The sequence below is a fragment of the Caretta caretta genome, chromosome 10 (assembly GCF_965140235.1).
Source record: "Caretta caretta isolate rCarCar2 chromosome 10, rCarCar1.hap1, whole genome shotgun sequence".
In the NCBI taxonomy this organism is placed as follows: domain Eukaryota; kingdom Metazoa; phylum Chordata; order Testudines; family Cheloniidae; genus Caretta; species Caretta caretta.
This window is the reverse complement of record NC_134215.1, coordinates 5,986,005-6,058,093: the sequence shown is the minus strand read 5'-3', so window position 1 is coordinate 6,058,093 and position 72,089 is coordinate 5,986,005. Positions and strand designations below refer to the sequence as shown.

The 72,089-nt window shown below is 43.4% G+C and overlaps 1 protein-coding gene across 1 annotated transcript; it reads left to right on the top strand.

Annotated features, from left to right (window-relative positions):
- Positions 1-29,805: 29,805 nt before the first annotated feature.
- TEKT4 (tektin 4) lies at positions 29,806-52,114 on the top strand. Its single transcript, XM_048867583.2, has 6 exons — positions 29,806-30,456; positions 41,459-41,529; positions 44,371-44,514; positions 45,335-45,557; positions 49,775-49,929; positions 51,750-52,114. Exons 1-6 carry the CDS (start codon positions 29,923-29,925, stop codon positions 51,964-51,966), a joined length of 1,344 nt encoding a protein of 447 aa, XP_048723540.1. The 5' UTR covers positions 29,806-29,922; the 3' UTR covers positions 51,967-52,114.
- The last annotated feature ends 19,975 nt before the right edge of the window (positions 52,115-72,089 follow it).

Sequence of the window (72,089 nt, the reverse complement as noted above, 5' to 3'; positions counted from 1 at the left end):
GTCTTATCCCCTCCCTAGCCTCTGTTTGCCAGAAGCTGGGAATGAGCGACAGGGGATGGATCACTTGATGATTCCCTGTTCTGTTCATTCCCTCTGGGGCACGTGGCATTGGCCACTGTCAGTAGACAGGATACTGGGCTAGATGGACCTTTGGTCTGACCCAGTAGGGCCATTCTTATGTTCTTATGTTCAAAACCTAAACATGGAAAAATATGTATATTAAAATATAAAGGGTCAGTGCAGGTGTTGGAAATGCCTGTCACAGTCCTCAGCACCTCTCTTCCAGAAACAGAGCTATTATGTCTCTCCATAGCAGCTACGATTTTAATAAGACAGCAGTGTACTCCTCCAGCAGGGGGTATACTGGGATAGGCTCGGGAAAATATAGCTCACCGATGAAAATGTTTCAAAGCTGCTTTCGACCAAGGTGTATCCTTTAAAAATATTTGGCAATGGGGTTAGTGCAATTGTTGTTCTGGCTACTATTAAAATAAGTTGTTTTTTTAAAGGGACACCATCAAATTCAAAATCACACTGTAGTCTGATCAATTTGACCAGAAGGGAGAGAGAAATAAAATCTTTTCTGGTTTTTATTTTTTCAGTGTGTTTGAGAGTTGCCAGCTCCCACAATGTTATAGTGAGTCTCATGATATTTGATGTTTTACTTAAAGCCCCAGCTTCTGGAAGCATGTGAGACTATCAACTAAACCAAAAAGGAGGTTTCTAGCACTCGTGGTTGGGGAGAAAGGCTGAAAAATGTGACCAGAGTTCACCCTAAAGGCTCAGAAACTGGAAACCAAATGAAAAGAACCCAAAATGTATTATTATTGTATTTTCAATTTCAGGATTTTAAGACAAATCTTGTGATTTTTTGGGGGGCTGACTCATGATTTTTGAACGTTTGGGATAGGCAATACTTTGCAGAATTTACAGGATTTTGTGCCTAGTCAGTTTTGCTGTTTCCCCTGTATGGTTAGTTACTCCCTCATCCTGGAACTGATTCCTGGTGGGCACGCTCCATGTCATCACTGAGCCCCATTGGTCTAGGGATCCAGCCATAAGAAGTTCCAGGACTGGGGCCTAAGTCACTCCCTCCCTCCCCTACTGTTTATGTGGGGCTTTCCCCAAGCAACAGGAGAGAGAAAAATCCTTTTAGAAAAATTTGATTGTACAGCCCCAAAAGGTGGCCAGGAGTCTGGACTGTGGGGCAGGTAAAGCACCTGAAACTACAATCTTATGGTTTGTAAAACTGATTAGATTTCGAGCAGGCAGTCTGTCTTTAACAAGTGAAATTTCCTAGACAGATAGGCTCAAACTAGCATTTTAGATCCAATATCACTGAATGTTGGGTGAGCAACAGAGCTGGACTAGGATCCCCACAATCTTCTTCTGCCACAATCCTTTCTCATAGGGCCTGATCCTGATCTCACTTTAAACCAGTGTAAATTGGGGTAACTCCATTCTAGTCAATGGCATTAGAGCAGAGTCGAAAGAGTGTGAGATTTGAATCGGGGACTTAATGGAGTTTGTGGGTGGGTACAGGTCCTTAATTCCTATATTATTTATCATCAGTACCATATAGTCACAGGTCCAGTCTCACTTAATTAGAGAGAGAATGTACGCGTGATTTGAACACTGTCTCACTCCAGAGCCTGTCTCTTAAATATGATCGGTTTTGATGTTGATTACACATTTTATTAATTTTAAAAGCCTTCTGATCTCATCCAGTTAGACTTTAATTACATTTCTTCATTCCCAGCCCACTGAAAGATCAAACACAGAAAATATCTTTTCTTTCTCACCAACCCCGCCCCTCTGTCTTCACTGAGGATTATAGTTCGTTACTTTCCATGTTCATGAGATCATTAAGTACAAAGCAGCAGTCAGCTAGCAGGGTCTATAAACGCCATGCTCCAGATGCTTATGGCAAGATGCCAAGTGCAGGAATTATGATTTTGGGTTATGCAGTTGTGGGGTGGGGGGAAAAAGACATCAGCTGGCGTACTTACGCTTATTTTTGATTAGGCAATGGCCAGGTAGATGGATACAACTCATACACCACCCACTGAGTAGGACATTTATTGCCGACTGTGCAGGGGAGACTGAAGCAGCCAATAGACATGATGGAGACAATATCGACCTCATTTGATCAAGGGAGCTCCTTTGCTATGGCCACTCCCATTCCAGCCTTAGAGCCATTCTTAAATCCCCAGTTGCTTTTAGGCAATCGGATTAGAGAGGCGACCAGGCTGGCTTTTTTCCATCTGGGGCTGGCCAGGGGGCTGTGTGACACATTCCAATGGATAGGGACCTTGCTACGGTCATCCATGCCTTCAACAATGCAAGGTTAGGCTCTTGCCACATGCTCTACCTCGTATCCATTCAGGAAAGCCAAACTGGTGCAGCGTGTGGCAGCAGGCTTATTAAGTGGCGTATCCCAGTGGGTGCCCGAGGCCTGCTGATGTGGTGAGAGGTGCTGCTCATTTAGTGTCCTGCAGGCCTGACCATTCTGAGACACCATTAAGTTCCTGCCTTAGGTAGCATCTCTAGTCCGGTAGAGTTTATAGCCTCGAGCCTGAAAACTACCAATTTCCTGATTATCTAAATGAGGGGACTGGAGAACTGGGATTTCGCTCTCATTTAGATTTGACAGGACATATCTTTCTGACCTTGGAGCTACTGGACAATTACAATTACCTGGATACCAATACTATCTTTGGGTATACATAGAACCCAGGCACATCTGCCATCTGAACATACGAACTAACTGTCAGTTTGGGGGACAGAATGGAATCTTCCACACTGGGATACTGACAGGAACATCGGGACAACTTTCACCCTCCTGGCACTTTGGGACACTGAGGAGTCCCCGCTTAGGACCCAGTGTAAGCACCTCTCATTTCTACAATTGCATGGGAAGTGGATCATGAGCGATCCTGAGTCCATTTCAGCTTCAATTTTTATGACAAATACCCTCTTGGATCCAGAAATCTTTTGCTCTCTTCTCAGTGCTGCAGAGAATCGCTTGGTAGCATGTTGCAAGCATCTTTTCTTGGGTTCTCTTTGTCCCATCATGATTCCCGTAAAAATAATAAACAAAAGTGCCCTAAGCAGCCAATGAACAAACATAGTGAAAACATTTTTACAGCAAATATAGGCAGTTTTACAGTGCTCCATTTGAACACATTTATTGAAATTTCCCCGGAGACTTGGTAATGTAACTGCTGCTGCTAAGATCCTAGCTAAGAGGAACAGCCTCTGCTGCATGATGGTCCATGATTTTAGTCGCATAGTAGACTAAAAGGAGTAAAACAATTACTGGTAATTTTCAAGGAACTGCATTTCCAGGGGTAGAGTTGGGGATGAGGATTATGAAGATTGGGTATCACATAAGAACAGCCAGACTGGGTCAGATCAATGGTCCATCTAGCCCAGTATTCCAACAGTGGATAGGAGCAGATGCTTCAGAGAGAATAAACAGAACAGGGCAATTTTGAGTGACCAATTCCTTGTCATCCAGTCCCAGCTTCTGGAAGTTGGAGGTTCAGGGATACCCAGAGCACAGGGTTGCGTCCCTGACCAGCTTGACGGACAGCCATCAAAGGACCTACCCTCTATGAACGTATCAAATTCATTCATTAACCCAGTTATACTTTTGGCCTTCACAACATCCCCCAGCAACAAGTTCCATAGGCTGACTGTGCACTGTGTGAAGAAGTACTTCATTTTTAAACTGGCTGCCTCTTAATTTCATTGGGTGACCTCTAGTTCTTGTGTTATGTGAAGAGGTAAATAATACTTCCTATTCACATTCTCCACACCATTCACAATTCTATAGACCTCTATCATATCCCCCTTAATCATCTCTTTTCTAAGCTGAACAGTTCCAGTCTTTTTAATCTCTCCTTCTACGAAAGCTGTTCCATACCCCTCATCATTTGTTGTTTTCCTTCTCTGAACTTTTTCCAATTCTAATAGCTTTTTTGAGATGGGGTGACCAGAACTGCATGCAGGATTCAAGGTGTGGGCATACCATGGATTTACAAAGTAGCATTATGATATTTTGTTTTATTATCTATCCCTTTCCTAATGGTTCCTAACATTCTGTTCGCTTTTTTTGACTGCTGATGCATATTGAGCAGAAGTTTGCAGAGAATGATCTACGATAATGCCAAGATTTCTTGTGTGGGTGGGAATGTGTTTGGGTGGGTGTGGTTGTTGAAGTCTTACGTGGAGGATGGTTCCTAAATGGTAGGAAAGACCTTCTTAAGTCTGGAATAATTCCATTGACTTTCAAGTTCCTTCAGGTTTACACAGGCATCACTGAGAACAGAATTTGACTCCACGACTAAATGCAATTATTAGTGCCCAAAGGGGGTATGTCTACACTACCTGTCGGATCGGCGGGCAGCGATCGATCCAGCGGGGGTCGATTTATCGTGTCTAGTCTAGCACTCTCCCGTCGACTCCTGTACTCCAGCACCACGAGAGGCGCAGGCAGAGTCGACGGGGGAGCGGCAGCCGTCTGCTCACTGTAGTGAAGACACCACCGTGAGTAGGTCTAAGTACTCACATAGCTGAAGTTGTGTAACTTAGATTGATCCCCCTGCCCCCAGTGTAGACCAGAGCAGAGAGATCCTTTGCTTTGCAGAGTTCAAATCCCAGTGTGAATGCTTTGAAAATGGGGTGTGAATCATGAATAGATTCTGATAAGAGGATACAGAGCCTTCCCCATGGATGTCACCGAATGTGGTCTGAGTGACCACTTGGTCCCACATGGGAAAGAGACTAACCCTGCCTGCAATCATCATTGGGGAGTCTACTGGTATTCCCAGTGTGCAACAACACAAAAATTGCCCCTCTACTTGTCATTAATTGGCACTATACAAAATGGTACCCATTTTGGCAGCTTCGGCAGAGGCCAAGAACTGACTTTGCCATGGAAGCTGACCTAGCCTTTCCTCCTAGATTTAGCATTCCCTCAGCTGAAGGTTGAAGCACATTGGACAAGTGGTGTGGGGAAAACTTGTCCTGCCATTGCCTGTAAGATAATGTACCTGTCTTGTGCAGAGGTTTTTCTTTAGCAAAATAATTATCCTTCTCTCCATCATATTCCACCTCCCACAGGGCCTATTAGTTATTAATCCCTATAATTTCAGGGTGGACTTTTTGAGAAATTGTGTCGAGAGACTGGAGCGTCTTAGCAAACCATCATTAGAAACTGAATGAAACTCTGTTCAGTAGAATTCACAGCTTCAAAATTGAGGGGGGGGGGGAAATTAGAGGAACTTGGAGGTTGGCTTCTGTGTAGATTCAGAAGAAACTCTTGCCTTTTAAATTCATTCCATGAGCAGTGCAGTAATATAAAGCAGCAAGAAGAGGAAGGATAATAATTTAAAACACACAGACTGCTGTCACTTGGACAGCACAGATGAAATTTCTCTGCTACTTCTCCCCTACCTTAGAGCAGCTGAAAGGTTGGGAGGTCGGCCATATGGAGACCTGCCACAGATGAGACGATGAGAAAGGTGTTGGAGAGAAAGAAGAAAAAGCAGACATGCCTAGGGGGACAGGGGAGATAATAATCCTGCTGGATGCATTGGAGACTTTCCAAAGCTCTGCCCTAGAGGGACAGTCTTCTGATAGAAAAACTTTCTTCATACAATCAAACCTTTTGAAAAGAGGTTTCTCAAATCACATTATGGTAAGAGCTAATACAGGTGATCGCTCAGTTCTTAAGTCTCTTTCTCTCTTTCAGAAATGAACAAACATACTTTGTAAATGACTGATGTTTCTTTAAAAGACACCAGAATCCCCCATATTGCGGAATCAGATGGAGCAAAGATACTTGTCCCACTCTCAAATAGGTTGGTAGCGTAATAGCCAGGGAAGGCAAACATTTCCAAACGCTGCAGGCACATCTGTGTGTGTGAAATCTCAGACGATCTACTCTCCTGTCTGGGTGGGATTGTCACTTTGGGCCATTATTAATGTAAATACAGGAGCAAGAAGACAAAGATCAAGCAAATCTGGCATCAAATGTGGAACAGTAAATTAACCATCCATGTTAACAAGGAAAAAAAAAAGTGATGCTTTAGGACTGCTAGAACATCTTACAGTGAAAAGTGTCCCCATGAACGTGTCCCCAGGAGAAGTGTCTGTTTGGCACATGTCCATTCAAATGAAGAAAATCCTGTAATGCATTCCCGGCTATCCGTCCTGTTCATTGCTTACGGGGGTCATCTTCTATAGAAAAATGAATGAGTCTAGAAAGCTGCCACAAACCAGAAAGATGAGGTGAAGTAGCTGTATAATTTAGACAAGGCAGAGGAGAGGAGATTTAACCTAGCAGTATAATATGGATGAGGTTCAAAGAAAGATTTGCTCTTGGCCTTGGTAACTAAACAAAGAAGAACTGGTAAGTAATAGTTGTTTGCACCTCTATACCAAATATATGATCTAAACAAGATTTACGAACATTGATTAGCTACTGGATGCTTCACCGCCCGCTTATTAATGATATAGAGTGTGACAGGGTGTGACTCACCACTGCGGCGCCCCCTGCTGGACGTCATGGGAATCAGCTCTGCTAGCCAGGATCAGCTCTGCACCCTCTTCTGGTAGTATCTCGCCACCGTTACTTCTTCTCCAGGGACCTACATCATTCCCAGGACCACAGCATCCTCTTCGCGACACAGCTCTTCTGCTGTGCTGCACTCTGTGCTCCCCCCTTCTGGGGTCAGTATCACAATCCACTGTGCAGCCACGCCCCGCAGTGGCTTCTGCAGCCAACTGGCTGGCCACTCAGTGGCAAGGCGGGGGGAGGAAAGGGTGGAACTCAGGCCCACCCACTACTCCGGTCACAGACCCTGTAGATGGCAGCCGGATGCTGCGTCTCCTCCAACCTTTCAGTACCTTTCCCTGGGCCACTTCCCCGTGGTCCCCAGCACTCTTTTGCCCTTTCCGGAGGGCCTCAGCCTACAGATCCCTTCAGCCTGCCAGGAGCTGCCTTTAGCTCCCCAGGTCTCTGCCAGAAGCACTGCTCTGTCTGGGGTGATAGCTACCTTCAGCCTGCAAACCCTCCTCAAGCTCCAGGGAGTGACTGAGGCTGCTCTCTTCTGCAGCCCTTCTTATATGGGCCTGCCTGGCTCTGATTGGCTGCTCCTATAAACCCTTCTGTGATTGGCTGCCTCCTGGGCAATTTCCCTGGAGCTCTATTAACCCCTTAGAGCCCAGTGTGGGGCAGGCTCCACATCACAGAGGGTTAATACTGTAATTAGGGATGGTCAAACATTTCTGTCAAATTTGTTTCAGTGGGAAATTATGTTTTAGCAAGAGGCAAACATGTCGCAGAAAGTGTTTGCTTTCTGGAAAAAAATGTTTTTTTCATCAGGTTTTGATTGCTGAAAAAAATCAGATTTATCTTCACTTTTTCAACAAACAAAATCCAAAAATTCCAACAGAAAATGTAAGTGAAAATGACACTATTTTTTTTGTTTTCATGAAATTTTCTGCAGCAACAAAAAAACATTTCTCAGCCAGCTCTAATTAAAATACCCATTATGCAGCTGGGTGAACGGAACAGTATGCTCAAGGCCACATTGCAAGTCAGTAGCCGAGGCTGGGAATAGAACCCAAGCTGTGACTCCCAGGCCCCTGTGCTAACCACTGGACAGACTCCTCTCTTGAAGACAACATGAAAGCTATTGTAGATCATTCTCCAGGGTACAATCAGAAATCAAACAAGGGCTTGTTTATGTAGAGGGCTTTCTAAAAGCCAGACCACGGATAGTGGAGGACTTTTTAATACCATGCTACCGATTGGGCTAACCATGGTAAAACCACTGGGGATTGTTCTTGGAGGGAGTACAAGGTTCTGTATTTAAATTGATACTTAAGCAGTCAAGATCAGATACATTTTTGGACTCAGTCCTAGAAAATGAGCCAGGTATGATAATAAGACAGAGTCTGGGGAATATGTGAGGCCAGTGAATTGCGTAAGCAGGCTTGAAACTAGAGCAGTCTCACCACTCACCAATAAGGATGAAGTTGCCTCCTAGCATCATAGCCCCTACTCTGCGATCTGAAAGGTCAGAGCTAGGCATCATGCCCTATTCCTCAACCCCTGCAGCAATGCAATGGCCCTCAGCGTGGCCTTCCAGTCTAATGCGTGGCACAGGATTGCAGCTCTCAGAACTCCCCTGGTACTCCGAAGTCTGAATATCGACCAAACCTGTGCTTCTGAAAGCTGTACACTGAGATTTTCAGAATCACCTAAAGCATCTATGACAGGTTTCAGAGTAGCAGCCATGTTAGTCTGTATCTGCAAAAAGAACAGGAGGACTTGTGGCACCTTAGAGATGAACAAATTTATTTGAGCATAAGCTTTCGTGAGCTACAGCTCAATTCATTGGATGCATGCAGTGAAAAATACAGTGGGGAGATTTTATATACACAGAGAACATGAAACAATGGGTGTTACAGTGTGGTAACACCCATTGTTTCATGTTCTCTGTGTACATAAAATCTCCCCACTGTATTTTCCACTGCAAGCGTCCGACGAATGTATATAAAATCTCCCCACTGTATTTTCCACTGAATGCAGCCGATGAAGTAGACTGTAGCTCACGAAAGCTTATGTTCAAATAAATTTGTTAGTCTCTAAGGTGCCACAAGTACTTTCTTTCCTAAAGCATCTAGACATTCCATTTCCCTCTCGGTTGGGGAATAGGGCCTCCAAACGGCCTAGATGGTGTTGCAGGTCTCCACTGTATCTCCCCCTGGATCAAAATGTTGCGATAGGGGCTCACCTTCCTAACCAACGAAGCAGAAGAGAAAGGGGATAATTGTCCTAATTTAATCCTGGCAGGGCAGGTGAGGCTGACTAAAGGAAGCAGAGACTGGGGCCAGTCAGAACAGCCCAAATGCAGGGAAAAACAGTTCCTGAGGGTGGGTAGGTCTGTGCTGCCAGTCCAAAAACACCATTAAACAGCTTAACTGTCTGATGGAGGATTCCCCTTTCGTAGGGGATATTCGGGTGGCGTACAGCAGCTGTCGCAGGTCCTCTGTCACCCAGTTACTGACGCAGGGGGGAGTGGCTGGGGAAAGAAGGGCATGCCCCCAGGTCTCCGTCCACAATTGATCTCTGGGAGGGCGACTGGTAGCCACCACAGATTACAGCAGCCTTCTCAGTACTCACCAGGGACCAGCACAGCACCCAGACTGTGCTAAGATAGTGGGGAACAAAGGAGTCCTCAAACTATCTCCCCCCACCCCCACCCATATACACACACTTTCGCCGAGCACTCCTTATGGAGCTGGGGTCCTTAATGTCCAGCGAGAGATGAGAATCTGTTGGTGCCATTCAAGTGCTCAGTTCACTGAAACAAAGAGAGATGTCTCTTTTAAATGGGTTGCACTGTGGCCCTACGGGCTGCAACCTACTGCATGGCACCACTTCACTGACTAAAAATGTGCCCTTCGAGGTTCTGTTCCAGCCATCATCATGAGCATGACACCCACTCCAGCCCGAGCCAGGAGGAGAAAATCAACGATTTATTCCTTTAAACTGAGTTTCTCCGGGGAGAGGCCCTCCTGTAAAATCAAAGTGGAAATGGGCCCTCTCCTTTGCTGCTGGACACACCCACCCAGTACCCTGCAGCCCATCACCAAGCTGGACTCGAGCCTTGGACCAACAACCCGAGCTCCCTATTCAGGTTACACACCAATTGATTTTAGTGCCACCCCTCCCTGCATAAACTCTGAGTAAATGGGCAACGATGTGGGCTTCCGGGGATGGGACTGAACAACTAAGAGCCTGGGCACAGTCCCACCATTCCCTCTATGTGGGTGTCAGAGAGAAATAGAAATGTAGGCCTGGGAGGAATCTCTGGTCATCTAGGCCAGCCCCTTGCTCTGAGGTAGGACCAAGTAAACCTAGACAATGTCCTTGACCGTGAATATCTAATGGCCCCTCTACCTCAGCTTGTCCTCTCCATCTCAGTTTCTTCAGCATGAAGCCACTTTCCACACTGTGCAGTGAGTAAGCAGGCTGCTCTACCAGGCCCCATCATTATGGGGGTTTAGAAGGCACCTCAGGTGCTGTGCAAACGCATTGCACTGGGCTGAATTTCACTCAGGATGAGCAGGCTACAGATCAATAAATAAAACCTCAGGCCCAGAATCTAGTTAGGGGTGCGCACAGAAATCAAACACAGCGTATTTAGGCAGCAGTCGGACTCAGGGGATCTTCTGCCTGCCTGACACCAACATGGATGCTTCCTGTTGGTGAAAGTCACAGATATATCCCAGACTGGATCTGTGTATCCTTCTCCTCTGAAGCAGCTTCTGGTTCTCTCTCTGCGTGACAAAGATTCAGCAAAGAAAAATTATTTCCACATCTTAAAAAACACACCACACTTGCAAGCCCATCTTTTAGGTTTAAAGCATCTCTTTAAGCCCTTCCTTTACTGCTGGGAAAAGCAGGTGGTGCAATAAATGTTTTGTAGGGAACATCTAAATGGTCTGATTCGGCTGAGCTTTTGGTGGGATATTACCTTATTGAGCCATTAGGGATGAAGGATGCCTGGTGGTAACGGTCATGGACTTGTCCTCCAGAGATCTGGGTTGAATTTCCTTTCAGCCACACACATCCTGTGTGACCTTGGCATGTCACTTCATTTCTCTGTGCCTTGATTCCCCAGATACGACAGTGTTGAGGGCCAGAGAAGGACCTCCCTTCAATATATACCCAACGTGTTATCCAGGATGGAAGCATTCTCCTTCAGAATCTTCCTGGGTCTATCACATTTGCTGCATTCTGAATCCCTCATTCTTGATTAATAAGGCCATTTATATGTAAAGATCGTCTGTGTTTCCTCGGAGTTCATCTGCGCCTGCTGCTCACCTTCCACCAGACATTCTGTACAGGATACTGTAATTGCGTCTATTACAAACATTCTCAATGTCACAAAGTGGTAAGTCCTACAACGACCTAAGCCCTAGCAGAAGACCCAGCAGCAGCATAAAAGCTGTAGGTCAGCTGTGCAATGGGGGCAGCAGAAAAGACCTCATGCTAGAGGCCTCAACACGTGCCTATCCACCTTGGAGAAGCTCTCCTTGATGGGTCTCCATCCCTTCCCCACATAGGTGGGATTGGTTACAGATCAGAGGCATGGCTAGCAGGTCAGTGAAGACTGCATGCATCCACTGAACCAAAACAGCATTAGGCTATATCCATGATTCCTCCCCATGGCCTGAATTGGCAGCCTTCACCCTGTTGCATAGGCAGCTAGAAGGAGTGGAATGGATAATTCTGTGGTTGCTTGTGACCTCACCATTGTCGCGAAGCTGCGTAGCTCCATGGAACACAGTAGCAGCAAGTACAGAGCTCTGATCATCCTGCTCCACACACGAAGGCTGCTATCACTCGAGCTCACAGCACTGCGACCGAAATCCTTTCACTACAACGAGAAAGAAAGAGACATTGATAAGGAAAGTTAGACAAGCACAAAGCCACAACCTCAGACTCCACTTCGACAATGTTCCCCCTGCATGGACAGAGAGAATCTCTGTGAGGATTAGTCAGCAGCTGAATGCACTCGTCCAGAACGGGGTCCTTCGCTTGCTCTTATTCAGATGTGGACATCACTGCACCCATGTCATGGAAAATGAAATCCATTAAAAGCATTACAAGGTTGTTATGTTTCCAGAGCAATATCCTTCAGCCTGTGTCCTCCTATGACCCGCTGCTCTGCCTCCAGTATTTTCTTTTACTTCAATGCACAATCTGCCTGCAATCCACTGAAAGGACACTGTGTAGCTCTGTAGGTTTCAGAACCGGTGCCTTACCCACCTGAGTCCTCTCCATGGCCTATTCTTATGGGCTGCCAGAGAAGCATACCCTGCATCTCAGTTTGGATTCTTCATTAAACTGAACCTCCAAGAAAACCCTTTTCAATCTAATCAGAGGATTTTCTCTCTACAGCTAAAACTGTTTAGCTGATGGAAAGTTGTTTGGAAGAAGTGTGGGCAAAAGATAGAAAACATCAGTCTAGGTTTGTATGCCATTCAGGAATGTCAGCTGAGGACCATTCTGAAGACAATAGAAGTTAGATCAGGAACCCATCCTAATTTCATGAGGGTTCCTGGTTGTCTGAACTCTTCACACATTCCTAAATTCTATTCCTGGTGTGACAATACATTGCTGACAGTGTGAACGGAGCTCTTTGAAAGCATCTCCACCCGATTGTCTTAAATTGTCATGATTAGTGATGGGTGAGCCTCCAAAAGTTCCAAGTGTCCTGGTAAGCCCCCAAATGTTTGGAAGCTTATCCAGACCTTCTCTGAACTCTTGGAGCCGCATGAGTCTGCAAAAGTCAGCTGGAAATCTGGAACGGCACCATTCCTAGAAATGCCACCTCTGAAGCAACTTTCAAAATTGATGACGTAACCTCAGACAATGCTGATGGACTGCAATTAGCTCTAATACCCTTCTCATCCAGTGGATGCTACTTTCTGGACAAGTAGCAACCAATTCTGAGTTATGCTGTTCATGTATTTTTTTAAGACAGAGATCTTGAAGTTTCCTGCTAACAATCAAGCACGCTTTAATTTTTCACTCTCCCAACACAGACACACCCAGCTTTCCCCTAAGAATTCTGGGTGATGTGGTCAAACAGGCATTTGGTCAGTAACTTGACCTCTCTTTGCCTCCTTTTTAGAGCTGCTTGATCATTAACTGATTTGCAAATGCACCCCATTTGCTTTGCCATTTCATGGGGCCACATTACTTTTTCTTCACAACTATTGGAAGGGCACTGAAAATATTCACAAACCCCATCAAGTTTCCAGACTTTTAGAAGTAATATTTTGTCATCCAAAAATATGTCCCAGAGGCTTATCTGTTTAAAACATTTGTCATGAACTCAGAGAATGGAAACAATGCGAGGCAACTCAGCTGCCCAATCATGCAATGTGAATAATGAACAACTATTCAGTCCATGCAGAAGAAACAGGCTGAAAACTATTTGGTGAAGCTATTCAGTAAATATGTAGCAATAATGACTAGATTTGCAGAAAAAGGTCTATTAATGAAAGTTTTACCGTAAAAGGATACACCTACTCACTATCACTCAGAGCAACCAGCTCTGATCTGTTGCGCCTTAAAATGTGGATAGTACTTAACCATCTACCTCACAAAGGTGTGATGAGGATTAATTTGTTGATTGAACTCTGACCCATCCTTCAAAGATATATTATTGTTAAGTATTATTGTTAAGTATGATTATCCTCATCATTTGGCTGAGCTAAGCAGTGTAATTAGGACTACCACTAGAAGGCACTCAAGACACAGTGGGAACATAATGTAAAACTGTTTCAAAGAGCGGCCTTCATTTATACACACACACATACTGCCCACTCACTGTTCAGACATTATCAACTGTGCTCAGGTGAAAAAAATTACATGCACAATTCTCTTTGCTGTTGGAGTCTATCATTTGAATGCACAAGTGCTTAAATAGGAAGCATGGAGGTGTCTGTTTGTGTAGATTTGCCTGGATATGAATGGAGGACAGGTGGGGGGTCCTTTAAAACTTTGACCCAATGTTGCAATATTACCCTAGGCTCACCTATTAAAACAGAGACTGCCAGTTAAGCACTCTGATGAAGGAGGAATTTACCAGAACAGAAGACACCAATCACTCACAAAATGCATTCATGTTTATGTCAGGTTTTTGACTGATTAGTGCTAAAGTTTTTATTCCCTCCAATGCTCTTTCACACAGTGTCTCTGAAAAGAATGACTTTCCACCCTTTCCCATTGAATTTTCATGCAAAGCGCTGGCTGGAGAGTGAAATATCCACTGAGATAGCATGGGTCAGAGCCCTTTGCTTTTCCAGAAAAAAAAATCTGGTTTGTGGATTTATATTTTATTTCAGAAATTCTCTTTTCTTATTTCTGTTTATTTTTACATTCTGCCTTTTAATTATTCACTCCCCACTAGTCAGCTCTCTGCTTGTATCTCTTTTTTCTACCAAAGAACTACAGCTTCATTCTCCATGCTGAGAGCTCTGCTCTGTATCTGTAAAGTAGGATGAAAGTTCAGCTAGTGACGACTAAACTTCAGAAGGTTCGGTGGTACAGTTCAGATGGGCACCTTGAATTCTGGAAGCTGCACCAAAGTTGCTCTGAAATTCACATGCACAAAGCTAGGCCGGGAGTCATATGAGGAGTGGGTGCCATGCCTTCTTCCAGTGTCACCAATGTTCTCTTTCTGACACCAGTCTCACCCTTTGCTGATGTCTGGGGTCTTGTAGGTTGGCTTCCCAGTGGAGGAATATATCCTGAGTATATTCTAAGTATAACTTGCTTTCTTTACACACATACACACACACACCAGTCCTGGAACAGAGACAATCACAAACAGCATACAGCCAATCCCCTCACTCAGAAATCTCAGCTCACACACTAGTGCCCAATTTCCAGGAATCTCTGTCCCAATAGTAGCCTCCAAATATAGAAAATAGGACAGAGGGCAAACTAATAAAATTAATCATAATTCTGCAGCTTCTCAAAGACTAAAAACTTGCTCGCAGACTAAGAAAAAGAATGGTCATGTCTATGTGTAACAGCGCCATCTGGTGACCCCTGCAATAACATATCCTACTTCCTATAATCAACTCCTGCTTATAGTCAGATCACAAATACTTCCTAGACAGTCTCTCTTAATATTTAATATAATTAATTTGAGATAAAATACTTAGCATATACGTACAGTGCTTGGGTAGTGTATGTATCATGCGTAGTGCTTATAAGGGTTATTATTTTAGATGGACTCAAGCTGAATGAATTTTCATCCAACACTCTCGGTTTGAGGTGATTTGTACCCGTAGTTCTGGTTCGACTCATTATGAGTGTATTGCAATGCGGCAATCATAGAATCATAGAATATCAGGGTTGGAAGGGACCTCAGGAGATCATCTAGTCCAACCCCCTGCTCAAAGCAGGACCAATCCCCAATTTTTGCCCCAGATCCTTAAATGGCCCCCTCAAGGATTGAACTCACAACCCTGGGTTTAGCAGGCCAATGCTCAAACCACTGATGTTTCTAAGTTGTTTGGTAAAGTGCTCTGTGTCCTGGTTTTAGAGTATAACGCACGTCTCATTCCCCTTGGGACATTTCCCTTTGGGTTGTACAGGTCACACTAGGGGACCACAGTGGTCACGTCTGACTAGGGTGACCAGATGTCCCAATTTTATTGGGACAGTCCCGATTTTTGGGTCTTTTTCTTATATAGGCTCCTATTACTCCCCACCCACTGCCCAATTTTTCACACTTGCTGTCTGGTCACCCTACTTCTGACCTTATAATCGATGAATCCCAAAGTGCATCCACTGGGCTCCTCACCTATCATGCAAAGGAACATTAAGGTTACATCGTGCTCTGTTCTCCTGCAGGTTCTTCCCCCTTCCTATGCCCCCCTCATAGCCACGTGAGTCGTGACAGTGTGTGGCCCTAGATTTTAGTTTGCTAACACCCAAATCGATTTACTCTACCCACAGCCTGATACTTGTTTTCTGCCAGTTCACTCAGGGCTTGTGCTCAGTACATTTCCAATCACAAACAACATCTCTGCAAAGGGTGGCATCTGAGCAAAAGTAATTTCCAAGTGACTCATCAAATGGTGCTGACGCAGATGAAAGCCTGTGTGATACAGATTATCGGCTTTTTCCCATTCTGAATCATTCCCCAGTATGAAACTGAAATTCGCAAACAGTATTATGCTTTCGACTAGTGCTGCCTGAATTATCAAAAGCTGCTTTGTGTCCAAGACCGACAGGAGAGAACGGGGACATAGAAATTAGGGATGGGAAAGACCTGTTCATCATCTAGGGTCAAATCCTGCTTTCCTTACTCATCCACTCACTCCACTGACCCATCGTCGATGGGACTACTTATAGGAGCAGGGCAAACAGAATATGCCTCATAGATCCTCCTGAGGTCGTAAGATCACTCCTCTCAGTACATTCTCCCAGACTTTATCCAGTCCAGTTTCAAACAACTGAAGTACTGTACTGAGGACTCCACAACTTCCCTTGAGAAACTGTTGAACAATCTAGTTGGTCTCACCAGCAGATCTACCCTCATCCACAACCAACGTCTTCCATTGCTTCCTTTCACCCCCCCCCTCCTAGTGAGAGCTCCTTCGGCCACACTAAATTATTTCTCTACTGAGCAGCACTTTATGCCCTTCAGATACCTATCTCCTGTCACAGATTGGTGCTGCAGGTCATTGTTCATTGGGGACGAAGGGAAACGTCTACAAATGGCGTTTCACTTGTGACCTAAATAAAGCAGAATTTAACGCCAGTTTTCAAGGCCCGTGTCTGAGGAACCACCTCTCTCTACCATGCGCTGCTGTTGAACTGTGTTCAGAAGAGGGGCTAGAGTTAGGACATGGGGCTGTTCAAAGGGCATTCTCCCCGAGGGAAATCTAGGATGGAATTTTCAGAAGTGCTCATCATCAGCTGAACTCTTTTCCCATCGAAGTCAGTGGTAAAGCACCCATTGACTTCAGTGGGAGCTGAGTTAGGTCAATGCTGAGGGCTTTTGAAAAGAAATCACACCCATAGTCGGCTTTGGAGGATCTCCATTGCTTTTGGAGTCCATGATGTCTGCGCGTTTGGAAGCTCTGTCGTGGCCTCCCATGGGATTTAGCTGCTCAGTGTTCAAGCTCACCTCTGCGGTGTGGGGGTGTGGGGGTGTTTTTTTTATCATCATTTGTCTCTTGCATTTGCAAAGATCGCCACGTCTGGACTTGGTCATATTTTACATCATGCAAAAATAAAGCACTTTGCCTTCTGAAATATGCATTCAGTAGTTGGCAAGGCCTAGCACCTCTGCTTGTGATTCAGCGAAGGAATGGCGTGGAAGCATTAAGCCTGGACATTTCTTAACTATTTACAAACTATAAATGGGTTAAAAAAAACCAAGCACAGAACTTTTATCTCAAGTCATCACACATTTTACCTGCCCTTGTTTTACTGTTAATGAGCTTGCTGCTGTAACTCTCCAATCAATGACAGATTTCAGAGTAGCAGCCGTGTTAGTCTGTATTCGCAAAAAGAACAGGAGGACTTGTGGCACCTTAGAGACTAACCAATTTATTTTGTTATTGAATGCATATATTGAATGCATCCGATGAAGTGAGCTGTAGCTCACGAAAGCTTATGCTCAAATAAATTTGTTAGTCTCTAAGGTGCCACAAATCCTCCTTTTCTTTCTCCAATCAATGTGCTTTATAGTTCCCCCTCTATGCCAGTCTTTAGAGGATATAATTATTACAGAAGGTTGGCTATTTAGATCAGGCTGCAGCATTTCCTGCTTTCAGCTCTGGAGGTTCCCCGGTTCAATCCCTGGTAGATCAACAAAGAGAGCAGCCATTGTGGTGCCATACAGCTGACTGGGGATCACTCAGACTGCATATTTCTAACTAGCCATGCTCATCTCCAAGAATGTTCTGAAAAAAACAAAAACATAAAAAGGACTTAAAGGAGAATTAAGAAGTGCTTAAGATCATGAATGATTTACAAAAATATGTGCAGATTTTGAAATGGTCAGTAACAAGGCACAGAAGCTATCTGGGCAGCTATTGATCGTTTTCAAGTTTCCAAATCTACATCCCAATCCTGCATCCCTTGTGCTCATGCTGGTTTCAGTGGGGCTCTATGCCATTTGAGGGGGTCTGTCCGTGTGGTTCACAATGCGGGATCAAGGCCCTATTTTGTTTCTGACAAAATCCTAAATAGGTTTCCATTTGTCTCGACAACATCCTGGCCTTTTCCTTCAGTTACAGAAGTCTAATTTCTGCTGCAGAAACAGGCCTAAACTCTACTGAGCAGACTTTATTTTCAGCTACAAAGTTGGAAAAAGCTAGTAACGTAAAACTGACTAAAATTGATTTATGTGGTTCCAGACCATAGTAAACTCTCAGTTCCATGTGAAGAAACCAACTGCCCTGGGTGATAAATTGATTGTTTTCCTGTTAGCTTTGGAATTTGCCAGCACTGTAAACGGCTGCCCTTGCCCAGGGCCCCTTGTCCACAGACTGAAGCTGGAGAACAATAAAAAGCTAGTTGGAAGATTCTTAGAGCCCCTCCATTTTAAGCAGCCAGCTGCTAAGCTCTGTAAGGCTGGCCATAAATTGTCTGATTATCTACAAGCGGCATCTTTAAGTAGAATAAAAGAAATGGCATGGGGCTTGCTTTCTATAGAAGAGCTCAATAGAATAGTGTAAGCATTTCAAGTATAAACCCAATGCCAGGATCTGCAAAAGCACAGGACACACTCCCACCTCTTCCCTGATTGATAGCAATTGTTGGAAAGCAAAAATAATTCTGTCTGACTCATTATTCCTTTAGGTCTAGGTGACATATCACCATCTTTTTAATGCTGGAAGACAAGTCATGCAAGGAGACTCAGCATAAACTCAAAGACTTCATAAAAATTCACTACTTTCCTCCCCTACCCACGCACTTACCAATGGGATCTACTCCCAGGTGTGGGGTGTTTGATTTCTTAGAAGGAAGGCATGTGTTAAAAATAGACATCAGGATGATGCCTGGAAGATCACAGGGGAATCTAAAAAAATAAAATGATATCAAAAGAAAATAGCCAAATGGAATTTGAAAGTCAAAAGCTGAGAAAGCTTTAAAGAGACAGTATCTTTTCATGTAGATTCTTGCTATAAATATAGGGTCATAGAATCATAAAATCATAGAATATCAGGGTTGGAAGGGACCTCAGGAGGTCATCTAGTCCAACCCCCTGCTCAAAGCAGGACCAATCCCCAACTAAATCATCCCAGCCAGGGCTTTGTCTTCAGCTGGTGTAAATCTTTAATGGGGCTGATTTTCAGTGGCTGAGGAGCTGGCTCATAATCACTAGCCTGCCTATCTTCCCATTTTAAGTAAAATAATAGCTACCCCAATCCCTTCCTCTGATTCAAGATTTGAAGCCAAATAGCAAGGAAATGGCAGAATAATATATTCTTCCCTTGAAAGAGTGTATCAGTTACATATTAGCAACCCTCTGCCATGTCTACCAGGCCAGATTCTGGAAGAAGAACTTGCCAGCTATCACTTTTAAGTTCTTCTGCATGGCATAAAACTGAGAGAACTTCTTTGCCAACACAGGAAATACCAAATCAGAGGCTTTGGACTGAAGTTGCAGTTCAATTTTCTCCTGGAACGGGCTAGTGTAAAGTGAATCTTGGGCCCCTCAGTTATTGCACATCATCTGTCTAATGCTGCAGAGGAAGTGACAGCTTTGACTCTGACTGGAGAGGAGAATGCAGTGATTTTTGCTAATTATCATCAACCTCTAAGCTTCCCCCCAAAATGAATTGTCAGTTTGATGTTCCCAGTGTTATGTGAGCAGCGATGTATTTGCTTACCATTGTCACGTGGTCTGAAATCTTGGCTCACTACTTACACGATCATACCAGAGTCAAATGAGTCACACAGGTAAGGCAAGCTGTATTTTCTGGTCCTCTTCTTTTCCTCATCAGCCCATCCTTGTGCTTGTTCGGTTTAACTTTTGCCTGTCGCCACATCTGGTTTTGATAAAATATGTGGAGATAAAGTCCCTGAACTCCTTACAAGCCACCGGCCCAAACACTGTAATTCAAATGATTTGTCTAATGCGCCCCCATTAAATTGAATCTCTTAAAAGAGAGAGTGAGAATTCCTAGTGCTGATGGAAGTTCAAAGTCAACATAGTGAGAATCCGGAATAGATGGCTGTCACTCAGGCTGATATCACCTCCCGGAACTATCTAATCAAACGCATTTGGCCTCAGAGACGGGAGGCTGGTGGAACGAAACTTTAAACGGTGTTTTCATCAATGCTGGAATGGCACGATTTGTGCTTTCGTTTGTTTGTGGCACAACTGCTTTTAAAAAAACTATGCTAATCATCATAATAATGATTATTTAAGTGAAATCTAAACCAGCTAGGGGACTACATGCCCCAAAACAGTACAGTCTTTTCAAATTTCTGTTGAGTTGAGCCAATATAAAAATGAAGTCTATATTCTTGTATAACCTTTGGGCTCAGTATATTTCTTACAACCAGTGCTTTTGGGGCTAGCACATGGTTTTAATTTAAAGGGAAATGTAACATTTTGCCAATACGCTGTTATGGGAAGTAAAATTTCTCTTTTAAACTCTTTAATCTTTTTATTCATGTGTTTTCAGGCAGGGTCCGTGTTTGTCCTATGCTGCCTTATGTAAAATAAGCGACTCTATTTTCTTTCTTCTAAACAAACACACTGCATTTTCTCCCTATCTATCATCTAAATGAATGCACTATGTTGTCAGTCTATCACATTTCTAAGGTGCTTGTCATCATAGTATGCAGGTAGTACATAAAAATATAATGAAGTTAAATTAAATAAAGAAAATCAATGCTCAACTCACAGTAAAACTGCGACAAATTGCATTGAGAGGGTTGGCAAGACAAGAATTTCGCCCTCCATGTTTAAGCGCAGGACCTTTCATAAGTATCTTTACTAGCAGCAGAGACATCACATTGTCCTCAGGGCTTCTACATCTGTCAAATACCAGTATTGCTAACCCAAGACATTCAAAATTATGAGTCAGGCTCCCAGAATATCATGAGATTGACTTAAAATAATTAAATGTGAGGATCTTCTTTTTGTCTTCTGTTTTTTGAGTTTTTTCTCCTCAGCCATGACATGGGTTCGAATTTTGCTTTGTTATAACATGAAAAGCGAAGGTTCTCCTGTAATAACATGACTCCAGGAGCTGGACATTAAGAAAGGCAGCAGATATTGCATGGCTCATAATAGTTCTCCAGCAGCGTTTTTCTTATTTTGTGTAGCTGTACATTTCAATTATTGTAGACGGAAATATTTTTGTCAGTTTGTGTGTGTACGTTGAAATCAACATTTACCAATAAAAAATCAAATCCTTCGAAGCCTATTTCGATTGGTGAAAAAGGAGACTCCGGCTCGCTGGTCCAGATCCTCAGCTGGTATAAATTTGCATAGTTCAAGAAGCTTCAGAGGAGCTAAGCCGATGTTACCCGCTGAGAATCTGTCCATTTGTGCGTATTGCTATGCTACGGAAGTGTGCATTTGACTGCAGGATCAGGGCCTTATGTTGACAATACAGTGAGAGCTGGGCTCAGATCTCCCATGTGCTCTGAGCATGCAGCTGGTCCTCACAAACTATACATAATAAAATAAAAATGCTTATTGTCAATAAAAGAGGGAGATCAAAGTTTTAAGCAAACCTGAAATGAAACAGGTAGGCCAGTTCAAGTTAGTTGTGCCTATATCGCATATTTTAAGCTTTGAACGTACTCTCACGCAATTTCACCTAAGATTTTTTCCATCAGAAAGTGCTGAGTTACAGTTAAATGGCAGATGATATTTTCTGATTGTGTGACCAATTGCTTGGTTTTGTGCATGACTGGCTATTTGTTGGGGGAGAGTGCTTCAAAGCTTAATGGCCCCTTTTGCAGCTCAACAAAGAAGCTACACTCTTTGCGAACCCATTTGATTAGCTGAGAGGCAGGAATCTTTTTGGAGCTTCATACGAGAAGCACAGAAGTACCTGGGGCTGCCTTTTTTGTAGAGGACTCAGAATATGCTAGTTTACAAACTAGCTGTTAGAACAAAAATTCAACCGCAGAAAAACAGAAATCATCAGTTGAATATAGAGTGGCCCATTCTATCTATTCAGGGATACAGTTTCAAACAGACTCCTTTAATATATCCTCAAAAATTATAGGCCCATCTCTTTGCACAGTTACAATCCTGTGGGCCCAAATCTGGACCCTTCATGCCTTGCTTCTCGGTTTGTACACATGACAGATGTGCCCCTTCTTCTTGGGAATATATTTTTAGAGACCTAATGGAAATATGGGCCTCACTGGTCAACAGATTCTTTTGGTCTTTGGCAGAAGTTCTGTAAGGTCCCGATTCTGGAAAGTATATCAGCATATGCTTAAGTCCCATTGACTTTACTAGGAATTGAACATATGCTTAAAATTAAATGCATGCATCCCTCCCTGAACAGGGATGTTTTCCTGAATTGGGGCCCAAGAGCAGAATTGTTGGTTGATTTGTTTTCCATCCAGCAGCTCAGGTACAGGATGTTATATCCCCCTGGAGTTATTTTATGTGTACAGGCAGGACACACACAATTTTGCTGCCTGCTTGCCCAGTTTGGGCTTGACATCATCCAGTGAATTCTGTTTATGTAGAATAATCAATCTGGGGCATTGTCTGCAGTAGATCTTTTCACACCGGCCCAGCCAAAGAAGGTTTCTGACATACAATCCATTCCTAGTTAGGTTTCCCTACATTAAATGTGAGAATCTAGTGCAGCTTTCCAAGAAAATAGATGGCAGGAAGTTATGTTCTCTTTCTTTTTTTCTCTCTCTCTCTCTGTTGCTTCTGATCCATCTGTCCCTTCATGTGACTGTGTTTAATTTGTATTTGTGCTTGTTAATGTGAAGCTGTGAATGTGTCTCTGCACTGAGATTCCATTTAGCTGAGAACATTTACATAAATGCACCAGAACTGAAGGAGAAGAGTGTTATTAAGGTAAAGGAATAAGAGAGCCTATGATGGGGCTGACAGACCCCACGCTGGCAGCGATAGGGTTAATGAGGCAGGTGAGTGCCACACTGTGGACAAGAGGGAGAAGGAAAAAGCCTGTGGACACAGTTGACCCTGCCATGCTACAACCGCAGCCAGTGTCAGGTGTGGAGAGTGGAGGTAAAAGGAGAAAGTCTAGCCCAGTTCAGGGCAGATCAGGGCCAAGTTCAGATTTCCACCTCGCTCTCAGGGAGGGAAGCCTGGTTTGAGCCTGAAGCTTGGGACAACCTGCTACCTAGAAAAGCCTCCTGGTAGAGAAGACAACTGAATCCAGGAGACAGTCAAAGAAGACCGGCCACACAAACCTCTGGCCACGATCTTGAGTTTATAGTTTGCCCTTGTTTTCTTGGACTTTAAAACCCTGGAAGGGCAGCGACTGAGCTACTACTATCCTGAACCAGAGAGATGGGTCAGCCAACCATCAAAGACTCTCAGCTGGACAAGTCATGCCCCAACCGGAGGCATCACTTAGACACCTTGGTTATAGAGCCTCTGTGAAACTTATGGAGCAGCCCCTCCCCACTTCCCCTCCCTAAAAAAACCCGTGCAAAGAGAAACGTTCAAAGCCACAACATGTTTTTAATCAGAATAAAATCTCTGCAAAGCCCCAGCATCTCTCACTGTGGTTTCCTCCTGAAAATATTTGGTGAGTCAAGGGATTTGCACCCCCAGTTTAAAGTATTTCCTACATTTTCAACCCCCACCTTACCCCCTGAAAATGATTAACATTTAAAACCATGGAGCAGTTTGCCTGTCTGTGAAACAAGAGCAGATCTGAGGACAAAACCACAGTGTATACAGCCATTTAGAATCTCGGCTGTGTTCTTTCTGAGATGGTTTAGCTGGACACTGATTTATTCTCCTCTTTCGCTGTAGTATCCTTTACATTTCATTTCTATTTATCCACATCAGAGCTGGCCCTACGGATGTGCAAATAACAGGGCTGCCTGCGGACCCCGCCATGCCCCAAGTGGCTGAAGCAGAGAGCCGCTGTAATAAAGCTGGTTTTTCTTTTATAAACAGGATGAATATGAATGGCATGAGAGAATGATGTGAAGGGGGAAGAGAGTGGTGTCCCCTGGTGGAGAGAGGGGATTAAGAAACTGGTACCTCCCCTAGGCAATTCTTGTGCTCTCTCTAAATTTTATGTCTGAGCGTCTCCAATCTCACTGGAATCCTTTCCCAGGCACATGCTGGATTTCATGAGAAGGATAGGTATTCTTCCAAGGGCTCGACACTTAATTTCTTAACAAACGAAACAGACACTCAGAAACAGACTGGGCTGTGAGGAAAGTCCTGCTCTGGCAAACCGCTGACCACTTGCTCAACCCATCTCCTGGTTACAGTCACATTCTACCCCTCTGCTAACCCCAAAATTCCTATCGGTACATTCGCCTGGATGGCAGTCGCAGGGTTTCACAAGATCAGATTTGCCAACCACAGACCCCCCCCAAAATAGTCAGGCAGATGCCCCCAAAATCATGAGATGGGGTTAAAGATAGGGAGTTTTTAATGTACATTTGGAATTTTTTCTTTACCTTTTTAGGCCCTTAGAGTTCACTTGGGGCATGTTTTTAAAATTTTCTCTGCAGCCCCAAGCGCAAGAAACCTACTTTAAATGAAAGCTGAGCTTCTCACGTTCACATGGCTACAGGAACTGGGGCTTCAGAAGAACACCAATTATTGTGCAAATTGGGATAAAATTGTGAGAGCTGACATTGCAAGAGAGCCACTCTGAAATTTGCGGCGGGAACTCAGATCCTCCCAAAGCCCAGGCCCCTACCACTTGGGCTAAAGGAAAAGCTCTCCTAGCTCTTAGAAGCACAGGAAATTGGACACGGAGTTGAGCAGTTCAAATTCCATCCAGTACAGTGCACTGGTTCACACACACGCTAGCCAGTTCATTGCAAACTCATTTAATTTGACAAACCCTTCTTCAAGAATGACAGGAGTTTAAATTCCCATCTAGCACCGTCATGGGACTAGAACCTGCACCTCACTGCTACAAAACGACAGACCTCTACTTCTTGAACTAATGGAGAACCCTTTAGTTTTCAGCACCATAGGGCCTACATTGAGCAGTTCTGAATCCGTCCTTAGGGGGCACATACGCGGACAGAACTGAGCACCCATGGATGGCCCTTAGACTATTGCAAATACCATTGACAGTAAACTCTAATTGTTGCACAGTGTCCTTCAAACTAAACGTAAAGAACAACACAAGACATCCAAAAAGTGTAGCATTTTGCTGTATGAAGAGGAAACAAGTTTCCGGTAGCAAAGGATTCCATCCAGAGGAGACCTACATCTATTGCATGTCAAAAGATTTGACCTGGAAACCCTTTTTGGTCTTTTCTTCCAGTCTATTCTGTCTTGTTGTGCTCAGGGAAAGTCTCAAATAGTTGTTAATAATTTACACATCACAGTGGCATATGAAATGGCAGCAATTCAGCTGTTGGAATGGCATTAAAACAGTCCCAGTGCCTGCGTTGAAAAATGCCGGCAACTCCAGAAACTGCACACACAAGTGCAGGCCATCAGGACATGCTGCGGCTGTAAACATTTGAAATGAGACCTCGATTGGCAATAGTGGTCCGATCAATAGACTTTCCAAACTCTGTCTGACTGGCTGATCCTGGGAAATAGCATCTAGTCGGGATAATAGCCATACAAATCCCGTTTGAAGGAATGTTTACACTGGGGCAGTAAGGATTTGCATAGTTCTCGGTGGAATTTTTTCCCTGATAGGGAAGAGACTGACTAAGGACTCCCAGGATTCTCATTCCAGTTCTGGTACAGGCTCGCTGTGTAGCTGTGGGCAAGTCACATCACTCCCTCATGCCTCAATTTACCCTCCTATAAAATAGCAGTGACAGCATGTTTCCTAGACTAGGTTGTCATGAGGATTCCCTAATATAAAGTGGTTTATTTATATTAAATAGGTATAGGGAAGTTTATTTACCCCTTCACATAACACAATAATCAGGGATCACGCAATGAAATTAATAGGCAGCAGATTTAAAACAAACATATAGAAGCACTTCTTCACACAGTGTACAGTCAGTCTGTGGAACTCATTGCCAGGGGATGTTGTGAAGGCCAATAGTATAAGTGGGTTCAAAAAAGAATTAGATAAGTTCACAGAGGATAGGGCCATCAATGACTACTAGCCAAGCTGGTCAGGGTGCAACCCCATGCTCCGGCTAAACCTCTGACTGCCAGAACCTGGGACTGGATGACACAAGATGGATCACTCAAAATTGCCTGGTTCTGTTCATTCCCACTGGCCACTGCTGGAAGACAGGATATTGGACTTGATAGGCCATTGGTCTGACCCAGTATGGCTGTATTTATGTTCCTCTATTTTTAAGCTGCTATTTAACAGCAAACCATTATTATTATTATTTTATTAAGTGAGAGAGCAAAATATTCTAAAGGCCCTACTCTGAAATGCAACATGCCAGTGTGTAAAAGAATTTGACACAAAATCGCTCAGTGTGTGCTCATTCTGCTTGATGGTCTGTCTACCCACTGTATGTTTAAAATGTGAGACCTGCATATTGCACCACACAGAGGGCAATGAGAAGATGAAAGAGAAAGAAATGGAGGGGCGGAGAGAGGGGCCAGAAGAGAGGATACAATGCAGGAAAAAGGGAAAGATGGAACAGACAGAGACATGCATACATCAAAATGTTGGCTGCAGCAGACAAAGAAAAAGTGGCATGAAGGAAAGAGAAGAGAAGGGAGTCTTCCCATTGACTTCAAAGGGCGTTGGAGCCAGTCTCTAGGAATTGATGTTGTTTAATGGAAATTCAAAAGACAATGTTACAGTTAAATATGTGCAAAAGAGGGGAGATTCCTTACTTCCAGTGGCATGTATCATTCTTTCTTGCTGCTGAACCATCCTTTCCAAGGATGACTTTTAGCCCTGAATCATAGGGTCCAACTCCCATTGGAAAAATTCCGATTGACTTTAATGAAAGTTGGATCAGCTCCCGTAAAAAGCAAGAATTTTTGTACCAGCTTGTACCAAATGGCCAGAATTTGGGGGGAAATAAAATCATGGGGGAAGATAACGCAGGCTCACCTACAAAGGCTTTATTCCCTCTCCCACTCCTCAGAAACCATCACCCTGCAAATTACACAATAAATTACAAGGTGCTCAGGAAACACCATAGCTCCTGCCAGATCAGCTCTGGAAATACTGAATTAGCTATTTGGGCCCAGATCCACAAAGATATTTAGGCTGCAGACTTCCATTGAAATCAGAAGCCCACACCCAAGCCACATGTACCTTTCTGGATAGAATCAGAGCCAACAGGAAACTTTCTATGATGAGTATACACTGTAGCTCATGTAGCAATCCAGCAGTGAACAAAGCATCAAGTGTAATTGTCTCCACCAGTGCAGACATATACCGAACCTATTCCAACCAGAACATGCTTTTCTAAAATACTGCATGTGGGCAAGCAGAAAAGGGTTATGTGCCAGAGATACATGGGAGTGACCAGAAGTCACTTTCTGAAGGCCATGGGGGGGGGAGGGGGGGACATAACAATCTTCAAATATGTAAAAGGCTGTTAGAGAGAATGGTGATCAATTGTTCTCCATGTACACTGAGGGTAGGACAAGAAGCAATCAGCTTAGCATGCAGCTAAGGAGATTTAGGTGAGATATTAGAAAAAATGTTCTAACTCAAAGGGTAGTTAAGCTCTAGAACAGGTTACCTAGCAAAGTTGTGGAATCCTTACCACTTGAGGTTTTTAAGAACAGGTTAGACAAATGCCTGTCAGGGATAGTCTAGGTATACTTAATCCTACATCTGCATGGGGGCTTGGACTAGATGACCTCTCAAGGACCCTTCCAACCCTACATTTCTATGATTCAGGGGCCTATGGGAAATATGGGTTTTGTGGATCTCAGTCCAGCTCCAAGTAGAGTGACTATCAGGCATCACAAGAAACCACCACCCACATTGGGCACTGATGGACACCTGTATTAGCAAAGGCTGGATAGTTGATTGGGACCATGCCACTTTCTCAGCTCTATAGGTTCCTTCAATTGCAGGGCCGAGGCACAACAGCAGGAATATGGGGGAGCCTTGCATTGCCGTGGCTGGTACTCTGCCCGCTCTGTGAATTGGCTCTTCGGGCTGTCAGACACCTTTCACCAGCCACAAATTCATTTACAGTGAACATCCATCCATCTATTTGCATGTATTTGAGAGTGGATAACTTTTCTGGATATTTTGAGCTTCTCTCCACATGTCATTCAAAATGCTGATTACATTGAATAACACCAGGAGGAATGAGGAGCATATGGTTTTTAAACATCACAATGATACTGAAGATCAGGGGAGTCTTGTTTAGTTGCAATGCATGGGCAACAGCACCCTCTATTGCCAGATGAATTATCCCCTTCTGTTTTAGGCTGATCTCATTGAATTTCCTCCCAAAATGACAAACAGAATATGAAGTATTCATCACCTTCTGGTGATTTCTTTTAACTCTGTGAATCATAGAATATCAGGGTTGGAAGGGACCTCAGGAGGTCATCTAGTCCAACCTCCTGCTCAAAGCAGGAGCTATCCCCAATTTTTGCCCCAAGATTTGTATTTATTTATGTGCCTGGTAATAACCCAGATATTAAAATTTAAGTTTTATGCTGTTGTAATTCTCAAAATGAAAATTAAACAGGTGCTACAGCAGTAGACATAATTCACAAGCGCTTGATTGGTAAAGGGTGTTGGTTGGGTTCTGGGGATGGTCTTTTTATTTTCTTTAAAGCAGATCAGTGAGAAATCGAATCTTGGGCTTTGCTGTAGGTTATCCAACATTATACCATAGCTATGTTCGTGTAAGCATAAGCGTGTAACGAGCTGGGTAGTGTGTTTCTACACTGCTGCATTCTACCGGATGGAATCAAAACTGCTCCACCCTGGGCTGGTCTACACTAGAAAGTTACGTCGACCTAAATTCACACCTCTGAGAGACACAGGCTGACGGAAGAATTATTCTGTTAGAATCATAGAATATCAGGGTTGGAAGGGACCTCAGGAGGTCATCTAGTCCAACCCCCTGCTCAAAGCAGGACCAATCCACAATTAAATCATCCCAGCCAGGGCTTTGTCAAGCCTGACCTTAAAAACTTCTAAGGAAGGAGATTCTACCACCTCCCTAGGTAACCCATTCCAGTGTTTCACCACCCTCCTAGTGAAAAAGTTTTTCCTAATATCCAACCTAAACCTCCCCCACTGCAACTTGAGACCATTACTCCTTGTCCTGTTGACCTAGCTACTGCTTCTTGCAGAGGTGGATTTATTACAGCGATTTACTTTTGTCGCTGTAGTAGGTGTCTACACTTGAGTGGCACAGCAGTAGTGTTTCTAGCGTGGACACGGCCTAGGTCTCCTGGGCTCTGCACTGCCAGCAGCTCACGGCAGTGGGCTGTTCTTTCACCAAGAAGTTCCAAGCGTTCAGTACAGGGTCAACCATGAAACGCAGCGTTGCAGCGGGCCTCCGAAAGCTCTGCGGGATGCATCTGCTTCCAGGAAACAAACAAAGAGATGGCCACGGCTGACGGGCAGTACGTCCAGTAACCAGGGGGCAGGTATTGCTGCAGCTGGACAACGTCTTGTCGCCCACGGTCAGGGCATGGATGACCTCAGGTGAGGTCACAGAGTAAATGCTACAGGGCCCAGGCCCTATGTGACCCTGAGGAGGGGGAGAGAGCCAAGGCTCCTGCACCCCCTTGCCAGCCAGCTCTACCCACGAGGGTCAGCCCTTCCACACAAAGCAAGGGCACACTCTGCTCCCCCTGCACCAGGTCCTCTGGCCCTTTAAGAGCAGGAGTACAGTCCCCCTCCCACTCTCATGGAACGTTTCCTCAGGCGCGGCAACGCCATTGGTTGGCACCGTCACTCCAGGCAACGGGGGGTCGGGGACGCTCACCGCCGCCCGGCTCGAGTTTCCCTACAGCGTAGAACGTTGCCCATAGCTCTCCCATTGGCTGCCACCGTCGCCCGGGCAACGACGGGCGCGGCCGGGACGCTAACCCGTCACGGTCTCGGGTTTCCCGGCCGAAGGTTCACCCGCTCCCTGATTGGCTGGCCGCCGTCGCCGGGGCAACGGGAGGACGCTGAGCGCGGCGCCGCTCGAAGGCCCCGCAGCGAGCCGCGGCCTTTCCTGGTCGCGGTGCCCGGGGCCGGGCCGCTGTGCGGCGGGAAGCGAGCATGGCTCAGAGCGGGGTGCTGCTGACCAGGGAGCCGGCGCCGCAGGCGGTGCCGGTGTCCGAGCTGCCCGTGAAGGCGTACGAGGCGGCGCTGAACACGGGGCCGGACTCCTCGTGCGGCCTGGCCACGGCCGGCTTCCGCGCCGCCAAGTACCTGACCGAGGAGTGGCACCAGCACAACTACGCCCAGTACCACCAGGCCTTCGCCGACCGCGACGGCTCCGAGCGCTGCCGCCACGAGTCCCAGAGCCTGGCCGCCTACGCCGCCGCCCTGGCCCAGCGCAGCCAGGAGGACTCCACCGCCAAGCTGGGCCAGCGCCTCCAGGACACGCACTTCTGGAAGGCCGAGCTCCAGAGAGAGACCGAGGACCTGAGCGCCGAGACCGACCTGCTGGCGGCCCAGAAAGTGCGGCTGGAGCGGGCGCTGGACGCCACCGAGGTGCCCTGCACCATCGCCACCGACAACCTGCAGTGCCGCGAGAGGAGGCAGCCGGGGGACCTGGTTCGGGACCAGGTGGAGACGGAGCTGCTGAAGGTGAGTGGGGCGGGGGCCTGCCCTGAGGCCCTTCCGCAGCCCCCCTCATCTCTAAAATGCCCAGGGGCTGCGATGATGGGCAGCGCCGCAGTACCCTAAGGTAGACAGACTGTGGAGATCACCCCCCATGGAGACCTGTCCCAGCAGAGCACAGACCTGGCTCTGCTTCCTGGCCTTGTGGCCTGTTGTGTTCCCAACGGTTTGGTTCTCACTGCTTGGGCAGGACCAGGGGAGACTAAAGGTCCTTGCCTGCTACCTCTCCCCCTTGGTCCTGGTCTTGATATTGAATCCGGCCCCTGTTGCTGCCAGCTCCACCTGGCAGGAGGGTTACACAAGCAAGATCAGAATGGAGGCCTCTGAGATCGACATGGAGCATCACATACTGGCATGAGACATCCATGGGCTGCACCTCCATATAAAATATAAGGTGCCAGTTAAGTGCCACCCTAGGTTCTTGGCTAGTTGCCAGTTGTAGCCCTTGGGTGGGCAATGTCCAGCCACTCTTCTCATAACTGTCTTCCTGTACATGGTATTGTTTTTGTCCTGTTGAGGGAAAGAAAGAGAGAGGTGGTGGTTTCAACACAAAGCAGGATCTTTATCATGCTGCAAGATTGATACAGTATTGAGATTACAAGGTAGATGGGTGACAACTGTGTGGGGTGACAGCGTAGGCAGGCAGAGGGTATATACAGGTGATACTTTTCTGGCAAACTTAGTTTAGCAAACATGAAATAAACTAACAAATTTATTTGAGCATAAGCTTTCATCTGATGAAGTGAGCTGTAGCTCACAAAAGTTTATGCTCAAATAAATTTGTTAGTCTCTAAGGTGCCACAAGTCCTCCTTTTTTTTTTTTTTTTTTTTTTTTGCGGATACAGACGAATACGGCAGCTACTCTGAAACATGAAATAAACTGTTTTGGAACATGTTCCCCAAAGAGAGCCTCCAGCAGAAACTTTAGCATCTGCTTTGGAGATGCTGGGATTTTCAATGCGATATTGTGTGCAGAATGCGTTGGGTCAAATTCTACTCTCATAGCTGTACAATTCCATGAATGTAATTATGGTTGAACGGGTGTAACTGAGGACAGATTCTGGACCCATTTTGCATTCTGGAATGCTCCTTATTCTTGCATCTAAGGAATCAGTTAATACCTAGTTTTTTGCAATCTCCAATATATTTTGAAGGTTCCAAAATTGATTCAGGACGAGTTATTGACCAGATTAAACGGCAATATTAGTACTTAACAAAAAACAGAGCCGGACTTCATAGTGGATGGGAAGCAATTAGGATATTATAGGAGTTCTTTAATTGGGATCATGCAGATGTTGTAACCAGTGTTCATGGGAATATTCTAGTTGATAGTAAAAATATGAGATTACTGTTAAATAGCATAAAGGATAACATAGTGGCCTGTCCTTCTGTTGCATAAACATTAACATGATTATACCCAGATTATCAAGCAGAAATTCTCTTAACAGGCTCTTGACGCTTTATGGAGAACTTTGTCAAACGTACATTTACAAAAATATTCATCTGGCATAGCTTATTTCCTGTATTACTCACCTGTTACTCACTGTTATGAAGGATACTTAGTTCATTTCTAAGGAGCCCATCTGCTGCTGCTGCTAGTTCTTCACTTTTTAAATCGTAATTCTGTTTCTGATGACAAAGCATCAACAGCCAACTGGACCTGTCATAAAGAAAGAATGATGTGATTTCAGAAGAGGCATAAGCACCAGAAGCAGATGAACTCTTGAGAAGCTAAGATTCTGTTACCATGCCAATGACCTTTGCAAAGAGGAATGAGGGAAACGAATGAATAATATGAGAACAACAACAACAGTGCAAGAGTTAACTGAAATACATGAATTTTGCAGCAGAGATGTTTGCAAATAGAATGATTTGAAGTGAATTCTTTGTGACTTTGCCAGCTCTTTAAGACCTGGTTATGCTAAATGCCCCACTCTCATTCCAGAAAATCAATCTCTATCTTGTATGTCTTGCTCTTTCCAATCGTAGAATAGTAATACTTGTCACTCAGCCATGAGTTCTGACTGCTCATGGCTCAGATTTCAAAGCTAATGCATGTTTATAATGGTTTGATTTGCTGGTGGGTTTATTTCCATTTGCATATTGATTTGGAGGAGATACGCAGTTTTATTAAAAATTTGTTCCAAATCCTGTTCACCTGTCCAACCACCTTCCATGCTAACCCCTCCCTCAAGCAATGGAGGATCAGAGCTGCTCATTCTAGGTTTGTCTTTTCCTCCTTCGGAACTGGGAAGGGACGATGGGCCATATGTTCCTCTCCCAGTGAAAACTCAAAGGTAGGGAAACAGCATTCTAAAGACACTACCTGGTCAGCTGTGTGGAGAGTCTGACATACCTTCCCTTGGGCAGAGGTTTTTTGATCGCATGGGGAAATTGAATTCCAGGGTGTCTGTGCAATCAATTCAGTCCCTTTTCACTGATTTCATGCCCCCCTACCCTACTAGGCTTGGCACATTCCAACCTTATTTCCATTGGTACAATACCCCCGATGTGGCAGTGCACTAATATCCATAGAATTGTTCAGTTGGAAGGGACCACAGGAGGCCATGCTGAGGCAGAAAGGTCTATTGAGCCCGCCCTGACAGGTGTTTGTCTAACCTGTTCCAGTGCTTAAATCCTTAGAGTTAAAAAGGTTTTCCTATTATCTAACCTAAATCTCCCTTGCTGCAAACTAAGCTGATTACGTCTTCTCCTACCAGGTGTGCTTGGCAAGGAGCCCCGTTCATTCCCCCTGGGAAATCTGTTATTTGTGGGGATGGATGTATCAAGTAGAGTGGTTACTCCCTGGCCCCCCAAATCCACACAGCTGTAGCTATGTGGGGGAGGTGGAAACAGGCAGAGCAGGTTACTGCTCCCATTTCCTGTCATTTTGGGGCCTTTTCACTGATATGTGGGATCCTTTGCTCTCCTCTGCTCTGCAGTGTTCAGATCCTGTATTATGAGAGTCCCTGAAAGATAGGCACCTTCTCAGCAGCGCTTGGACACATGGAAGTTAGGAGCGTAAATACCTTTGATGATCTGGGCAATGGTGTTTATAGAGACAGCACCAACAGACACGCAAGCTGAGGAAACCCTTTGCATGGAAGGGTAATTTCCTTTTCCTTCCAGCAGAAGTCACTTTAGCAGGTGACCACAGTAAGAAACCAGGGGTAGCTAGAGGGAAGATTTCCTGCTACTTTTTGTCATATAGAGGGTTTCAGCCTCTCTCTCCTAGAGGTAGTAGAGGGAGGAGTCATATTGAGAACACATAGGGTGATATGTAATACTGCCTGTTTCACTACTACCATAATGAGGGATGAATATGTTTCAGTGAAAGATCTTCAGGTGAGTAATATAAATCAGATGTGTAGTACTTAGGTGACTTTTACTTAGAAAGGAGTGAATCAGCTTAGATGATGTATTGAAGTGAGGTATTTTAAGGGCAGTTCCGGTTAGGAAAGGAAGGTTGGACGAAGGAGCAGAATGGTCTTTCATGATGAATAAAGATGTATCCATGTAAGTTACATCACTTTTCTTTCTTCCAACATCAGACTACTGCACGTGAAATATCTGATCTCAGGAAAATATAAACATGCATCTAACTCTGAATGATGTATTTGACTATCATAGCACATCTCATCATATACTCTAAATCTCCTCTGCGTCATTGTAATGCCAGATTAATAACTTTTTGTGCCTGCATCTAATATTATATTATAAGCACTAGCATGGGCTTGTCACATGGTGGTATAAATCATGTGTCAGTTATGTATATTTTGCATGTCAAATGGTATTTCTACACATGCAGTCTCCAGATTGATTAATTTAGGGCCAAATACCACCCTGGTTTAAACAGAAAACTCTGCTTATACCACCCTGGCTTAAGAAACTCACAAACATTTGCTTTTAAAAATTCCCATTATTTTCTCCAAGTGATATTAATGAGATGCACAAAATTATGCATTGTGATGGATTGATCACTAGATTCATTCTACCTAGGAAAGCACCATCTATAGCACCATAAAACTAAAACCTGTAATAAAATAAATTACCTACTAAATTTTAAACTGTAAAATGTTCATTTTGTTTTAAATTGACAATCATTTTATGATGGTCATGAAGATTATTATTCGTAACTATGGAAAAGAAAACTGAAAATTAAATGAGATCCTTTTAGATTCCATGACATTTCATTTTAATAGCTGAGATGACCAGATATACATGAGAACATAAAAGACTGGAATGAGAACATATCGTCCATCAAGTCCGATACTTACAACTCTGAGAAATACAAATCTACATTATTGTCATCCTCTGAACTACAAAAGTGCTGCTAGTGACTAAAATCCTTTAATAGTCCCTTCCTCTCATAATATATGAAGGGTCTTCAAGCTAATTAATACTACAGTTCCATGCACACTCTAAATAAAGGTAATATAGAATCACAGGGATGTCGGGCTGGAAGGGATCTTGAGAGGTCATCAAGTCCAGCCCCCTCTGCTCAGGCTGGACCAAGTAAACCTAGAACATCCCTGACATGCGTTTGGAGATTTTTAAGAACCGGTTGGACAATGATGGGATTCCACAACCTTGAAAACCTATTCCACAGCTTAACTACCCTTAGAGTTATAACAACCCTTAACATATTTGACAACTCTTATCAAGTCGTCCCTCAATCTACTTTTCGCCAGATTAAGCATGTCCAGATTTTTTAAATCTGTGCTCATAGATCAGGTTTGCTAAACCATGTTTCATTTTTGTTGCTCTCCTCTGGACTGTCTCCAATTTGTCCACGTCTTTCCTAAATTATGGTGCCTATAGTTGGACACAGTACTCCAGGTGAGGCCTCACCAGTGTCAAGTAGAGTGGGACAATTACCTCCTGGGTCTTACGTATGACACTCCTGTTAATACATCCCCAAAAGATATTAGCCTGTTTCATAACTGCATCACATTGTTGACTCATATTCAATTTGTAATCCTCTGTAACCCCTGGATCCTTTCCAGCAGTACGACCACCTAGCCAGTTTTGTAGCTGTGGATTTGATTTTTCCTTCCTCATATACATTCTATAAATATATTCTACCACTTGTTAAACCACAAACTTCTTCCCATGGGGAGTCATAGAGTGATGGCAGGATTTGGTCCTAATTAGCTGTGCTTCCAGACTCTGACTCCCTTTATCATGGATGCTCACGGAAGCAGTGAAATTTCAAACAGCACCAGGCTGTGTTCCCCTGCAGGCCTGGGGAGCCAAATCCTCTGCCCCGTCCCAGCTGGCCTGCTCCAAATCTGCAGCCTTGAACTCTGTGGAGCCACATGGAGGCACTTCTGCAGGTTTGGGGTTGGGGAAAGAGGGCCATGCTGCAGAGGCAAAACTTCCCCTTTTTTTAAGCACAACTAGGGTTGCCAACTTTCGAATCACACAAAATCGAACACCGCTAGCCCCACCCCTTCCCTGAGCCCCCCCCCCCTTCTCACTATATTCCCCCTCCCTCGGTGGCTCGCTCTCCCCCACCCTCACTCATTTTCACTGGGCTGGGGCAGGAGGTTGGGGTGTGGGAAGGGGTGAGGGCTATAACTGGGGGTGCGGGCTCCAGGGGTGCGGGCTCCCTAACCCTATCCCTAATCCTAACCAGACACCTGGTCACCCTAAGCACCACACCAGCTCCATTTCCTATACACATATGAAGGGGAGCATTTTGCATTGGTGAGCATGAATCATACATAGCTCAATCATACTCATCCCTCTGTCTCTTATGTGGTAAGATGTCTTCAGTTCTGAGTCTGTGAAGATTTACACAAGTGCACAACTTTAGGCACTGAGCAGGCCCACTGAACTTAGTGGGTTAAAGATAAGCACATGTATACATTTTGGAGGATTGGGGCCTTAATCGGGAATATTTAGTGTCCAATCCCACGGCTTTTATTCAGGCAAAACTCCCACTGAACTTTGCCTGAGTAATAATGCAGAAATTTGGGGGCCTGTAGGTGTCTTTTGCTAGTTTGAACATACTCTACGTTTATTTGCACACACTGTTTCAGGGTAAGAGGGAAGCTCATCTACTTTAAGGTTTGGAGTTAAATCAGGAATCCTAAACCTTCCCAAAGAGCTAAAAGGCATGGTTACTGACATGGTTTCTGGCTGTATGTTTCATGAGGTTGCTCTGCCAGTTTATGCAGCTTAAGAATTAGCATGGAGTTTATTTTAAATGTCATGAAAAATCATATGGCAGATCAGCATGCAGAAGTGGTTGTTATTTAAACCTGTGTGTCTGGAGCACATTAGGTTTATCTACTTCCCACTAGCATTATGGCTGCCGTGGATTATGGCTATTGCTTCTGCATTTCTTAAGTATTCTATTTAAGTGCACATCTCCCCCAGCAGAAATGCAGTTACTTTTATTGTAGGTCATTCAACAAGAGTCTCCTTTATTTTAGTACTGCATCTCTTTTGCCATGTAAGAGACCTATTAATTGGTAATGGAAGGCTTTTCATATTCAAAGCTGTGCAATTAAATTGTACATTGATCATAGGTAATGCTATTGCCTCTTTATTTAAACTGAGGATATACCACACAACATGAAATCAATTATCTTTAATGGCATTTCAAATCTCGGGTCTTGCTAAATCTTTTAAAATATTTGTAACAAAATGGTGCTGTCTAACAATTCAGCCCTCGTAACATTTCCTTCCTTGGTATTCCTCATTGCAAGGGCAGTTTATTAAAGAGACACTGTCAACTTTTTTTAATAGGTTTCATTTTAACAGTGCATCTCAGAATCTTAAAAATGCCATTTTCACCCTGATTAGACTTGTCCTTTTTCTGTTTAAAATAAATTGTTCTTTATTATTTTCCTCCTTTGTTTCTTATGGAGAATAAGCTGATGTGTCAGTGGCTTGTATACATCCTTATTTGTCTAAAACATTGTAATATAATCAACTGGTGCAAGCACAGTTCTAAGAATAGTGTTTGATAGTAAATATGTTCTCTCTCTGCTGGCCAGATGACTGTCATTGGAGTAAAATAGCAACATTAATGAGGAGTTTTTTAATGCCCTGTAGCTCTTTTTAATGTCTAGGCCACAAATAATAAGCGGAGGAAATAAGGTAGGAAATGTGGTATCTTTTATTGGACCAGCTAATAAATAACAGTGCACAAGCTTCCAGGGCAGAAAGGTCATTTCATTAAGTATTGGTAGAATCATAGAATATCAGGGTTGGAAGGGACCTCAGGAGGTCATCTAGTCCAACCCCCTGCTCAGAGCAGGACCAATCCCCAATTAAATCATCCCAGCCAGGGCTTTGTCAAGCCTGACCTTAAAAACTTCTAAGGAAGGAGATTCTACCACCTCCCTAGGTAACGCATTCCAGTGTTTCACCACCCTCCTAGTGAAAAAGTTTTTCCTAATATCCAACCTAAACCTCCCCCACTGCAACTTGAGACCATTACTCCTTGTCCTGTCCTCTTCTACCACTGAGAATAGTCTAGAACCATCCTCTCTGGAACTACCTCTCTGGTAGTTGAAAGCAGCTATCAAATCCCCCCTCATTCTTCTCTTCTGCAGACTAAACAATCCAAGTTCCCTCAGCCTCTCCTCATAAATCATGTGTTCCAGACCCCTAATCATTTTTGTTGCCCTTCGCTGGACTCTCTCCAATTTATCCACATCCTTCTTGTAGTGTGGGGCCCAAAACTGGACACAGTACTCCAGATGAGGCCTCACCAATGTCGAATAGAGGGGGACGATCACTCCCTCGATCTGCTCGCTATGCCCCTACTTATACATCCCAAAATACCATTGGCCTTCTTGGCAACAAGGGCACACTGCTGACTCATATCCAGCTTCTCGTCCACTGTCACCCCTAGGTCCTTTTCCGCAGAACTGCTGCCTAGCCATTCGGTCCCTAGTCTGTAGCGGTGCATTGGGTTCTTCCGTCCTAAGTGCAGGACTCTGCACTTATCCTTATTGAACCTCATCAGATTTCTTTTGGCCCAATCCTCCAATTTGTCTAGGTCCCTCTGTATCCTATCCCTGCCCCCCAGCGTATCTACCACTCCTCCTAGTTTAGTATCATCCGCAAATTTGCTGAGAGTGCAATCCACACCATCCTCCAGATCATTTATGAAGATATTGAACAAAACCGGCCCCAGGACCGACCCCTGGGGCACTCCGCTTGACACCGGCTGCCAACTAGACATGGAGCCATTGATCACTACCCGTTGAGCCCGACAATCTAGCCAGCTTTCTACCCACCTTACAGTGCATTCATCCAGCCCATACTACTTTAACTTGCTGACAGGAATACTGTGGGAGACCATGTCAAAAGCTTTGCTAAAGTCAAGAAACAAAACATCCACTGCTTTCCCTTCATCCACAGAACCAGTAATCTCATCATAGAAGGTGATTAGATTAGTCAGGCATGACCTTCCCTTGGTGAATCCATGCTGACTGTTCCTGATCACTTTCCTCTCATGTAAGTGCTTCAGGATTGATTCTTTGAGGACCTGCTCCATGATTTTTCCGGGGCCTGAGGTGAGGCTGACTGGCCTGTAGTTCCCAGGATCCTCCTTCTTCCCTTTTTTAAAGATTGGCACTACATTAGCCTTTTTCCAGTCATCTGGGACTTCCCCCGTTCACCACGAGTTTTCAAAGATAATGGCCAATGGCTCTGCAATCACAGCCGCCAATTCCTTTAGCACTCTTGGATGCAACTCGTCCGGCCCCATGGACTTGTGCACGTCCAGCTTTTCTAAATAGTCCCTAACCACCTCTTTTTCCACAGAGGGCTGGCCATCTACTCCCCATGCTGTGATGCCCAGCGCAGCAGTCTGGGAGCTGACCTTGTTAGTGAAGACAGAGGCAAAAAAAGCATTGAGTACATTAGCTTTTTCCACATCCTCTGTCACTAGGTTGCCTCCCTCATTCAGTAAGGGGCCCACACTTTCCTTGACTTTCTTCTTGTTTCATAGATTCATAGATTCATAGATATTTAGGCCAGAAGGGACCATTATGATCATCTAGTCTGACCTCCTGCACAATGCAGGCCACAGAATTTCACCCACCACTCCTAAAAAAGACCTCACATCTATATCTGTGCTATTGAAGTCCCCAAATTGTAGTTTGAAGACCTCAAGGAGCAGAGAATCCTCCAGCAAGTGACCCGTGCCCCATGCTACAGAGGAAGGCGAAAAACCTCCAGGGCCTTCCAATCTGCCCTGGAGGAAAATTCCTTCCCGACCCCAAATATGGCGATCAGCTAAACCCTGAGCATATGGGCAAGATTCATCAGCCAGATACTACAGAAAATTCCTTCCCGGGTAACTTGGATCTTACCCCATCTAAAAACCCATCACAGGCCATTGGGCCTATTTACCATGAATATTTAATTACCAAAACCAAAACCCTTCTTGTTACTCTTGACATCTCTTGCTAGCTGCAGCTCCAGGTGCGATTTGGCCCTCCTGATTTCATTCCTACATGCCCGAGCAATATTTTTATACTCTTCCCTGGTCATATGTCCAACCTTCCACTTCTTGTAAGCTTCTTTTTTATGTTTAAGATCCGCTAGGATTTCACCGTTAAGCCAAGCTGGTCGCCTGCCATATTTACTATTCTTTCGACACATCGGGATGGTTTGTCCCTGTAACCTCAACAGGGATTCCTTGAAATACAGCCAGCTCTCCTGGATTCCTTTCCCCTTCATGTTAGTCCCCTAGGAGATCCTACCCATCCATTCCCTGAGGGAGTCGAAGTCTGCTTTCCTGAAGTCCAGGGTCCGTATCCTGCTGCTTACCTTTCTTCCCTGTGTCAGGATCCTGAACTCAACCAACTCATGGTCACTGCCTCCCAAATTCCCATCCACTTTTGCTTCCCCCACTAATTCTTCCCGGTTTGTGAGCAGCAGGTCAAGAAAAGCTCCCTCCCTAGTTGGCTCCTCTAGCACTTGCACCAGGAAATTGTCCCCTACGTTTTCCAAAAACTTCCTGGATTGTCTATGCACCGCTGTATTGCTCTCCCAGCAGATATTAGGAAAATTAAAGTCACCCATGAGAACCAGGGCGTGCGATCTAGTAGCTTCTGCGACTTGCTGGAAGAAAACCTCATCCACCTCATCCCCCTGGTCCGGTGGTCTATAGCAGACTCCCACCACTACATCACTCTTGTATGATGGCACTTCAGGAACAAAGCAAACTTCTTACAACCTAAGATGCTTCCTTGTTCAGTAAAGGATATTTTAAAATACAGACTTTTAGTTTCCTATCCAAATAAATTTAATTATGAAATTAGCATGATACATCAGTTCAACCTGGGGCTTTAGACATCTGTCCCATTATCAAGGAGGTGGGTCAACTCTTCAGGGCATAAACTAATCACCTGCTGGCTTTAGGAGACAATTGGTCCTCCATCTACAACATTGTTGAACTGACTAGATGCATTATGAGATTTTTCCATATTCCTTGGTGTTGTCCATTACCAGATGCAGGATTCTGGACTAAGTTGGTCTGATCCTATATGACAAAGCTTTGAAATTCAATAGATTATTTTTCAGTGGGTGCCTTAAAGCCATTTAAACATACAATAATTTTGTAAAAGGTCTAGCACCAACATCTATATATCAGCCTATACTGTTGCAAATCTTGTCTTAAATATGATAAAACATATTCCTTACTCTTAATATACATGCAGTATTAAAACAACAAATTCTAAAGAATGGAAATACTTTAAGCATTAGTCACAAACCTGTAATTTATTGAATGAATTCAATGTTGATTGATCTACCTTATATTTGAATCATATCTAACTCCTCGGAAGATCTTGACAAAGTCTTTACAATAATGAAAAATAGTGTCACAAAGAGAATGGATAATTAGTGGACAATTTAGCAACGCACCAGTAGTGGTTGAAAGCAAAGGTCTCTGAAAATGGGATGTACTGAATATCATAATTTTTATATTTTTATCTAGGAAGTTGAACTTATCAGAAATGTACAAGAACTTCTGAAGAGAACTTTGATGCAAGCTGTTAACCAGATGCAGTAAGATGCTTTTCACTGTTCCTAAGTACTTAATGATTTATAGGACCAAATTCATTCCTGACCTCTATGGACACAACTGTCAGTAGGTGAAATTCACGAGGCCTATGCCATTCTATTTAAGCCCTCAAAATAGATACAATTATGTATATGGAAAGGCAGCATTGTAAGCAAGCCAGGTGGTGTAAGAGAAGTGCCATGTCTTTTTGTAGCAATAGTTACCATTATTCTATAACATTAGGTCAGATTTTTCATCTTGCTTTCAAATAGATCTGTCTAGTTCTGTGATGGCTCAAAATTGCATTTAAGTAGAAGTACAGTAAAAACATTTTATTCTGTTGAAGTCACTGCTCTATTGCATTGGGACTAGTACAGCTATTTTAAAATCTCTTTTTAAACAATTTGTTAGAAAAAAGTACCCTTGTGCCCCTTGAGCTGTTGCCGTCAGATGTGAGTATGAATTAAGGAAGTGAAAAAACCTGACAGTATCTTTGCTAGTATGGAAGTCTGTTTGCTCTTGAAAAGTAGTGTTTACATTTATGTTACAATATACCTGTCTGAAGATAAGATGTTTACTAAATTCTAAGGTATTTCAAGGTGAGGCAATTAATAGTACACATTACATTTCAAAATCTTTTATTCTTATCAGCCAGCATTTGTCTTATTTTCTTAGATATAAAGCAGAATATTATTTTAATAAAGAATGCTTATAAAAAGTGGAATCACACAACAATTTCAAATAGTTTAATTACCTCTGTGATGGGTTACCCCCCACTCCGGGGTGCCACCTGATGTACTGGGGTACCACTGACCCCTCCTATTCCATCAGCCTGGGCTCCCTTACTCTGGCCTGCTGAGCCAGGCCCTCAAGCCTCCTCCAGCAAACACACAGGTAGGGACACACCAGCTGTGGAATGACATGGATACTGAAATCAGCTCTGCATGGGAAGACTCAGCTAGGGAATTGCCCAGCACTCAAGTGCACACCCCCGCTGGGGTGCAAACCCAAAATTGTTTTGTCTGTGATGCACAGAGAACTATACAGCGTAAGCTTATTGAAATTCGCCTCCTCCCTCAATGTGGAGGAAGATATGCACAGCTTCCTCCCCCCCCCCGCCCTGTTATGAATTCCACAAACTGGGTTTAGAGAAAACAAAAGCAAGCTTATTAACTACACAAGATAGATTTTAAGTTTTTATAAGGGATAGCAAACAGATCAAAGCAGATTACTGAGCAAATAAAACAAACACGCAAACTAAGCTTAATACACTAAAGAAACTGGTTACAAGTAGTAATTTCTCACCCTAAATGTTGTTTTAGGCATTTCTTTCACAAGCCAGACACCTTTTCCAGCCTGGGCTCAGCTCTCCCCGCCCCCCCCCCCCTTTGTCTTTGTTTCTTAGGCCTTGTCTACACTGCCACTTTACAGTGCTGCAACTCTCTCGCTCAGGGGTGTGAAAAAACACGCCACCCCCACCCCGAGCGCTGCAAGTTTCAGCGCTGTAAAGAGCTCTCTCCCAGTGCTGGTGCCACGACTACACAGCCACATTACAGCGCTGCTGCAGCTTTAGATGTTTCCAGCAGTCATCCTGGGCGGGGGTTCAGTGAAGAAAGAACCCTGATTAACTCCCTTCCCTCCCTTAAATAGGATTCACATATGGCAGGAATCCTTTGTCTTTCAGTGTGATTCCCACCCCCCTCAGTGGAAAAATATTGGTATTCTATGTTGGAGTCCAGTACCAGGTGACATGACCACATGACCCTGTAGTGTCAAAGCAGCCATGAGGCAAAGGCCATTTGTAGCATCCCAGGAAGCTTCTCCAGAAGGTGGGAGATTAGCATCTTCAAAGACCTATTGTTCTCCTTAATGGTTCATTGACTTGTCCCCAGCTAGCCAGCCAGGCTGATTGCATTTTGTCTGGTGGGCGTTCCCCAGGGGCAAACACTTTTGTAGTTAAGATGTATAGTCAATATTCCAAAGTTTAGATACAAAAATGATACATGCATACAAATAGGATAATCATATTCAGTAAATCATAACCTTTCCAATGATATCTCACATGCCTTATCTTGCACAAAACATATCATAGTTATGCTATAATCATATTATAACAATATTTCTATGAAGAATACGGGCTGTTGTGTCGCAACCTCCTTCAAAGCACAATACAGGATCTATTGAGTTCAGACTTTACTTTGTATTAATAATTGTTGTAAGATCGTCTTGGTGTAGTATTACATAGGTTAACATTTGTAGACTTTTTGATTCCTTAGTTCATACTGACATCTGGTGGTAACAGGCGAGAGAAAAATGGTACATTTTATAACTAACTGTTGCTAAAGATCTTTAAATTAATTGTGGTAGGCAGGAGAGATTTAATTTAGAATAAAGCAACAGGTTTAATTTTTAATGTCATTATACTGTGTTTTCTGAGGATCAAATCATGCTGTCTCCTTGATAAAAACTTTGGGTGAGTGGGAAAGAGGACTAAGAAAACCATGTGGGTCACATTATGAAGTTCCCATATGGGCTCCCTGTCCACCAGGATTACTCTGTGAAACCCCAGGTCCAGGTCTGCACCTCACCATCAGACCTCCAGCTATTGCAGTTAGTACAGAGGAGAGTTGGGGCGGAGGGATGGAAGTGGGTAGTAGGGTGCTGCTGTGCAAGGTTGGGGAAATAGATTTGGGGCTGGAATTTTCAAAGGATCGGAGGAGGGTTAGCTACCCAGCTTTCTTTGAAAGTCCTAGGCTCTGTCCTCTGGACTCATACATTTTCATGATGTTTTTGCAAGGTCGTATTATTTTTCCAGCACTGATTTGTGGTAATCTTCACCTTTTTAGATTAAATCGAGATCACAAGCAGATTTGTGAAATGGATTGGTCTGATAAGGTGGAAACATACAACATTGATGACAAATGTGGAAGATACAATAATCAGAGCACCAACATCCAGTTCCATCCCAGCTCATCAAAGTTTGAGGAAAGGTGAGGACTACTTGTTATTAACCTATACAAGGAAAGCCATTGAGATGTAAAGGATCCTCTGTATCAGCTAAAACCACACCATTTTTATATATAAGTTTATTTTATACCAAACAAATACATATTATATTTGCAAAAATATCAGTTCTTAGCAATAATTTGTTATAAACATTTGGGTGGGGTGTTATTCAAAACCCATTGAAGTCAATGCAAAGGCTTGATTAGATTGAATTACAGAAGGCCCTGGGTTAGTTGTTGAAAGAAAAGTTATATAGAACAGAATTTTATTGCTTAACTATTATAAATGTCACTTTTTTCCCTCCAATCCTGCAATGTAGTTTACAAAATGTTATATAGTTCCTTCTGATGCTCAACAGATGGCAAAGTATTACCACAGAATCATATTTCAATCTGCTTTGTAGATAAAGTAGACATGGGTTGTAAAGCTTAATTGGCTAGAAATCCTAGTGCTTATGTACCACTGTCTTAACAATGTTTGCCACTCTCAGTATAGTTAAGATGTATGAGTGATTCTTATTTTTTGTTTTGCCTTTATTCTATTTGTTAAAGGTGATAGAACTTCTGATGATTCTATTTAGTGTATCTCTCTCTGCTTCAGAAGTGAGAGGACAGGTGAGAGTACTCCCACCTGCTGTTCCCCCATGTTTTATTTATAGTAATACTAAAGGGTGCATGCCATAGCAGGAAAGTTTATGGGATGATAAAACCCAAGGAAATGGAACAGTTCTGCTTTGGCTTTTCTTTTCCATTGCAACTTGAACAAAGTTGTTCATGAGAGTGATTCCTGCCCTATCCCTTACAGTGCCTCAACACCTGAAACCTGGGCAAAATTCAGCCATGACAACATCTATAGGGCAGAGCGAGAGCGACTGGCTTCCATCAACCTCCGTTTATTGATTGACAATATCCTTCATGACACAGCTGAGGATCTCCACTTGCAGTGCGCTGCTGTCAATGAGGCTTTTGCTAAACGCTGTGAAGAGATGGAAGATGCAAAACACAAACTGGAACATCATTTGAAAAAAGTAAGGGTGCCCCTGAGTTTATTGGCTAAGCTGCTTCCATTAGTTTTCACACATATTGAGATCATCACCGCAGAATGATCAAGAAAGAAGAGTTGCTTAGTCCATTTAGAGTATAGAATAGTATTTTGTGTCAGTTTAGTATCTGATAGGGTTTCCAGTTGTGACCCTGATTCAGCAGAACATCTAAGCACATGATTATATTTAAGTGTGCTTAAGTTCCCTTATTGTCACTGCATCACTAAATCACGGTGGACTTAAAATGCATGCTCAAAGTTAAGCACATGCTTAAGTGCTTTGCTGAATCAGGGCCTAACTCCTGCCCTGGCAAGGAGATGAACTTTATGATCTAATAGGTGTTTCCCACCTGTCTATCTGTAAAGTACTAGGTCAATGTTCATCTCAGGTGTAGCCCCACTGAAGTCAGTGGAATTAACCCAGGGTGGATTTTTCCCACTGTATCCATGTGTGAAGAGTACACAGTGTGTATCTTGCTGTACATGCAAGACACGTACACATACAACATAGACTCCTATTTAAAAGCTATTAATAGGGTGAGATGTTTCAAGATGTTGTTGGAGGCAAAGTAAAAAAGCTTTGGATCCCATTGAAGGGCAGCTCTGAGCTAGCAGAGGACAGGTGGGGGCGGGGATAGAGAAATGGTAACATTTTTATGAACATGTCACTCCTAAATAGAAGCATCCACAGTAGTGTGCATTATGGTGCCTTTTCCATAACATATCTAATAAACTAGTGAGAGCATTTTTACTGTGACTGTACCTCTCAAGGGAAGATTACAGTAGTCAGTATCATATACATCACTGCCAGTAACCACTAGTTCAGTGGTTCCCAAACTTGTTCTGCCGCTTGTTCAGGGAAAGCCCCTGGTGGGCCAGGCCGGTTTGTTTATCTGCCGCGTCCACAGATTCAGCCAATCGCGGCTCCCAGTGGCTGTGGTTCACTGCTCCAGGCCAATGGGAGTTGCTGGAAGCAGCGGCCAGTACGTCCCTCAGCCCACACCGCTTCCAGCAGCTCCCATTGGCCTGGAGCAGCGAAACGTGGCCAGTGGGAGCCACGATTGGCCGAACCTGCGGACGCGACAGGTAAACAAACCAGCCTGGCGTGCCAGGGGCTTTCCCTGCACAAAATGGCGGAACAAGTTTGGGAACCACTGCACTAGTTGCTTCCCAAGATTATTTTTATTATTATACTCTTAAAAAGCGAGCATTTAGCATGGTACACTGTGCATTCTAAATGTATTACCTACTGTGTGTAAGGACAATACCATTGGTATGATACTTGTTTTTTAACGGCATCCACTGTAATACTACTGAAGTTCTATGGGCATTAATGTTAATTTCCATTTTGTTTTTTCTCCTTAAAGTCCAAAGGTGCAACAAACTGACATTCAGCAACTCATGACTGAATGATTCTGTGAAAATGCGTAATACCTTGTAAAAAAAAAATCAGAAATACAGATTCATGGGCCTTGATTATACTCATTTTCACTGATTTAATTCTGGAGTAACTCCATCAAAGTCAAAAAGAAAAGGAGTACTTGTGGCACCTTAGAGACTAACCAATTTATTTGAGCATGAGCTTTCGTGAGCTACAGCTCACTTCATCAGATGCATACCGTGGAAACTGCAGCAGACTTTATATACACACATGAAACAATACCTCCTCCCACCCCACTGTCCTGCTGGTAATAGCTTATCTAAAGTGATCAACAGGTGGGCCATTTCCAGCACAAATCCAGGTTTTCTCACCCTCCACCCCCCCACACACAAATTCACTCTCCTGCTGGTGCTAGCCCATCCAAAGTGACAACTCTTTACATAATCAAGTCGGGCTATTTCCTGCATAGATCCAGGTTTGCTCACATCCCCCCCACCCCCATACACACACAAACTCACTCTCCTGCTGGTAATAGCTCATCTAAACTGACCACTCTCCAAGTTTAAATCCAAGTTAAACCAGAACATCTGGGGGGGGGGGGGGGTTGGAAAAAACAAGAGGAAACAGGCTACCTTGCATAATGACTTAGCCACTCCCAGTCTCTATTTAAGCCTAAATTAATAGTATCCAATTTGCAAATGAATTCCAATTCAGCAGTTTCTCGCTGGAGTCTGGATTTGAAGTTTTTTTGTTTTAAGATAGCGACCTTCATGTCTGTGATTGTGTGACCAGAGAGATTGAAGTGTTCTCCGACTGGTTTATGAATGTTATAATTCTTGACATCTGATTTGTGTCCATTTATTCTTTTACGTAGAGACTGTCCAGTTTGACCAATGTACATGGCAGAGGGGCATTGCTGGCACATGATGGCATATATCACATTGGTGGATGTGCAGGTGAACGAGCCTCTGATAGTGTGGCTGATGTTATTAGGCCCTGTGATGGTGTCCCCTGAATAGATATGTGGGCACGATTGGCAACGGGCTTTGTTGCAAGGATAAGTTCCTGGGTTAGTGGTTCTGTTGTGTGGTATGTGGTTGTTGGTGAGTATTTGCTTCAGGTTGCGGGGCTGTCTGTAGGCAAGGACTGGCCTGTCTCCCAACACTTGTGAGAGTGTTGGGTCATCCTTTAGGATAGGTTGTAGATCCTTAATAATGCGTTGGAGGGGTTTTTAGTTGGGGGCTGAAGGTGACCGCTATTGGCGTTCTGTTATTTTCTTTGTTAGGCCTGTCCTGTAGTAGGTAACTTCTGGGAACTCTTCTGGCTCTATCAATCTGTTTCTTTACTTCTGCAGGTGGGTATTGTAGTTGTAAGAAAGCTTGACAGAGATCTTGTAGGTGTTTGTCTCCGTCTGAGGGGTTGGAGCAAATGCGGTTGTATCGCAGAGCTTGGCTGTAGACGATGGATCGTGTGGTGTGGTCAGGGTGAAAGCTGGAGGCATGCAGGTAGGAATAGCGGTCAGTAGGTTTCCGGTATAGGGTGGTGTTTATGTGGCCATTGTTTATTAGCACTGTAGTGTCCAGGAAGTGGATCTCTTGTGTGGACTGGACCAGGCTGAGGTTGGTGGTGGGATGGAAATTGTTGAAATCATGGTGGAATTCCTCAAGGGCTTCTTTTCCATGGGTCCAGATGATGAAGATGTCATCAATATAGCGCAAGTAGAGTAGGGGCTTTAGGGGACGAGAGCTGAGGAAGCGTTGTTCTAAATCAGCCATAAAAATGTTGGCATACTGTGGGGCCATGCAGGTACCCATAGCAGTGCCGCTGATCTGAAGGTATACATTGTCCCCAGATGTGAAATAGTTATGGGTAAGGACAAAGTCACAAAGGGTGGGGGGGATGTGAGCAAACCTGGATCTATGCAGGAAATAGCCCGACTTGATTATGTAAAGAGTTGTCACTTTGGATGGGCTAGCACCAGCAGGAGAGTGAATTTGTGTGTGGGGGGGTGGAGGGTGAGAAAACCTGGATTTGTGCTGGAAATGGCCCACCTGTTGATCACTTTAGATAAGCTATTACCAGCAGGACAGTGGGGTGGGAGGAGGTATTGTTTCATGTGTGTATATAAAGTCTGCTGCAGTTTCCACGGTATGCATCTGATGAAGTGAGCTGTAGCTCACGAAAGCTCATGCTCAAATAAATTGGTTAGTCTCTAAGGTGCCACAAGTACTCCTTTTCTTTTTGTGAATACAGACTAACACGGCTGTTCCTCTGAAATCCATCAAAGTCAGTGGAGTTCACTGGTTTTAAAGTAGATAAAGTGAGAAATCCTGATTCTTTTCATAGTGATTTCAGCTTCACTAATGCCAGAAATCTGTGAACATAAGCATAGGTAATCTTTCTGATCTAATTTAAAATAGCCTGTCACTTTTTGAGTAATTTACATTAATTGCAGTGCCAGAAATAATTCACTGAGACGGATTGTGCCATGAACAGGTTCCGATGAGAGTACAAATAGACGGTAGTATTTAATCAGCTGCAAAAATTCTTCAGCTTCTCTTTAAAATGGACATCAGACTTTTCACTCTGCTCAGTGTAGGAACAGAGATAAGGAGACAAAAGAGCTTTATAGGGCCTTTGCACCTCCCAAATTCTGGCAGCAACGGGCTACCTAGCAGGAGCAAAACTACTGTTGATTCCTTGGGAGCATGAAGAGGCCCCATCATTTAATGTCTGTAAAGTGCTATACACACTAATAGTACCATATAAGTTAATTTATTGTCTTAAACTTGTCTTTTTTCATGGATATTCTCTTCAAACAGACTCTTAAAGAGATTGGAGATCAAGAAAACAACATTGCTGCTCTCAAACAAGCTATTAAGGACAAAGAAGCTCCGCTGAAAGTGGCTCAGACAAGGCTGTACGACAGATCTTTTAGGCCCAACGTTGAGCTCTGCAGAGATCCAGCACAATTCAGGTAAACACATTAAAGAGAGAGTCATTAAAGACCCCAATTATATCAAAGACATTTTTAGAGAACTTCTGCCTGGCAGAGACATACAGTGGCAAAGAAATAAATGGTTTACCCATTCACAATAAGGTGTTATTGTGAATGTGTGTATCATTGACTTCAATGGGTTGACATAGATTCAATGGAGTTTTACCCATTGATGCCAGTTCTGAAATGTCAATTATCTAATCCCCAAGTTTAACAATGTCACTGCCACTGTTGTATGAAATATGTTGACATTTAGTTTTGTAGCATGTGGCCTTCAGCGCTTAATTACTGGGCTTGATTCCAATACCTTTCACTGATGTGAACTGGGAGTTATGCCATTGAAATCAGCGTAAAGAAGATCTGAATCAGGTCCAAAATGTTTATAAATAGAGAATCCATAAACATATCTGTCCGCTTTCTTCTTTGAACAGTGGGGGTCTTTACCTTATCCAACTGATCCAAAATAACCTGACAGGTTGTAGATAATTTGCAGACGGTATGCTCTTGGCAGAGGTTCACTGGGAGGTGGATTATGTGGTGAATCAATTACGCTTCAAGCACTGCGAATGTAAATGGGCTGTGCATTTCTAGAAGCTGAGAAAACTCATCAGCTCCTCTAAAGAACTAGCTGATGGCATTCGATTTTCAGTAATAATCCATTTAAAAACTGGAGGGCAATAAATCCTTTCAAATTAAAGGTCGGAATGTAATTTGTTACTCTTGATCTCATTATTGTGCTTGTAATTGATTCTCCCACTTGTGTTTTTTTCCCCTGCCCTTAGGAAAATTTGTGATCAGCTTTCCCAGGTGGTTATAGCAAAAATATACACCATTCAAAGCCAATATGCTGCTTCTCTCCTCTGTATAGTGATTCGATCATTTTACTTAATTCAAATGCTTTATGCTATCTCAGACACATTCATTTAGGCCCTGATTCAGCAAACCATCCCTACTCAAAGCTCTTAAACATGTGCATTGCTTCTAATAGGATATAAGGACATGCTTAAGTGCTTTGCTGAATAGCGATGTGCTTAATTGTTTTTCTGAAATGGGGCCTTATATTGTTTCACTTTACTCCTCTCCCCCCAATACATACCCCTTATATATAGCATCCCCTTTTCCCAAGAAATAAACATTTGTGGGGAACTTTCAATGAGAGTCGTGCACCTAACTGCCTTTTATGGCTTTGAAACTCTTCTCTACAATTCATTCTAAAAAGAACCTAAGGAACGTGTGGTGATCTCACTTACATCAATGTACATCTGGAGTAACACTAGGGGCTTCAGTAGTTCCTCCAGTTGTACACCAGCGAGCAGAGGTAAAAATTTGGGCTTACATGAACGTTCAGGCAGTCAAAAATCAGTCAGTCATCTAAACCATCTTTAGCCCTTCAGTTGTTAACATAGGATGCTTGCAGAATGGAATAGTATCTAGGACAACATATCATTCTTTCATGACTATTCCAAATGGGGAAAGGTTATCTTGGAGTTTGTTGAGCATATTTTTTACAATATAAATTTTAGGAGACCTTTATAATTACAGTCGTTTTGAAATTAGTCCTAGCTTTATGTTTATTGGAAGAGACTTCATTCACAGCTCGGAGAGCAGCTTCATTTCATAATTCTTTAGCTCAAAGTCCATAGCACCCACCAGGCCCTGCTAGCCGTTGTACAGACTAACACCCAATTACTGGGCTGTTGAGTTTCAGAAGAACAAAGACAGCTAACCAGAGAACTATAACAGCTCACATGCCTTTGGAGCCTTCCTCTAATTTTGATTACTTATTTAATTCTATTCAGGTTGATCAGTGAAGTTGAAGAACTGACAGAGTCCATTGAGTCTCTGAAGCAGAAACTACTGGAGGCTGAACAGTCTCTGAGGAACCTGGAAGACACGCGGATGAGTCTGGAGAAGGAGATAGCTGTGAAATCGAACAGCATTTTTATTGATAGGCAGAAGTGCATGGCCCATCGCACGCGATACCCTGTTGTCCTTAAACTAGCAGGTTACCAGTAGCAATACTCTCTGTATTAATGATGTGAAGATTGGTAGAAAATCTTAACCAAAGATATTTAATTTTATAATAAGTGTGTAATATTATAGTCAATAAGAAACATAATTGGCTGTTAATTTCCTTTATTTAAATAAAAATGCATAAGCATAACATCACGGTTGGCTGTGGTTCTTGCAGTTGCATTCCACCTAAAATTTGATCTCTGTTTTCTTTTTGCTTGTGTAGTTCATACAGTATGTGATGTTTCAGGGCTTTTTTCCTCAGATCAAATAAATGAACCTGCGGGTTTTGGAACAAAGAAAGGCTTTTCTAGCTCCATTGTTTTCAAGCAACTTTACAGTGAACAAATAAGTGTGCTTGGGAAATAGAAGAATGCACACTTCAGTAAGGAAACAGATTAAATAGATTTTAGTTTCAAGCTGCCCAAGGGTTATGAAAGTAAAATTGTAGTTTTCACAGTCATGTGACAGTCTGAATACTAACTACACATAGCAAACCCATGATACCTGGATGTATAATCTGGCATTGAATGAAATGATTTTAACCAATCAAAACCAATTCAGTTTACTTTTAAAGAGAAGCTAAACAGCTAGTGAACAGGGAATGCTCTTTTTTCTCACTGCCTTTACCACTATCAGAGTCTACCTTTGATCTTTTCATGCTGTTTTCACTGGCATCAATGGAAGTAGTGTATATGGATAGATAGTGAAATGTAACCCATGTTGGGCAGTCAAAAGACACATCAATTCCATCTGCATCAATGGAACCCTGTAACATATATCATCATTTATCTCAGGTCACAGGTGCCAGTTTGCTGGATTTGTGATATACAGGATAAAAGGGGTTAAATGAAATAGATGTCCATTAAGACAAATTCATTGTCTCCTACATTACATATTTTTTATTTTTAAAAGATAGTTTAGAAACTCCTTAACTCTGCATGGTCACTGCCTTATTTTCCTAAGTATGAGAGTACATTCATGTAACTGTTTTGCTCTCAGGCAGTTATTCGTTCATCCATCTCTTATATTGACACAGGAGGTGCATATCAGCTTTGGTCTGTTACCATCCTGAAATAAAAGTCTACCACTGTTTCTCTGAAAAGAACAACATCAGTAAAGCATATTCTGCCCACGGCTTCGATTTCTCGAGTTGTTTTGTATTCACGATTTTTTTTAAATAAAACATTGTCCTTGCAGTGATATTTTTATAGCCTGAATCACAATCATTAGAAGTAAGTGGTATAGAGCAAAATAAGGAAAGTTTGTCTATCTCATGTCTCTAAACACAGGCAGCTAAAGCAATATACTAAAAAAAGAAGCACTTTGATGGTAAGCTCATGTGTTGTCCCCTTCTCATTCGTCAGGTTCTGAGTCCTTTCCTCTGCTTGGAGACCGAAGAGAGGTTTTGAAGCCGGATAAAGGCTGATTCAAAATTAAAATTCCAGAATAGGACTTTATATCACCTTTCATCCCAAAGGAGCCACACAACCTCTGTGTGATCTAGATTTGTGTGTTCCCAATTAATACTGTAAAGATAAGGAATAGAATCTCTAGAAGGTCTGAGTCTCGGGGACAGTTATAGATCATTTAATTTAATGGAGAACTGTGAATGACACGAGTGATAGAATTAACTATTCTATTTAAAATCAAATAATTAGTTAAAGCCAGCAGGCATTACAATATAACCATGGGCTCCATTTATATTCACATTCCAAGATGCATCCCAGAAATGGTGCATCCCAGAGTGATCAGTCGCTAGATGAGAAGAATGGATATATAATCCTTTCTCTAATGGTACCTTGATGGTAGATGAGCAGTGCTAATCTAAAATTAGCCTGCTAACATAATCAGTTGTAATAACACCCCTTAATTAATTAGCATTAAGCCTACCTTTTACCATATCTATATTTCCGCTACCATACTTAAATATTTTTTACTATCTCATTGGCTGTTTAATAATAAACATAATCTAAAATAAAGCTGTGTGAATATCATTCTAATAACTATCCATACAGATAGCATTCTGTCAAAATAGTCACATTTTGTCTAAAAACAGTGTTAAAACCAAAAACGTGTTTACAACATGAGTTAGAACATAATCTCAGGTCATTTCTAACTTGCCTCTGAATTGCTTCCCTTCACTCAAATTTTACTAGGCCCTATTACTATCAAGCCTAAGTGTAGGCAGGTTTAAAGCTGGAGTTAATGATGCAGTAGGACACTAAATTAATGCAGATTGGGCCAGCGTGTATGTGGAGGTTGCAGCAGGGTCATAACAGCATAAGGATTTTTAAAATAATATACAATGCAAGAGTTTTAAATTGTCCTATTTGGGTCTGAAAGCACAGACTTAACATTTCACTGCTATTGTTTTTTCATTAAATGGCAATACAAATGAAATATGTAGTTTTCTTTTCTGAAACAGAATGTGGAATATAAGTATCTTTATGCCCCATGGTAGATGTAGATGGAGGTTTCACTTGCTAAAGCCTAATAGTTTAATTTACCTTTGTGACCCAATTATTCAACTTCTACTTCAAACTCAGCAAGATAATCTTATTCCAGTAAATGGAATACATGGCCAACAGTCTCATCACTGTCTTATTCACATGCTAATGGTTGAATACATGCAAGTGCTAGGAGCATGAACCATGTATACAATAGCTTCAGCTTCCCTAATTACTTATTTTCTTTTTACATACTAATCGGAGCCATTGTTCCAGAAGTGTAAATGCAGTCCGAAAAACAAACAAAAAGTTTGCATAAATTAATGAAGTAAGGCAGGGAACATATTACCAGAGTAGTTATAACACAAATAATTATTGTTATCCATAGGTAAAGCTTAGAACCACCACATAAAAAATTTCAGCTTCGCAACTTTTCACAGGTCACAAATAAATCCGTAATAACAGCACTGGGCCAGATTTTTAAATGTGGATGTGTCTCCTAAGGTCTGGTCTTCTATCCATTCTAAGTGTTTTTTTAAAATACAACTAGGTGTCTATCTGCATCGTTAGGTGCTTAAATACCTTTTAAAATTGGGCCCATTGTAATTAGTAATCCCTGATCCTGCCTACACTATGATTATCCAAGATTACAATATGTGGTTCCAACTGTGTTTTAAACTAGAGCATTAAAGATGAGATCTGAAGGCTGGAAGATATTTCACTTAATCTTTGTGGTTCCGTTCCAGGTGATTTGCAGTATAATTACCAAGTAGTCTCCACAAAGAGGGAAAGTATTTATGTGATATTTTGCTACATAATTGCAGGGTCGTTTCTTGGTTCTGCTGGTCCTTTTAAGTAAAATTACATCTCGAATGTCGGTCTCAAGAGTAATACGGATTAAAAGAATATTTATCACTGTATAAAATGCTTATTAATTGCACATTTCTCCTTGAGAAGGAGGATGAGGCTCATCCATGAGATGTAGCTGATACCAAAAATATGTACTGGGCTAATTGCAGAGTGTTTGTTGCTTGGCCTCCTAATATCATTATTGTTCTCTTGTCAATTGCTCTGCTGTTGTTGATCATGGCAGATCATACCTTGGAGTCTGATGCTCGATGTTAGTGACAGAAACACATGCCGATGCAAAGGGAATGAATCTCAGTTACTTTGTACCCATCCTTAGGGCCATCTTTGTACTCTCTGTATTTTAGGTCCATGCAAGGGCCTGCTCAGCCCCCTGTAAGGTGGGAAAATGAGTCACATGTTCACCCAATTTAGGCATAATCAATTTTCATCTTTATAAATTTTCAGACAGAATTATTGTAACTTGTAATTTCTGGTCATATATTTATGCCAGATAATAAACAGATCAGATGGAAGAGTTAGGGACCCAAGTTACCATGTTCCAGGGTACTGGGGAGCTCTTCTCCACTTCATGATCATTATCACAGTCTCTGCTCTGCTCCTTCAGTCTCATTCCTTCAGTTTCCTGTCTGGCATTTCTCTGAGTTGGGCCCTCATTCACTTGGTTCTTATACATTTCCACATCACATATTCATTAGCTTTCCCCCAATTAACATCATTTAACATGTGCCCAGTTATCCATGTATCCAAATGTTCATGATTTGTTTTTCATTCACCATTCTATGTCATTATAAATCATTAACATTCCTCATTGAATTAACACCACCTAGTCCTTTATTTTCTACCATTCAGCAATATTCTTGACATGTACACGTGGATCATCCTAACGTATTCATTAACAGGTTTCAGAGTGGTAGCTGTGTTAGTCTGTATCAGCAAAAACAATGAGGAGTACTTGTGGCACCTTAGAGACTAACATATTTATTTGGGCATAAGCTTTTGCGGGCTAAAACCCACTTCATCAGATGCATGGAGCCTGTTGATAATTGCCCTTTTCCACTTTAATTGAATTGTCTCACTAGAACTGACCCTCCACTTGGTAAGGCAAATCGCATCTTTTCATGTACTGTGTATATATATCTGCCTACTTGTATTTTCCACTCCATGAATCTGATGAAGTGGGTTTTAGCCCACAAAAGCTTATGCCCAAATAAATTTGTTAGTCTCTAAGGTGCCACAAGTACTCCTCATCATTCATTAATGGAACTCTTATTTTCTATTTGAGTAGAAAAGTTACCGGGGGTTACCAAGTCATAGAATCATAGAAGATTAGGGTTGGAAGAGATCTCAGGAGGTCATCTAGTCCAACCCCTTGTTCAAGGCAGGACCAACACCAACTAAATCATCCCAGCCAGGCCTTTGTCAAACCAGGCCTTAAAAACTTCTAATGTCCATAACGTCCACATGTTTTCATCTTTTTCAAACGTTTTTTCAGGGGATTTTTTGCTCAAAACCTTGTCATCCTGTTTGTAAATCATTAAAAAGCCTTGTCAGTAACTTTGCCTGTTGAATTTTGATGTATTTTATTCAATTTTAAGGTTCAGGTATTTAATTATTCCCCAATACTCCAATGTAAATTAGAGCAGCTGCCTCAATGAATGACTTGAATTTGACTTGCTGCTCTTTGGGACGTCATCCTGTTTGTTGTTCAGGAATATCCATACAGCAGCTGGCATTCAATGGAAAAGTTCATTAACCATGAAAGTTTCTTGAAAGTTTACTAATTCTTGAAAGTTGACAATGTCTAAGCTGCTGAAATCAATGCCTATCATGCTGACCAATATGATCAAATTGTTTTATAGATTCATAGATTCATAGATATTAAGGCCAGAAGGGACCATTATGATCATCTAGTCTGACCTCCTGCACAATGCAGGCCACAGAATTTCACCCACCACTCCTAAAAAAGACCTCACACCTATATCTGTGCTATTGAAGTCCTCAAATTGTAGTTTGAAGACCTCAAGGAGCAGAGAATCCTCCAGCAAGTGACCCGTGCCCCATGCTACAGAGGAAGGCGAAAAACCTCCAGGGCCTTCCAATCTGCCCTGGAGGAAAATTCCTTCCCGACCCCAAATATGGCGATCAGCTAAACCCTGAGCATATGGGCAAGATTCATCAGCCAGATACTACAGAAAATTCTTTCCCGGGTAACTTGGATCTTACCCCATCTAAAAACCCATCACAGGCCATTGGGCCTATTTACCATGAATATTTAATTACCAAAACCATGTTATCCCATCATACCATCTCCTCCATAAACTTATCGAGTTTAATCTTAAAGTTTTCTTGAACTCCCCCCATCAGTCTGTCTGTAGCCATCTGTTGTCTCTTGTCTTATACTTAGATTGTAAGCATTTTGGGGCAGGGACAGTCTTTTTGTTCAATATTTGTACAGCACCTAGCATAATAAGGTCCTGGTCTATGAGTAGGGATACTAGGTGCTATGATAAGGTAAATAATAAATAACAATATTTGTACCAAAAAAAGTCATCCATTATTTGCTCTTTTTCATTCACTATTCTCCTGTCAAAAAGTTGCCTTAATGCAATCAGCAAGTAGTGACCAATTCTAGTGACCAATTGTCCACCTCCACTGGCAACCAGTCAAAGCGAATAGTTTGGGACCAAGCCATCATTTGAAATGTATTCAGCCAAGCTAATCAGCAAAGGTTTAAGAATGAGGAGCTTGTTCTCTGTCAACTGGACGGGTTCGCTAAGGATTAGCAAACCAAAATTGTCTTAATTCTCCTGATTTTTGGTTCATTTAGTACTATTTGACCTGCTCTGCTCATTATAATATACTTTCTTTATTATTAAAATGTCATATTTCATTGTGTTCTCCCTTCCATAGCACTATCGGAATTGCCTCACTGGATCAGAACCATAGTCCGTCTAATTCAGTACCGTATCCACCAGATAGTTCCCTACCCCCTTACTTTAGAGGAAGCTGGTTTGAGGAAGAATTGCAGCAGGCTCTCTGGATTTGGCCTTGACAGAATAATAGGACGCCATGTCTTTCGAAAATAAGATTTTAACATTCCAGATGCTACAGAGCACGGAGCCCATTTCCACTGGCTGCTGAGTGCCCTTCAGGCCCCACTGCAGTCTAGTCACTCGCAAGAAGCTGTCAGCCCCTCACAGGATCACACCCTGACTGCAGAGCAGCCTATTTCCCTCTCTCAGAGGGGAAGAAACAATCTGTTTTTATCATTTTGTGGGTGATATATGTAGCCGTTTCTATAGCAACTCCCTATGGCCTCAAAGTCACACGTGTAGTGGGATATTTTGGCTTCGACTACATCTTGCTTAGGCACATATATTTCTGCCATATAAATCCCACTCAAGCCTTCTTTACTGGGCAGAAAGGAGAGCTGGAAGGATAAACTGGTGGACAAGGCCCTGACTTGAGACTTAAGGAGTCATAGCTTCAGTTCCTGGGTCAGTTCTGTGTGACTTCGGCCAAGTCACTTAACCCATTCTGTGCCTCAGTTCAGCATCTGTAAAATGGGGATAATACTGCCGAGCACCTCCCAGGAGTGCTGTCAGGATAAAATCCATTACTGATTATGAAGTGTTCGGTTACTATGGAGACAAGAGCCATTTGAACAGAGTTTGCAGGGTAGCTGTGTTGGTCCCAGGTTATTAGAGAGACCAACTTCTGTTGGTGAGAGAGACGAGCTTTGGAGCTTACACAGAGCTCTTCTTCAGGTCTGGGAAAGCTCTGTGTAAGCTCCAAAATATGCTTCTTTCACCATCAGATGATGGTCCAGTAAAAGATATTGGACCTCACCAACCCTATCCATCTAAATAGAGCATTAAACTGGCCCTCTGTGAAGGGATTAATTTCACCCCGAGTGCGTATTCCAATGTCAGGTATAAAGTGGAACTATGCTACCAGGCTTCAGTCTGCCTAGCTAGCAGGGCTGTTAGAAGACAATGTATTTTGGAACCTGGCAGTACGGAAAATGATATGAGTTAGGCTTCTGCCCTCTGCCTATTTATATGCACTGGCGATGACCACTTCCTGTGCTACGTAACTCGTTACACAATTAGTGATTTTACAATATTTTGGGGTGTGATTAGCCTAATTATATAATTGGTTCTCTTGCCAGAAGTTATTTCTATTTATACAGGATGTGGTAATTAATTTTCTCCTCTCTTCCACCACCTCCCGCCCAACCAAGGAGTTAATGGAATTTGCTGAGAAGTGCAGTGTTTCACAGTGTTCCTTTGATTAATGGCACAGCATTAATAGGCGCTCCAAAGCTCAGAGCCAGTCCAAGAGGAATTGTTTTCTACAGCCTCTCCCTCCCCCCCCCAACAAAACAGATTTCTCCCACCCCACAGTTCTTCCAGCTTTTCCAGCTCCTCCCCGCACTCCCACCCAAGTCTGACTTATTCTTAGTTCACCACGCTTTCTTTTTCCTCCCACCCAGTCTCACCCCCACTCTGGTATCAACATTTCTCTTCCCTTCACTCTTGCAAAGGAGAGAAACCTGGCCAACTGGCCACCTCTTCCAGCCTATGACCCTTTGGATGTGGCTCCCAGGGGATTGTCTGCTGATCAGCTGGATTGAATGCCTCTTTGAGTCACGGTAGCGTCTGATGTATGATACCTAGGAGTTTGCCCTCCCACCTTATTACTCAAGTATCATTCCGACCCAAAGGGTCTCTCTAAAAAAAGACAAAAAGAAAAGGAGTACTTGTGGCACCTTAGAGACTAACCAGTTTATTTGAGCATAAGCTTTCATGAGCTACAGCTCACTTCATCGGAGCTGTAGCTCACGAAAGCTTATGCGCAAATAAATTGGTTAGTCTCTAAGGTGCCACAAGTCCTCCTTTTCTTTTTGCGAATACAGACTAACACGGCTGCTACTCTGAAACCTAAAAAAAGACAGTTTGAGACAGAAACTTGATAGTTTTTCATCTGTTTTTCCCTCCTTTCTTTTAGGTTTTGCAATAAATGAAATAAAAATACTTATTGTCCCCATTGTGATATTTTTCCATACACAAAGAGCAACCATAGATTTTATTCTAAATGTCCTTTATTGTGCATTTCGGGAAACACAAGAAAGAAAAGGACCTAAGCCAACTCTCCGTGGGAAAACAGGACAATGTGGGTCTTCTTGAACATACTGTGTCAGCTCTGTCTTAAAAATGATTGCTGTAGTCTATTCGATATAGGTTCTTACACTTCACCTGAGTGCCTACCCATAGTGCGCTAAGCAATGTGATTAACATCTGCCATGTGTTGTTTGTTCTCTCATCCTGTCCCCACAGAGAGCTTCGTCTGCCTTTTTCTGAGCTAACTCCTTGAAGATACAGGAAACAGAACATCCTCACCCTGGTGGAAAGTCTTGTGCAATTTAACAAAAATTGAAACTTTTCTATTGCTTTTTTTACATTATTATTTCATCGAGGCCTCAGAATGCATATATAAATATACCAACAATGAAGAAAAACAGAATAATATTTTCCAGTAGTCATGCACATTCAATAATAGAAATATTCCCATCATAGATTAATGATATGCCCAGTTAATTGGAGGATATGTTTAAAATCTTGCTCGCTCCAGAGGCTTTTATGCTTGTGGCTTTAATTAACTTTATATTTTTCTTCTGAGTTTCAGCAAAATTTAAGGCTCGGTCTGGCTAATTATTTGAAAATCACTATTTTAAAAAGTGATCTCTGCAGAAATACCTTGGAATAGTCCCACAATCTAGACTGCCTAATGGTGGGCCTGACAAATGTAGTTCCAGATGTTGGGTCAGCTAAAGCATATTCCAGGATGGCGAGCTAATCTGGACCTGCCACGTGGCGGGATTGATACAGGTATGGAGGACAAAGGCCAAGAAACCAAATAATAGATGTGGCCACCACTGGAGATCAGCACTTTCCTCCCACAAAAGCAAAGGCTCTAAGAGCTTGCAGGAAACATATATTAATAAATAATATTGATTAGTAGTAATATTCCAGTAGCTCTCCCAATGCGCTAGACATTGTCCACACGTACTAGAAGACGCAGCTTCTACCCCATAGAGTTTGGGATCAAAGACATATGTATTGAACCTCTCAGATTTAGGAAGATGCCCTGGGCTCTTGCCTGATGGTTCTTTATCATATATTGTGCAGTTGAGTCAACTTACACTCTGTGCTTCAACGAGTAGGTTTGACTTGTCACAATGGGGTCATTGTCTACCATATGTTTTCAAGCTATATTTGCAGTCCCGAACTGCAGCAGATGCTGATACCGGAATACAAGCGTCTGTTCTTGCCATGATATTTTCTTCAAATGAGAATGTTTGTATTTTCCCTTTAAGTAGCAGCTTTTGAAAACCTATTTGCCTGGATAATATGAGCAGGGAATTACAAACACAGCTAGTCTCCTGTCTGTCAAGATCATGGTCTTTTTTTACTCTAAAGCAGAAAGGTTCTGGCAAACTGTTTAAGTGTTTTTAGTACACAGAGTTGTGTGCAAACCTTTAATTGTGTCACTACACAGCCCTTCTCCTGCAGTGCTTTTCCTCCACAAAGCACTTGACAAACATGAAAAGCCATGTTGTCCTTTGCATTTCCATGCCTCAGGATTTAAGAGAATCTCTGTCAGGGATTAGGATGAGACTTTCACGGGCAGCAGGTTACCCTACATCTGCTACTGCTTTCTTGCACCTTCCTTTGAGGAACCTGGTGCTGGCTTCCATCAGAGACAGGATACTGGACAATATGGACCATGGGTCTGATCCAGTGTGGCAATTCTTAGGCTCCGATGACTGAAATTCAGCAGGTCTGTCTCTGATTGCTGGGGTGATTCTAGTGATAGCAGGTGATCAGGAATTCAAACTATGGTAGTGTGGTTCCCCCATGAGGAATATGGTCAATGTGCCAGAGGAGCTAGACTCTACCACAAATGCACAAGCTTTACGAATCTGCCAGAATCCACTGATTTTGGGTGTGAATTCCCAGCTTGTTCCACAATGGAAACTAACCGCTACCGCTGAGAGTTGACCAAATGGTGTTATACACAAATGCTTTTACACCCACTTACTCTCCAAAATGACGTGTTAGGTGTTGTAAAATAGTGATATAGACCAGTATGTCTGTAGTGCACACTAAGTCTGGGTCTGTGGGGCTCGGTATTTTCAAGCCCATGCTTGAGCATCCACACTGCATTGTAAACCTGGGTTTCTAACTGCTGGACCCAAGTCTCACAGTCGTGCTAATGCATCCATACTTCCCTATGCAGATCTAAAACAATGAGGAGTTCTTGTGGCACCTTAGAGACTAAACTGACTCAGATCTGTGGCTTGCCCTGTTTCCATACTGCAAAATAACAGGGCTTGGACTCTGACCCATCCCCCTAGAAGGATGCTTTCAAGGTGGTCATCAGCAAATTATTGAATTGAATGGGAGTATTTAACTTCCCGTCAGAGAGTGGTACAATAGCCTTCATAGTTCTATTGTGCACAGAGTTGCCTGGTCTAGCATATTGACATGGGAAAGCATTGCTTGCTCTGTGACCTGGCTAACTGAATAGGATTGTACATTGAATACATTGAAATTCACAGACGTCTCTGGGTAACTCCATCTCACACACGCATCCCACAAACTATCACAGTCGTGGCGCATTAGCAGATGTCTGCATGTTTCTGTAGCAATCTGCAATCTCCATGTTCTTCTGAGAAGGCTACTTTGATTGTAAAACTGTCCTGTGCCTTCACATTGGCTCTGTAGCCTCCACAATGCTCTGAAACACACAGTGGGCATCAGGAGACATCCTCACACCCAGCAAAGAGCTAGCAATGGAGAGTCGTTAACCCTAGATGACCTTCCATTCACATGGACTTAGAGAGGAGCCTGCACCCAAGGGCCACCTCAAAAGACACCTGAAACCTCTGATGTGTGTGTACAGGGAGCATTCCAGGCCCATGTCTGCTAAGGACAAGTATATATGAAAACCCACCCACACCGTTTCCAGAACACACATTCTTATCTTCCTTCCACTAATTAAAGTGATGGAGTGGGATTTTCAAATGCCCCCAAAGCAGTTTGTCCCCCCGCCCCCTTTGAAGTCAGTGGGATTTGGACTCTCAGACACTTTTGCAATCCTCACCCACCGCATGTGTAACAGCAGAAAGGGTGCTGCAGTCAACTCCTAGAGGGAGGGACTGAGCGTTACTCTATTATGGGTACAGGCAGCATTGAGCACCATGGTAGCAGAGCATACCCAGTCTGGCTTTGGGTCCCACCACTGCCTCAGTTTCCCTCCAGCTCAAAAGTCTTTGCAATCCTTTAATTAGACTTTCCCATCTTACAGCCTTCTCTCCAGTTGCACAGTCCTTTCTAGCCCTCTTCCTACTCTTTGCAGGGACCTCAGCTGAGGCTCATCCCTCAACAGGCTCCTGCTCCTTGCAAGTTGCTCGCTCTGCCTGTCCTCCCAGCAGCCTCCCTCCTCAAATGCCTGCTCCCTGAACACATGCTGCCTGTTACCGTTACAACTCCCAGCAGGCTCGGTTCTGAGTCACATGCTTCCATCAGGTGATCCCAGGTCTCATTCCCTTCCCCTGGGGAGGTGGACAAAGCCTGGCACAGGTGCAGCTCAGCCCTACCCCTCTTAAAGGGCACTCTGTGACAACCCCAGTGGTCAGTGCTTTACAAAAAGGAAGAATATGCAATACTCTGCGCTTGTACACATATAAGCGCAAAGCCCCAGACTTGCAAAGGTCATTAGGCATTTATTTTAGTGGGAGTTAGTTACCTTACACCTTTGAGGATCTGGGCCAAAGAGCTTTGCAATCACACTATCCCCATTTTATGGGCGGGACATGAGGCATTGACTTGCCCAAACTGAGATCGAGTCAGAGTCAGGGACAGCACCTTTGGCTTTCTGATGCCCAGCGTTGCACTCTATCTGCTGGGCTCATGTGTAATCTCTGCATTACATCATCTTGGGCATTCTTATTTAGTAACTGTCACCTACTTATAATCAGGATTTTGAACTAATCACAAGAGTGAGAAGCAAAAGTAGGAATGACGAGATCCTCTGTTGCACGTACAGCCCTTTGAGTCAGGCATTATTTTTCATACGTCATGTAATCTTAGGGGAACTGAGAAAAATGCTACTGGTGTTTTTTTTTCTTTTCTTTCTGTTTTCTAACAACTGAAGAAGGGAGAGGACGAACTGCATACAATCAGTGTTCAAGGACCAATGAAGCAGGAAATAAGGTGTTTCTTGTGAGCTGGGAAATGATAGCTCATAACACACAGATTGCGTTATTAATGTCTATGGTAACCAAGGCTCTTTCTTAGGGGTTTTCCCACCACCACCAATCACGGCACTCGCCTTGAAAAGAGGCCTAAAAGCTCTCATTTAGTGGGTCACTGCTTCTTCTTCTTCTTCTTTTTTTTTTCTAGCGGGACTCTGATGATCATAAAGAAGCCCAAATGATGTGGCTCAGTGCACTGCACGCATTAGGCCAAATTCATCCCTGGTGTACTTTTGCAGAAGACAACAAACTTCCACCAGGGATTTATTGGGCCTTTTGATTTGTCAGCCTCTGATCCTGCAAGAATGATTGCAGAACTCCTGTGTAACGTTTAAAACTTTTGTTTGGGAACCAGAGGGCAAATTGTCACCTCTGGGTCACTCTGCTTCCAAAGAGGCAGAGTTGTCTAGTAGATAACATAGTAGGTGTAGTAGGAAGAGAGCCTGAGACATAAGCCCTTGTATCAGAGGCCTGGTATGAGGCCCAAGGCCTGACCTAAAGTAGTGGTCAAAGTTTTGCTGATATAAAGCAAAGTTAGCAAGAGGCCAGCCCTGCTCACAGAATCTGGCAAGAACAGGGTTGATATTGCAGAAACACACATTCCTAAAAAGTGCTAGGCACAAAACACACATGCAAACACATTTCAGAAGGGTGGTACTAGAACATCCCATACCACGAATGGTACAAACACATTCCCCAAAGATAACAGGAACACACTGACCCCTCCTACAGATAATGTCAGGATAACAGTGTAATGGATAGAGATGTACAAGGTGATGGGTGGTAACCAGCTACGTCAGAGGGTATCAACTAACTACATCAAAGGGGCAATACATAACTTGTTCGTACTGATGTATAAAATGGCGTCTCAGAGGGAATGTCTCTGGCCAGTCTTCGGGGGCAGTGGAAAGTTCTGCCACTGACTGAGCTGTGTCCATTGTCAGGGGCATATATGTCTTAGTATCCTCGTAGAGTCTTCCAGGTACCATCACCACGCTTCGTCGACAATAAACCTGGCCGGGGGCCTTCATACCTTATCGGATCTTGTGGTCATTGGGCAGTTCGGATGAGGGTTGCTGTGCCAACTTTCTGCACAGATCTAGGACAGCACACAGAGAACACCCACACGCAGCCAAACATCTATCAACAGCAGGTTCTCACTTGACTGTGCCACTGACTGACTATGTGACCTCGGACAAGTGTCTGCCTCAGTTTGCCCATTAGTTAAGTGGCAATGACACTTCCGTACCTGAAGGCAGGGAAGGCCATTCTTTGCTGCCCTTGGATGGAAAGTGCTGGTGACTTTGCTCTATTTGTCTGCTTTATGTTTAAATGGTTGGCTATAAAGGTCTGTCCGGCCTGTTTTCAGGACTGAGCACCTAGAGAGGAACCTGAACAACCTCCAGGCTGATTAATGAGCTCAGCTGGGCTGCGGTGGGATCACCTGACTGGTAGGTCTGCCGGATTGGCTGAAGGGAGCCAGCAGACCTGCTTTTCCGCACAGCAGCAGTAGCTGCTCACCAGCGGCTCAGTGCTTCTGTTGGCAGCTGCGATTGCTCTTCCTTATGCCTTGCTCCTGTCCTTCTCCAGCCTTTCCCCTGCCTTGCTTCTGTCCGGCTCCAGCCCTGCTCCAGGCCTTGCCTTGTTCCTGTCCTGTTTCAGCCCTGTGTTCCCTTCCTGGCTCCATCTCTGACCCCTGGCTCCGGTTCCCTTTGCTAGTTCTGACCCTTGGCTCTGGTTCCTGACTCTAGCTCTGACCCTTGGCCCCCTGTTCAGTTCCTGGCCCCCTCAGCCTGGTTCTCACCATTGACCCAGACTGCCAGCACCCACCCTGACACCTGTAAGAGGACATACAGCTGATTTTTTGAACCCACCCTGTAATGTGCTACGGTAACCATTACTTGTACTGGGCCTTTAAGAACTGACTGCCTTTAGTCAAGTGTATCTCTTCCTGTTGACAAGAAAGCTCTAGCGAAGCTCACTAAACAGAGCAAGCATCATTAGTCCAGTGTACATCTTCAGTAAAGGGTTTTTTGTTGCCCCTTCTCCTGGCACCAGCGTCCTGTTCGGATGCCACTGACTGACGCCCCTCTGCTAAGGGGTGGCCAATGCCTGGGGCCTCGGAGGTTGGCTTCCCAGAGGAAAGATCAGTGACAGGGAGTGATGTTAAAATATTAATGTTCCCTTCAAGGGATACTCCACTAATGCACATGCATATATCACCATCATCACAGGCACTGTCCTTGCCAGCTTCCCTAATTATAAATCATAAGGACAATACAGGTTGAAAAGGGAAGGTCTAAAGAGGTGGCGGGGGGGGTGTTGATTAATTTCAGATAATCACTTACCTATTCATGGGAGCAATCGCTCTAAAACAGAAAAGAACGCACGGCAATACCTTCTCTAGCAACCTATTCTGACAGACATTAGGTCTAGTTTTTCTCCTGCGGCCGCTGCTCCACACTCTGTTGCTTTGGCTCCTGCAGCAATGTTTGTTCAATGTTGCGATTCTAGGCTTAGTTTGCTTTACAGCCAGGACTGATTTTTGAAAGAGGGCTCTGTGTCTCTGGAGCTTGTGATGTAAAACTGACCCAAGATGTCTCCTAGTTTAAAAAGGGAGTGAATCTGATATTTTTGCAGTGCAAAATATAGCACTAGCTGGAGCGAGGACCAGTCCACGCAGGTACTCTGTCAGCTTCCACAAACAGCCTTGCCAAAGCACCATGGTCCTAACCAGTGATACCCCTGACTCTATTATTCCAGACCAGCTCTGAGTTCCCACAGAGCTTTGACAATCTACCTCATTCCTGATCTGTATCACCACTTGCAATTCCACTCTTGGAATCAGCTTGACTGTTTGGGCACCCCCACTGTTATTAGGAACATAGGTATTCCCAGGGTGGCTCAGACCAGTGATCCATCCAGTCCAGTATCCAAAAGTAGCCATTACCAGCTGCTTCAGAAGAAACTTCAAGTAACCCCTCAATGTGCAGCTATCGTTGCCCATACATTTCTTCCTGATCCCTGTCAATTAGAGCTTGGTTTATGCCCTGAAGCGTGAGGATTTATATCCCTTTTAAAATGTTTGTTCTAGTTCATGTAAGTATGGATGTTCTATGTTATTCATATGGACCCCAATTCAAGAAGTCATGCCAATTCAGGAGAGCTTTTCAGCACATGATCAACTTTAAGCATGTGCTGAAGTCTCACTGAAGTCACTCAGACTTAAGCACTTTCCTGAGTCAGAGTCATAAATATCTAGTCGTTGTTAGAAAGCTTATTCCTTCACTCTCCCACCTCCCTGGTCCTTCTCGCATGAACAGAAAGCAACAATACCTGAAGTCCAAAGGTGCAAACAATTCGATGTTTATTGAGGTGAACTTCCAGCAAGCTTAAATCCAAGTTCCTTTTTCCTTATTTTCGAATCCCAACTTACTTCCTGTTTGCCCCTAATTTATATAATAATATTCTTAGCTATACCTTAACCAATCATTCTACTGAAACTTAACTAACCAATCCTAACATATTGTAACATGATTAGCTAACCAATTATATCCCACCACCTTAATTAGTTTACACCCAGCAAAATTAATTATACAGCAGACAGAAACAATCACAGAACCAGACAGAGACCATGCCAATAAACAATAGCAAAGTGGGAACTATAATGACAAAACAATACAGAAGTGAGGATTTCACAACTACATCTATAAAAGACATAAGGGTTTCCCAGCTGTGTCTATTGATAAGTGAGTTCTTACCAGACAGAAAACTATCAACCTAAATTTCCTTTTACATCTTCTAGGCACTTCCCTTTCTCTGGAGGTGATAGGCACTATCAGGACAGGATTGTATTCCTAACAGCCCAATAGCACCTTCTTTCAATGTGACTAGTTTGGAATGTGAGGATGTGACCGGTCACTTCCCAGCTTATGGCTGCCTCTGTTGCTTAGCCAAAGGCCTTAGCCTAAGAACAGGGCCTCAGACTGTCACAGTAAGAGAAGGACCTTACACTGGCAGACAGTGATTTTGATTCTTTCTTTTATACCTCTAACTAGCCAAGTGATAAGAATACACCTACATTCTTAAAGTACAGACCTTTGCAGACAGGCCTGAATATCTATATCCTAACAATTGTTTTTAGTACTGCCGAGCTCATGGGGATGTATCCAACCAGGAACCCCAACCTATAGAGGAGAAAGAGCAAGAAGCACCAAAATTACAGCTCCCAGGAGGCATCACAGCACTATTTCTGAATTTAAAAAAATGTTTTTGGTAAAAGTACAACTTCTCCATGGAAAACTGACACATTCTTTTTGGATGCATTGTTGCTGTAGTTGTGTTGGTCCCATTTCCGTTGAAATTTTCAGCAGAAGAAAACCCATTTTCCAAGCAGCTCTAGGAAACAGGAGTGCCCAACTGACCTCCTCTAAAGCATTTATGAATTGACATACCTTTATCGTGTCACCTCCCATTCATCTCCTCTCTAAACAATATCCTCCCAATCTTTTCAATCTCTCTGGGATAGGGCAGCCTCTCCTGGAGTGGCTTCCTGCCACAGAATGGGCATGCCTGCCTGCCTCAGTTTCTGCAGTAACTCCACAGCAGCTCTCTTGCCTTAATGCTGCCCCTCCTTGGGGTTGGTTTATTACCAAAACATAGCTCAATTAATCCCCAACAGAAAGTCCCAGATATGGTCCATCTCTCCTGTTGGAAGATCATCCTCACGCGGGGAGCATCCCTCACTCCCCCGGGCCCTCTCCCTGTTCCCCTGAGTCCAGGACTCTGGCATGGAGGTGTCAGGGGTTTAGCTCATCTGCTGCTCCCCTGCCTTCCGTCCTCTCCAGCCCTTGGCTCTGGCTTCGATATTGGCAGGAAACTCCTTCTGCTGCTCCTCCAGTCTTCAGTACTCTCCAGGCCTGGCTCTCTGGATAGGGGAAGTCAGCCCGCAAACTCCTGCTGTTGCTGCTCCTCTGCCTTCAGCCTTTTCCCAGTCCCCCTGGTCTCTGGCAGCTGTCACCTGCCCTCTCCCTAGCTGACTCAATCTGTGCTCTAAGACAACCCTGCATCATTGGGTATCTCCTCAGGTGCCTTCTTTTACGGCCAATTGGGAGGCAGCAGATGAGTCTCAGGTGCACTGGTTCAGCTTCCTCTTGAAGGGCCAGTGTCATTCTGTGACATTTCATGTACAGAAGTCTCTTCAGGTCTCTAATCATTCTGTCACCCATCTCTTGACCCCTTCTAGTTATACTACATCCTCTGTAAGATAGAGTGACCAGAACTGAAGGCTGCTGGCAAGTATTCTAGTCCTGGGCCTCTTCCCCGTGATACCAAGGCACAGCTACGGGCATCTTTGGCATATATGCTGCTTGAGCTGTAGTTTGCGGCCTCCCCTCCTGTTCCAGTTGTTGGGAGCACTGGGGATAGGCCAGCTGGTTCTAACAAAATAAGAACTGGGACCAGCCCTTAGCCCAAAACTTAAATGGAACCTCTGAAATACTTTGGGTAACTTTTGGTTGGTTGGTGTATATTTTATTGTAGGTTATTTTGCATGTCCAGCAAAATCACCTGATAATCCTCTAGGGGAGATCACTGCGAGTGTAACATGAGGCCCCTCCTCCTTTTAGGAGGTGAATCTGCTCCCCTCTGCCATGCTCCCCAGCAGTCCACACAGCGAGTTCAAGCAGGAGACCTGCTTTTGGGGTCATCGCTCAGCTGCGCTGCAATAGCTACACCTACATGGCTGTGATCACCTCTTTGTCAATATTTTTTTCTGAAGCAAGGGAAGCAATTAGGGGAGCGCACGGAGCAGTTATGACCTGTGGAACATTGTGCTTTTTATAGCCACATGGACCAATTTCAAAGACCTGCTTATAAGGTTTCCACTTCAACTACAAGTCATAAAAAATATCTGCATGCTCAGTTTTCACACAGTGTGCTTGGAGAAGAAAGGAAAAGGTTAGACGATGCCTGTTTTCCAAGTATTGCTTTTTGAGAGTCAGTAGACCAACCAATCCTGTGCACAGGTGACCAGAACGATGGGATGTATGCATCAGATGAAATAGTGCAAGTAAAAGACAGTCAGGAAGATACTAAAAATAGAAATATTTTTGTAACAGGGAGTGTAACCTTTGCCACCTTTCATTCACATGGATTCATACTAACCTTTCATTGATTATGTATCCCTATGAGCTCACTTCCCTTAACTTCTGAACCCTCCAAGTTTGCCTAATTTGGGCTTGGCAAAACCACCAACTTTCCCCCTGTTTTCTAACCAAAGCCGAAACATTATTCCAAATTCACTCGAAAAGCTGTTCATGTCTAGTCAAAACTTGGACCGGATTGGTCAAAAAGTTCACAGAGAGCACGGCTTGAGTGAACCAAATGATGGGTTTGCTCCACTACAAAAACTTTGCTCAGCCTTAGCTGGCAATATACCCATTTTCCAAACAGGAAATCCCTTTTTAACAAACATGGGGGAAATCGTTTAGAAGCATAAGCTTTAATGCTTATATGATTATAGACACAAAGATCTCTTAATGATCTGTTTATGTCACAGCGCAAGCTGAGGGTGTATTGAAAAGTAAATATATGCCATAGTTTTTATCCTAAAAGTAAAGAATAGTTTTAAAGAAAGAAAATTCTCCTGCTACCAAACAACCTATATTTACATTCCAGCTGACAGGGTAATCAAAGCTCATACAAGTATGTTTTTCGGTGTGAGCTGCCAGCACTGATTAGCGTTATGCTTTCATACCACTGAGTATCACACTGAGATGAACTAAAAGTTTTATATGAAACATTTGCTTTCACCCCTTTTCTGTTACTCATGATCACCCTGATGTAAATTTGCTTCTGACAATAACTGACATTGGAGTTCACAGCCCCTCTGTGATGCACTGGTGTAGAATTATTAGTTAGTACAAGTGGTTTGTTCTTTTCCTCTAGTGGGGTTCATGCCTATGATATCTGCTTGGAACAATGTGCCTGAATGACACTTTTCTGACACATACGATACGCTGACTAGAAACTCTTTAGAAACCATCGCTTTGGCTTTGTCATAGCCCATAGAATTGTAACTGTACCCTGGCTGCTGAATGTCAGGTACAATCAGGGGAGATTTACAGCAAAGAAACTCCGATTTTGTCCATTGAAATTGGCAAGCAGAATGTGCATAAAAGCTGTAATTATTAAATTGACCTTGTCTGGTGAACCATTGTGGAAGAAGCTGGTGATATTTCAGTTATGGATGGGTGAACGTGTTCAGGTGACACCAGAACTGACACAAACATACATACACAAATCAAGGAGACCCAAAGCTGAATGCTTTTGGAGGTTCAAAAAAGTTCAATTCACTTTTGCTGTTGTTCTCTTACAGTTTTTATGGGCATCTCCGTGTTCCTGGCTTTATTCAGAAATGTAAAGACGGAAGGGCCACAAAGAACGATGGTTCTTGTGCCAGACACTGGTATTTCCAAGCATGC

What these genes read in the sequence shown, in the direction of transcription:
- TEKT4 (XM_048867583.2), top strand. Translation starts at nt 29,923, where the DNA reads ATGGCTCAGAGCGGGGTGCTGCTGACCAGGGAGCCGGCGCCGCAGGCG. An exon ending in TGGAACATCATTTGAAAAAA is followed by an intron (nt 45,558 to 49,774) that starts GTAAGGGTGCCC and finishes CTCTTCAAACAG; the next exon opens with ACTCTTAAAGAGATTGGAGA. An exon ending in AGAGATCCAGCACAATTCAG is followed by an intron (nt 49,930 to 51,749) that starts GTAAACACATTA and finishes AATTCTATTCAG; the next exon opens with GTTGATCAGTGAAGTTGAAG.